Source organism: Lathyrus oleraceus, chromosome 5 (genome assembly GCF_024323335.1).
Source record: "Lathyrus oleraceus cultivar Zhongwan6 chromosome 5, CAAS_Psat_ZW6_1.0, whole genome shotgun sequence".
NCBI lineage: Eukaryota > Viridiplantae > Streptophyta > Magnoliopsida > Fabales > Fabaceae > Lathyrus > Lathyrus oleraceus.
The window spans coordinates 413,526,773-413,598,861 of record NC_066583.1 but is presented as its reverse complement, the minus strand read 5'-3'; the positions used below and the strand labels follow the sequence as shown (position 1 = coordinate 413,598,861).

Below are 72,089 nucleotides of genomic sequence, written 5' to 3'. Positions count from 1 at the left end.
CTCCATTATTTTGTGGATTGACCGAGGATTATATCGGTGGTTCAATTTCTTTGCGACACCTTTGTATCCTTCGTGATCATTCTTGAAATTCTGGTATCAGATATAAGATGTCGAGGGTAATGTCACGACACTAATATCTGTTAATAAACAATGGATAATTAAACAGAATTGTAAAACAATCAACACAAGCAATTGTTAACCCAGTTCGGTGCAACTCACCTACGTCTGGGGGCTGCCAAGCCAGGAAGGAAATTCACTATAATAGAATTAGTTCAAAGACTACCCGTACACTTCACCAAGTTACAGTCTTTCTCACCTAATCTCTACCCGTGCAATTTCTACCTAAGCACTCTTAGATATGAGAACCCACTCACTTCCCTTACAATCACACACCCGTGATTTTAAACAACAATCCCTTGTGAAAAGAAAATACTATTCAATTACAATATTCTTGATTTTACTTCACAGTTTCAATCAAGAAGACACACTCTTGATCTTGCTTCAAAGCTTTGATCAAGAAGACAAATCAGTCCAATTCAATCATCTATGGATGACTTGAATGACCTACAGACACAAACCCTAGCTCTCTCTCTAAATTTCGCTCAGTCTTGGTTGTGTGTAAAATCAGGTTTTCTAAGTCCCTTTTTATAGAAACATTGGACAACTTGAAAACCCTAAATATATTTTCCAATCAAATCTTTTCATATCAGCTGTAAAGAACTCCTTGGAAAATAAACAAATCTGGTTGATATCCCTGATAGAATGCGCCATCTAGCCATATCTTTAATCAACCAATGATTGCCACTAATTGTGCAATCACAAAACACCAAACATTCATACTGAATGTTATGTGTACAGGATGTCATGACATCGGGTCTGACATCTCGAAAAATCCTGCATAATCCAGTTTCCTTTTATAGCAGGTACAACCATATCAGTTACCATGACAATGAGTATGTCAACTGAAACAATCCTGCAGCATATGTCTTCCAATTTAGCTCCAGCAGGTACATCCAATATCAGAAGCCTTAGCATTGTAAGTGGCATTCTGAAACAATCCTGCTTGCATATGTTCTTCAACTCCAGCAGGTACATAGGATATCTCATGTTAAGACATCACACAAGACATCTTGTGAACACTCTTTGTTTTACCAAAATTGCTGCCAACACCTAGAATCAACAAACTCCCCCTTTGGCAAATTTTGGCTAAAACATATATATGTCCTTTTTGTTCACAAGGCAAACTATCAGCAGTTAAACCACATAACAGTAGTTTAATCAGCAACAGAAGTAAATATAATTACTAGTTATGGCTACTAGTAATACACACATGCACATGGGTACTTCTCCTCCCCCTTAATCTGTGCAACAATCAGAATTACTAGTTATGGATGCAACTAGTAAGACACACAAATGCACCAAGGTACTTCTTCTCCCCCTAAATCTGTGCATTCATAAAAAACAACTACTGAAAACTCCAGCACCTGTACCAGCCAGAATGTCATACTGACATCTGCTATAACATCAGCACCTATGCACCATCTGCTACAACATCAGCACCTGTGCACCACATCCAACTTCCATATCAAGTACTTCTCCCCCTTTTTAGTCAAAAATGACCAAAGGTAAATAAATCTCAACGAACCTTTATACCCATCACATCTTTTGCTACATCATACCTCACAAAATTCCGTACTCTTTTTGTGAGAACTATCCCCAGACTCCATTGATTGATATAGATTCTCATACACACAGATCCCCAATTTTCCTCTTAAACATTCAAATTGATTGGCATCCAAGGCTTTTGTGAATATGTCAGCTAATTGCCTCTCTGTAGGAACATGCTCCAGTGCTATGATCTTTTCTTCCACAAGTTCTCTGATGAGGTGATGCCTGATATCAATGTGCTTTGTCCTGCTGTACTGAATAGGATTCTTGGAAATATTTATAGCACTCAGGTTATCACAGTATAATGTCATGACTTCTTGTGTGACATTGTATTCAGACAATATTTGTTTCATCCAGACCAGTTGAGAACAGCTACTTCCCGCTGCTATGTACTCAGCTTCAGCAGTGGATAGGGATACACAGTTCTGTTTCTTGCTGAACCATGAAATCAGATTGTTCCCTAAGAAGAAACATCCTCCTGATGTGCTCTTCCTATCATCAGCACTTCCAGCCCAGTCTGCATCACAGTATCCAGTCAACATAGATCCAGATCCATGAGTATATAACATCCCATAATCACTGGTGCCATTGACATATTTTAGTATTCTCTTTACTTGGTTTATGTGACTGACTTTTGGTTCAGCTTGATATCTAGCACACACACCAACAACAAATGCAATGTCAGGTCTGCTTGCTGTGAGATATAACAGACTGCCTATCATGCTTCTGTATAGACTTTGATCTACACTGACACCATTTTCATCTTTGGAGATTTTTACATGTGTAGGAGCAAGAGTTCTTTTATGGCTTGCATTCTCCATGCCAAACTTCTTCACAATGTTCTTGGCATACATGCTTTGAGATAAAAAGATAGAGTCTTCCATCTGTTTGACTTGTAGCCCAAGAAAGTAAGTCAGTTCTCCAACAAGGCTCATCTCAAACTCAGATTGCATTTGTCTAACAAAGTGTTCAACCATCTGCTCTGACATTCCACCAAATACTATGTCATCTACATATATTTGTGCCACCATGAGCTTTCCTCCTTCATTCTTCACAAACAGAGTTTTGTCAATACCTCCTTTCCTGTATCCATTGTCAGTGAGGAACACTGTGAGCCTCTCATACCAAGCCCTGGGAGCTTGTTTTAACCCATAGAGGGCTTTCTTCAATCTATACACGTGTATTGGAAGATTTGGATCTGTGAAGCCTTTAGGTTGTTCAACATATACTTCTTCATTTAGGTAGCCATTTCGAAAAGCACTTTTTACATCCATCTGAAATAGTTTGAATTTCAGAATACATGCCACTCCAAGCAGTAATCTAATGGACTCAAGGCGAGCTACAGGAGCAAAAGTTTCATCAAAGTCAACTCCTTCAACTTGAGTATGTCCTTGAGCTACCAATCTAGCTTTGTTTTTAGTAACAACCCCTTGTTCATCAGATCTATTCTTGTATACCCACTTTGTACCTATGACATTTACTCCTTCAGGTCTAGGAACCAATTCCCATACTTCATTCCTTTTGAATTGACCTAACTCTTCTTGCATGGCATTGATCCAGAACTCATCAGTTAAGGCTTCCTTGATATTTCTAGGTTCAATCTTAGACACAAAGCAGCCATGTGAGATTACTTCTCTTGATCTAGTAGTGACTCCTTTATCTGGGTCTCCTATGATAAGGTCTTTGGGATGATCCTTCTGAATTCTGATAGAGGGTCCCTTGTTGATTTTGTCATCTTCAGGTTCAGCTTGAGGTGGTTCTTCTTCCTTATTCTTGTCTGAGGAGTCAGCTGGAGAATCATTCAGAGATGTCTCGACATCGTCTGTGACATCAGTCTGTTGATCATCAACCACTACATTGATGGATTCCATCAACACATTAGTTCTGGAATTGAAGACCCTGTAGGCTCTGCTGTTTGTTGAATAGCCCAAAAATATTCCTTCATCACTTTTGGGATCCATCTTCCTTCTTTGCTCACGATCAGCTAAGATATAACATTTGCTACCAAAAACATGGAAGTATTTTACTGTAGGTTTTCTTCCTTTCCAGACTTCATAGAGAGTTGTGGGAGTCCCTTTCTTTAATGTCACTCTGTTGTGGACATAGCAGGCTGTGTTCATGGCTTCAGCCCAAAAGTGATAGGGTAACTTCTTAGCATGAATCATAGCTCTGGCTGATTCTTGCAGAGTCCTATTTTTTCTTTCCACCACACCATTCTGCTGGGGAGTGATGGGAGATGAGAACTCATGATGAATTCCTTCTGAAGAACAGAATTCACCAAATTTGTTGTTCTCAAACTCCTTTCCATGATCACTTATAATTTTGATAACAGGACTTTCTTTTTCCCTTTGAAGTTTCAGACACAGCTGTTTAAAGACTTCAAACACATCAGATTTTTCTCTTATAAAATTGATCCAGGTGTATCTGGAGAAATCATCCACCACTACATAAGCATATTTCTTCCCACCAAGGCTTTCTACCTGCATGGGTCCCATCAAGTCCATATGAAGTAGTTCCAGGACTTTGGTAGTTGTGTCATGTCTGAGCTTCTGGTGTGACATCCTTGTTTGTTTTCCAATCTGACATTCTCCACAGATTTTTCCCTCATCAATCTTTAAGTTGGGAATCCCTCTAACTGCTTCTACTGATATGATTCTCTTCATACCTTTCAGGTGCAGATGGCCCAATCTTTAATGCCATATCTTCACTTCTTCTTCTTTGGCTAAGGTACACATTGAAGAGTATCCAGTTTCTTGAGAGCTCCACATGTAGCAGTTGTCTTTGGACCTAACTCCCTTCATGATTACTTTATTTTCTTTGTTAGTAATTAGACATTCAGTTTTTGTGAAGTTTACACTCAGACCTTTATCACATAGTTGATTGATGCTTATAAGATTAGCAGTTAATCCTTTAACAAGTAGGACATCATCAAGGTCAGGAACTCCAGGGCAATCCAATCTACCCATTCCCTTGATTTCACCTTTTGCACCGTCACCAAAGGTAACATAACTCATGGCATGAGGATGAAGTTCAGTCAGCAGGTTTTTGTTCCCGGTCATATGTCTGAAGCAGCCACTGTCAAAATACCAATCTTCCTTTGCTGAGACTCTGAGGGAAGTGTGGGCTATTAGACTAGTGACTTTTGTCTTAAGAGCCCATTGCTTTCTGCTGACAGTCTTGTGATGTTTGGACCTAGATTGGTGTTGAGACTGAACAGTACCAGGATAGCCATATAGATTATAGCAGAAGGGCTTTAGGTGGCCAAATTTTCCACAGTATTGGCATTTCCATCTTTGATGATTCCTTTTCTGCTGTTGTGACATTTGATGTGACATCTTAGGTTTGGATTTAGATTTGCAACTGTACTCAGCCTTGAATCCTATGCCCGATTTATTTCCAATTATTTGCCCAGTCTGGAGAATCTTGTCTAGGGTGGCAAATCCATCGTTAAGAATTTTTACATACTTAGTCATCTCATCTAGTTTGGAATTCAAGAAAACAACCTCAGTTTCCAATTTTGAGATGGTTTCCATATACTCTTTCTTCTCATTTTTCAGCTGAGCTATCACTTGCTTCTGTCTTTCAGCTTGTCTGCACACTCCTGCCCTTTTGTGGCACCACTCTTTGTAGGTAGTGTCCAGCTCTTCAAAGGACCTTTCATCATCAATAGACTCTTCCTCAGACCCCCATCTTCCTATCAAGGCATTCACATAATTTGTAGCTTCTTCAGTTTCACTTCCATCAGACCAAGAGGCTACAAGGCTTCTCTTTTGTTTTTTGAGGTAGGTCCCACATTCAGTTTTAATATGACCATATCCATTACACTCATAGTGTAGGAGAATAGCCATCCAAGGCGCAGCGGAATTTAAAAATTTCTCCATTTAGTGATCCTTACGAATGGGCATGATCGGTGATAGAATCGTAACCTCTTGTGGCGATTCAAACCTTTGGTGCAGATCTCTGATAATGATCAAAACCTTTGATACAGATCCACGGGGCGATCACGAACGTTGAACGATGACAACGTCTCTACTCAGTCCACACGAACAGATTCCTTCAATCGCAGTGCTAGCTGTTATGAATGAAGGCTTTGAGTGAGAGAGAGATACGAAATTCCAACTCTTCAGTTGTGTTGTATTCCCATACAAAGCTTCTGCACAAGAGCTCTATTTATAGAACCACTTGTGTGGGCTTCAAGCCAAAAAGCCCACTTAAGTGCATTTTGGCCTATATCTCATAATATGCCAAAATCACTTAAGTACTTGGTACCTTACCATATTTCGTATTCTAGTTAAGTACACCGTACCTTACGATGTTCCTTAATTATTCTATCTCTCATCAATCCGTCCTTTGTGTGTGACCCTATAGGTTTTTGCGGCGTTGGCAATTATATTAAATCACGCATTTAACATAATAAACAGTGAGCGGTATCTAGCAACACATCACTGCTACCCAAGTCACGAAAATGTCATGTGATCTGACAAAACCTCCTGTGATAATAATTATGTGTATAATTACCCCTTTGCCCTTATGTCTATATTGAACACAAGGTATAGACCGTGTCACCCTTGTCCAGTTCAATATTGGGCCCATAGACATTTATCCTGTTACGTAGGATTGGCGAATTCCATCTAGGACACTCATGTCCCTTAGCATGCTTCGTGGAGTACCCATTAACTGTCTTTATGGTTATCCAGTTACGGACAATGTTGGATCAGCAATTAAGCACTCGACTCTACATCTAGGATCCATAGTGGTTTCAGGTCGAAGAGTGGTATACACTATTATCACCATGAGAATAACTTATGAAACTTTGCATAACTTTCTATATAGTATTCTCATAGCGGGTCAATCCGGTATAAATATTACTCCTAATATTCATACCTATGTTTAAGACTTGATAACTCTTTATCCATGATCCATGAGATGTGATCATCAGTCTACAAGCATAATAGTCTTAATGCTTTAATGTTATCCCACTTCACATTAAAGCTCGACTACGGATACTTTAAGAATAGTGTCCTTATGTTTAACGTTTTCTCAGATTAAGTCACACTTAATACATTAAACGGACTATCTATTCCAGGGACTTTATTAATCAACCATAATAAAGAAAATGCCTTTAAATAATTCGATACAAGTACCAAAAGTATTGGCCTCTAGGGGGCTTACACCAACAATCTCCCACTAGCACTAGAGCCAATCAGGCATACCCCGTATGCCCATTGATCTAGTATGGCCATCATGCTTCTGCTGCGCAAGAGGCTTTGTCAGTGGGTCAGCAACATTGTCAAGTGTAGGTACTTTACATATTTTCGCACAACGCCTAAGTATGTGTTTGGATCGTTGGTGAGATCTAGGCTCCTTAGCTTGTGCGATAACACCATTGTCATCATAATAGAGACCAATGGGATCCACAATGCTATGGACTATGCCAAGTTTATTGATCCAAACAGCTTCCTTTGCTGCACTTAAGGCAACAATATACTCGGCCTCAGTTGTAGAATCAGCAACTGCATCATGCGTTGAACTTTTCAAGCTCACAGTGCCACCAATTAAGCAAAACACATAACCAGATTGGAATCATGATCTATCTCTATAGATTCTGATAGGCTGCTTCACCCAGATCCTTCATAGAAAAGCATTTCCCCAACCAAGACTTTACTTGTTGCAGGGTAGGGATATCGATTCCAATGAGTAATATGTCATCTACATATAATATCAGGAATACGATCATGCTCCCACTAACCTTCTTGTAGACACAAGTCTCATCTTCGTTCTTGATGAATCCATACAGTTTTACTGTTTCATCAAAACGAAGATTCCATGAGTAGGTCACAGGCTCATCTTGATTCATGAGTAATACATCACCTTGATCAGATATCCATATATCTCAGGTAGGTGACGTATCCTGCCTGACCTACGCTGGTCTTGTTCTATTTGAGCAGGTTGCTCTTACACAACTACTTGTGTTTCCTGCTCTAATTCCTCCATAGGTGTATCGATACTTTGTGATTCTTGAATTTCTTCAAGTTCTACTTTCCTCCCACTGATTCCTTTGGAAATAAAATCCCTTTCTAGGAAAACTCAAGTTCGAGCGACAAACACTTTGCCCTCCGAAGGATTGTAGAAGTAATATCCTCTTGTTTCTTTAGGATACCCCACAAATAAGCATTGGTCAGATTTAGGCTCAAGCTTAGTTGAAATTTGTCGTTTCACATAAACTTCGCAACCCCAAATCTTCATGTAAGACATATGTGGTCTCTTACCACTCCATATCTCATATGGTGTCTTTTCAACCTTTTGGATGGAACACGGTTAAGTGTGTAAGCTGATGTTAATGGTGTATGTCCTCAAAAGGAGTTTGGAAGATTGGTGTGACTCATCATGGATCGGACCATGTCCAACAGGGTTCGATTTCTTCTCTCAGATACACCCTTCCATTGGGATGTTCCAGGAGGAGTAAGTTGGGATAGGATCCCACACTCTTTCAGATGGTCATTAAACTCTAGGATTAAATACTCATCATTTCGATCTGATCGAAGAGTTTTAATATTCTTACCTAGTTGGTTTTAACTCGTTAGGTTTCACCCTTTTGTATTAATGTTATTAATAGGCATTTCAAGATCAAGGACATATAGTCCATTGTTCATTTGTGCAGTAGCATAGAATATATCATTCAAATAAATTGAGCAACAATTGTTCTTTATTATAAATGAAAAACCAAACTTGTCCAAACAAGCAATGGAAATAATATTCCTGCTAATTGCAGGTACATAATAACAGTTCTCTAACTGAATTATTAAACCACTAGGTAAAGTCAATACAAAAGTTCCTACGGCTAAAGCAGCAACCTTTGCTCCATAGCCAACTCGTAGGTCGACTTCACCTTTTGCCAAATCTCTACTCCTTTTTAGTTCCTGCACATTTGTACAAATGTGAGAAATGCATCCAGTATCTAATACCCATGATGCAGAAGTAGATAAATTAATAACAAAAATACCTGAAGTTGAAGTCTCTACTCCATTCTTCTTATCTTCCAGGTACTTTGGGCAGTTCCTCTTCCAGTGTCCGGTCTTACCGCAATGGAAGCAGGTGCCTTCTTTTGCTATGCCTCCACTAGGCTTCAAAGCAGCAGTGGGTCTGGGATTGGCAACTTCCTTGCCCTTCCCCTTATCACTCTGCTTAGTGGGCCTTTTGTTCTGTCTCTTTCCATTTCCGATCATCAGAATGGACTTCCCTTTTGCCTTCAGATTCTGCTCGGCAGTTCTTAACATGGCGAGCAGTTCAGGAAGAGATTTGTCCATATCCATCATATTGAAATTTAGGACAAATTGACTGAAACTATCTGGCAACGATTGCAAGATCAAATCAGTTGCAAGTTCCTTTTCGAGGGGAAAACCCAATCTCTCAAGGTTTTCCACATACCCAATCATCTTGAGTACATGGGGACCTACAGGGGCTCCCTCAGCTAACTTGCTTTGAAAAAGGGCTTTTGAAACTTCAAACCTCTCATGCCTTGCTTGCTCTTGATAGAGCAACTTTAGGTGTTCGATCATATCGAACGCTGACATGTTCTCATGTTGCTTTTGCAATTCTGAGTTCATGGTAGCCAGCATGAGACAAGCAGTTTCATTGGCATCATCGACATGCTTCTTATAAGCATCTCTTTCTGCCTTAGGTGCAGAGCTAGGAGGTTCCTCTTCAGGAACAAGTGTCTCCAAGACATACAACTTTTTATCATGTTTGAGGATAATCCTCAGGTTTCGGTGCCAATCCAGAAAATTTGTCCCAGACAATTTTTCCTTATCAAGGATTGATCGCAGGATGTTATTAGAGGTGTTTGCTGTCATGGTAATCTACATAAGGATTAATGAAAATATAAGTATCATTGACATATTTAATTAGGCCTTTAATTAAACATGCTCCCACTATTTTACTCAAAACAAATGACCCTCATCATCTGATTCAGAAAATCCCGTTGGAAGATTTTCTAGTGGGTCGAGATCCATATTTCACTTCGTTCTAAATCCGCGTAGGCGGATTACACAAAACTAGGTTATTTAGGTAGGAACTCCTTCCAATTGTATCTCATACAACTCTCGAAAATTTCAATTGGGTGAATAACTCCTTATTCCAATCCATCATATGGATTATTCCCAACTCTTGCTTCTAAACATATATATAATCTTATTATAATTTGTTTAGTTAAGTTTGACCCATTGTTTTAACAGTTGGATATTACAATTATCCCATCGCACCTTACTAATATAGAACATGCACCTCGCGTAGGCGAAACCTACATTATTCGATACTAGTCTTGATGAGTGTTAAAACTTGGAAAGCTTAAAACTTAATATTTAGTTTTGAGGGAATTGTAATTTTTCTGATCTCACCGGCTTGTTTATCATATAAACCGTCTCTCACATGCATCAACATACATTCACATGCATCAACATACATACAAACAAAATGAAACAGTTATGGCCCCTAGCGCAATTGTTCTCCCAAGCCAATGAGAGAACCTAAGCTAACCTACAACGATCTAAGCTTCTCCAAGCAAGATCTTCAAGGTTGTCCTCTTTTGGCACTGACTTCTTTGCTTTCTTCATACCATTACATTACATGAAAGAAACTCGTTTTACATACGAGGGAGTGAGATGAGAAAAGAAGTTACATTTGGGAGATTAAGAGAGAGGCACGACACGCAGGTCGTATTTTAAAAACCCAAAACAAAACAAAAGGAAAACTAAGGCCATAACCGATCACCACAAGACAATAATAAACACTTTATAATTATTATAATTAATTCCTTTAATTAATTAAAATCAAATTAAATTTCGACGACCGATCATCACATTTTAATGAACAATTCATTTAAAATCGATGTCTCTTTTCGTATCAACACTTGACACTTTTAAAGCACTGAGTTAGCCGAATGGGTGAAAATTTCCTTGCGTTAACCGGTTAACCATATGCGTTAACCGGTTAACACTGTTTTGAAATCTGAAAAATTGTTTTCTGCCTTGCGTTAACCGGTTAACCAAATGTGTTAACCGGTTAACACTGTTTGAAAATGTCTTGGAAAACTGTTTTCCGCCTTGCGTTAACCGGTTAACCATATGCGTTAACCGGTTAACACTGTTAAAAATCTCAAAAAAAATTTATTTCGCATTCCGTTAACCGGTTAACCATACGCGTTAACCGGTTAACACTGTTCCAAAAAGTGTTTAGAACGCACAACTCTTGTGCAGTCATACCCCAATCACATAACTCTCTGACAACATAACCCTTGTGCCGTCACTAACCCTGATGCATCAATTTCAGACCGTCAAACACGTCTCGATTGTTAATTCAGTATGATTGATCAACACGTCATTGCTTCACCATACTAATGTCGGATCAAGAAGCAAACGACCATTGATCGCTCAAAGGAAAACAATCATCGAGGGATTGAATGAACGAAACAAGAACACTATATCATATATAATGTATTTTGCATCAGGGTTACATATATCACATATATGTAACTTGATCGATCTCAATTTAACCTTTGATTCATTCTGTTTTAATCATATTATTACATAACAAAAACAGATATCAGATTCATGGTTTCGTAAGTGGCTCTGATACCACTGTAGGAGAATAGCCATCCAAGGAGCAGCGGAATTTAAAAATTTCTCCATTTAGTGATCCTTACGAATGGGCATGATCAGGGATAGAATCGTTACCTCTTGTGGCGATTCAAACCTTTGGTGCAGATCTCTGATAATGATCAAAACCTTTGATACAGATCCACAGGGCGATCACGAACGTTGAACGATGACAACGTCTCTACTCAGTCCATACAAACGGATTCCTTCAATCGCAGTGCTAGCTGTTATGAATGAAGGCTTTGAGTGAGAGAGAGATACGAAATTCCAACTCTTCAGTTGTGTTGTATTCCCATACAAAGCTTCTGCACAAGAGCTCTATTTATAGAACCACTTGTGTGGGCTTCAAGCCAAAAAGCCCACTTAAGTGCATTTTGGCCTATATCTCATAATATGCCAAAATCACTTAAGTACTTGGTACCTTACCATATTTCGTATTCTACTTAAGTACACCGTACCTTACGATGTTCCTTAATTATTCTATCTCTCATCAATCCGTCCTTTGTGTGTGACCCTATAGGTTTTCGCGGCGTTGGCAATTATATTAAATCACGCATTTAACATAATAAACAGTGAGCGGTATCTAGCAACACATCACTGCTACCCAAGTCACGAAAATGTCATGTGATCTGACAAAACCTCCTGTGATAATAATTATGTGTATAATTACCCCTTTGCCCTTATGTCTATATTGAACACAAGGTATAGACCGTGTCACCCTTGTCCAGTTCAATATTGGGCCCATAGACATTTATCCTGTTACGCAGGATTGGCAAATTCCATCTAGGACACTCATGTCCCTTAGCATGCTTCGTGGAGTACCCATTAACTGTCTTTATGGTTATCCAGTTACGGACAACGTTGGATCAGCAATAAAGCACTCGACTCTACATCTAGGATCCATAGTGGTTTCAGGTCGAAGAGTGGTATACACTATTATCACCATGAGAATAACTTATGAAACTTTGCATAACTTTCTATATAGTATTCTCATAGCGGGTCAATCCGGTATAAATATTACTCCTAATATTCATACCTATGTTTAAGACTTGATAACTCTTTATCCATGATCCATGAGATGTGATCATCAGTCTACAAGCATAATAGTCTTAATGCTTTAATGTTATCCCACTTCACATTAAAGCTCGACTACGGATACTTTAAGAATAGTGTCCTTATGTTTAATGTGTTCTCATGATTAAGTCACACTTAATACATTAAACAGACTATCTATTCCAGGGACTTTATTAATCAACCATAATAAAGAAAATGCCTTTAAATAATTCGATACAAGTACCAAAAGTATTGGCCTCTAGGGGGCTTACACCAACACATAGCACTGAACTTCTTTGGGCTTTTCTTCATACTTTGTGGTCTTACCTAAGTTGTTGGGTTTATTAATGTCAGGTATGATGTTTTTGAGATTGCCCTTAGCTCTGACATCTACCCTTTTCAGTAATCTGTTGAACTGTCTTCCCAGCATTGCTATCTCATTTGCCAAGTCCCCATCAATATCTTGACCACCTACCTCATCTTCCTCTTTGGTGTTAGACATAAATGCTATGCTCTTGGCCTTATTTTCAGCTCCATCACATATTCCCATCTCAAATGTTTGGAGGGACCCAATTAGCTCATCCACTCTCATATTTGAGATGTCTTGAGATTCTTCTATGGTTGTGACTTTCATAGCAAATCTCTTGGGAAGTGATCTTAATATTTTTCTTACCAGCTTTTCATCTGACATCTTCTCGCCCAAATCTCCAGAGGCATTGGCAATTTCAAGGATGCTCATGAAGAATTCATGAATATTTTCATCTTCTTTCATTCTTAAGTTTTCAAACTTGGAGGTGAGCAGCTGAAGTCTAGACATCTTTACCCTGGATGTGCCTTCATGAGTGGTCTTGAGAATGTCCCAAGCCTCTTTGGCTATTTCATAGTTATTGATCAGCCTGAAAATAATCTTGTCCACTCCATTGAAGATGGCATTCAAAGCTTTTGAATTCCCAAGGGCCAGATCATCCTCTTCCTTGGACCATTGTTCTTCAGGCTTCTTCTCTGTGGTGGCTACTCCTTCTTTAGTAATGACAGGATGCACCCAACCTGTTAGCACAGCTTTCCAAGCCTTGTTATCAAGGGATTTTGAAAAGGCTACCATTCTTGGTTTCCAATAGTCATAGTTAGAACCATCCAAAATAGGTGGCCTATGAACAGATCCTCCATCCCTCTCCATTGTGCCAGAAAGTATTCTCCCTAGATCTCACCCAGAGCCAGAGCAGGATGCCTGCTCTGATACCAATTGAAATTCTGGTATCAGATATAAGATGTCGAGGGTAATGTCACGACACTAATATCTGTTAATAAACAATGGATAATTAAACAGAATTGTAAATCAATCAACACAAGCAATTGTTAACCCAGTTCGGTGCAACTCACCTACGTTTGGGGGCTACCAAGCCAGGAAGGAAATTCACTATAATAGAATTAGTTCAAAGACTATCCGTACACTTCACCAAGTTACAGTCTTTCTCACCTAATCTCTACCCGTGCAATTTCTACCTAAGCACTCTTAGATATGAGAACCCACTCACTTCCCTTACAATCACACACCCATGATTTTAAACAACAATCCCTTGTGAAAAGAAAATACTTTTCAATTACAATATTCTTGATTTTACTTCACAGTTTCAATCAAGAAGACACACTCTTGATCTTGCTTCAAAGCTTTGATCAAGAAGACAAATCAGTCCAATTCAATCATCTATGGATGACTTGAATGACCTACAGACACAAACCCTAGCTCTCTCTCTAAATTTCGCTCAGTCTTGGTTGTGTGTAAAATCAGGTTTTCTAAGTCCCTTTTTATAGAAACATTGGACAACTTGAAAACCCTAAATATATTTTCCAATCAAATTTTTTCATATCAGCTGTAAAGATCTCCTTGGAAAATAAACAAATCTGGTTGATATCCCTGATAGAATGCGCCATCTAGCCATATCTTTAATCATTCAATGATTGCCACTAATTGTGCAATCACAAAACACCAGACATTCATACTGAATGTTATGTGTACAGGATGTCATGACATCGGGTCTGACATCTGGAAAAATCCTGCATAATCCAGTTTCCTTTTATAGCAGGTACAGCCATATCAGTTACCATGACAATGAGTATGTCAACTGAAACAGTCCTGCAGCATATGTCTTCTAATTTAGCTCCAGCAGGTACATCCAATATCAGAAGCCTTAGCATTGTAAGTGGCATTCTGAAACAATCCTGCTTGCATATGTTCGTCAACTCCAGCAGGTACATAGGATATCTCATGTTAAGATATCACACAATACATCTTGTGAACACTCTTTGTTTTACCAAAATTGCTGCCAACACCTAGAATCAACAATTTTGTCAGCATAATCACCATATATATATATATACACGCATATACGTTCATATAAATTCATGATTTGCATATCCTGCATCTTCAATTTTGATTTATTTGAGATTTTCATTCTCTCTTATGGCGGTACTTTATCCCCATACCAAATTTGGTGTTTGTCCTCTTTCAATTGTAGAGTGTCAGCCCCTAAGCAGAAAACACTTTAACCTTTCTCTATTTCCCCACTGAGTTCATTTCCTCGTGGATGATTGTTATTTCAGTTTCCTCCCCAGCAAATTTTCTAGATGGAATTACTCCCCTTGAGTTATGTCCTCACTATGTTGAGTCTTGATTGACCTTTTTCTTTCTAGGTCTTACCTAGATATATATCTTGGTCCCCTAAGAGTCTATTACCCAATAACTGGTAATATTCTTCTTAGTTTGTGGTTTGTTACTTCTTGCCCAATACGCGGCAAAAGTACCCTTTTGCTCCTCAGCAGAATCCCTAGTGGATCCATTCCTCGAGAAGTATATCCTTGATATGTTCATCCTAACCGGTGACGAATATCTTTTCTTATCCCGTGGAGTCTATCCTTGATATATTCACTTTAATCGGTGACATATTTTCTCTTCTTTGGTATTCTATCCAGTAACTGATAGATGTAATCCCTACTTTTTTTCCCATTTCAGAGTCTATCCTTGATATGTTCACTTTAACCGGTGACGGATTTTCTCTTTGATTGGTCTTCTATCTAGTAATCGATAGTTGTAAATCCTACTTTGTCCCCTCGCAGAGTTAATCCTTGATATGTTCATCTTAACCGGTGACGGATTTTTCTCTTCGACGATTTTCTATCCAGTTTTCGATAGATGTAATTCCCCTTTTTTTTCAGTTGGTATATCCTTGATATGTTTATCCTAACCGATGACGGGTATCCTCCTTGACATCCCCAGGAAAGTCTATCCTTGATATGTTCATCCTAACCGGTGACGAATTTTCTTCCCTGTTGAGTTTATCCTTGATATGTTCATCGTAACCGATGACGGATACTCTCACCCTTGGTCTTCTGCCCAGTAACTGGTAGTTGTAAATCCTACTTTTTTGCAGTTTTGCCCAGCAAGGCTATTCTTACCCAGTAACCGATAATGAATACTCCCTCCTGGATTTTCCTCAACGAGTCATCCTTGATATGTTCATCTTAACCGATGACGGATGTTCTCTCTGTCAGAATTTTATTATCTCCTTACCCAGTAACAGGTAGTAGATAATAGATTTCTGCTCCTCCTGTGTTGAATTTTTTCTCCCCAGTTGAGTTGAGTGCGCATTTCCATAGTGAAATCGTTGTTCCCCTCCACGAGTCGAGTATTTCAGTTTTATCCTGACTTGTTCGTATTCCCTGCAGGCGTTGTTTTTATTTCCCCGACTGAGTATTTCCGTTGTTATATGGAATTCCTCTAGTCCCCAGTAGTTTTCAGTCATAGTCTAGCCTACGCATAAGTCCCTCTTTCCATTGTTATATTGATCAAGTTTGCTTGAAGAGTTTGAGGGTGATTTGCCTTGGAAACCCTAGTTTGATTGGGTATCTTGAGTAACTTCTCCAACAAGCTATCTCACCAATTGATAAAATTTCTCAAGGTACACTTCAAATTCATCATCTTATGCATATATTGTCTACCATGAGCCAAGAAAGTCCAGAGAATTGGAAGTTAGCAAGTTGGTTGATGGTGGTTGGCCAGATGAATTCATCTGATCAAAACTGGGTCTTCCTAGACCCTATCTCCTACACTTTTCACCACATGAAACTGATTCCAAGAGAAAACTTACTCTAAATTACATTATAAACAACTTTCATGTTAAGACCTAGAGCTAGTTTTTCAAGGAAAATCATTTTCTATGTTGAAACATTATAGGCTATTTTGTCTAAACCCTAATTTGAAAGTCAACTTCCCAAGGCCATAACTTGCTCAATTTTTTTGAGATGAAATATTTCCAAGTTTCACAATTAAATTCAATGTGTCTAATTAAACGTTTATGTTTGGAGTGGAAGCTAACTCAACTTCTTTGAACATGTGATATGAGGCTACATTATAGGTCACTTTTGACCTATACCATTGATCAAATGATTTTTTCAAACTTCAAAAATGCATAAATCTAACATTATAAATCCAAATGACATGAAATTTGTGACCATTTTGAATGAATTTGAGAGAGCTACAACTTTGATGAAGACACGTTTCTCATTTGAAGCTCCCATAAAAAGTTAAGCAAGGTGAAATATTGAGACATATGGCTTGATACTTAGAAAATATTTGATATGTCAAATTTTTCCAAACTTCCACCTCAAATTACTACAAGTTCCAAGCTCCAAATTAAAAAGTGTTCAACATCAAACTTATTCCTCTTGATCTCACCTTTCCAAAGAGTTCAAATTCATTCATTTTGGACTTGAAATGCATAGGTTGCGCATGGCTTAAACAGGCTGATATCATTTGGCATGGATCAACTTCAAACAACAATGCACATTTGCCTTGCAATCCAATCCATCTCCAAAGCATCTAAACTTCAAATTTGGACTATCAGCTATCATTTCATGGGCCTATGCGCGCCCATGCACCATGCTATCATCATTTTACCAAAATTGGAAAGTGAAAAGAGTGTGCAAATATCACATGGATTTGGCTATATATACAACTGCATTTGCTCAGAATTAACACACATCACACCAGCTTTGAATCCCCATTGAAAACCCTTCACTCTCATAGGATAACCCTAATAAATTCATTTGAATTTGAGCTTGAATCTCCACTGTTTTGGAATTCAATTCTCCAGGAATCCATTTCTTCTAAGCCTTTCCATTCCTCTCCTACAAGCAAGTGAAGTGAAGCCAAGCATAATTCAGATCAAGATCTAGCAAGTTCAAACCTCCATTGAAGGTAATTTGCAGAAATTTTAAACTCTTCGATTCTCTCAATTTGTTGCTCAATTCCATTGATTCTTGAGTTGTCTGAAGTCCTACCAATGTAGGCAAGAAGATTGAGTTACTTTGAGGCCAAATCGAAGCAACTCAGGTCATGAACCTCATTTTTCAATTCCACATATCTCTTAATATATTTGGAATTGGATGAATTGGAGTTGATATTCGTGCTCAGTGATGTTTTTTCTTTAAGATCGTGTCCCTGTTTATTATTTTGGTGATGGTTCATCTTAACCAGACCGGTGGAGCTCATCGGGGAAGATGATCGGAGCTCTGGCTCCGACGATGAGGTGTCTCACCTCTGAACCACTTGATCCAAGTCCCACGTTATAATCTGGAGCGTTGATGTTGATTACTTCATTTGCCACGCAGTTGACTAGGACATTGGTGGAACGCGTATTTTGGATCATCAGATTTGCCACCTCAGTTAATGAGGGAGATCTGATGGTCCACGTAATTTAGCATTTCCTGAATTTTATTTTAATTGCATTTTATTCAATAATTCATATTAAATTCAATATTGATCCAAAAAATATGGGACTTTCACCAAAAAATTTCAAATATTTTTCTATTTCATATTCTGAATTAAAACTATTTTTTGGATCATTATTAGTATTTTTCATGAATTAATTGATTTTGCATTTGTTTTTAATTGTTTAAAAATATTTTTAAGTGTCCATAAATTATGAAATTTTTTCTCCAAGGTCCTTTGACCTTGTTTGACCTATGATAAATCTCATGGCCATTTATTTGGTGTTTTGATGAGATTTTAGGATTTGGACAAAACATATTTAAATTTAATGCATTATTTTACTATTTTTAATTGAATAAATGCCATTTTAATTTTGTTGACCATTTGGATTGACTTAATTGAGTTTCTTATTTGTTGTTAGGCCTTAGTCAAGGTTGATTTGACTTTGTCAAGTTAATATTATTGGATTTAGGGGATTGATGGAATATGCATTCCATCACCCAAAATGAATGAATAATATTAATTTGGTAAAAATCCTCCTTTGACCAATTTGTGATCTCATTTATCCCTTTCCCTCTTTATCTAATTCCCCTTCTTCATCCATTCATTTCCATTTGGCCAATGACATCTCAAAGTCCTAATGCTAGTTGGTTGAAAGATTAACATGAGTATGGATGAGATTAGGCCACACCTTTTGCATATTTTTTGTGTGTGGTATGTTTAATGAGCATAGTTCATAATACTATGTCTCTTACATGCATTAACACCAAAAGTCTATTACCCGACCTCAAATAGTTGTGACTTCTATATAAGTCCAATTACGATTGCTTAACATAGCGCTAAATTTGTGATATAAAAGGCATAAGCATTCTAGTTAGTTGGATTGTGAGTCTCCCCTCTTCCATGGTTTTGTATGGAAAGTTGGCCTTCTTTCCTTCCTTTGGAATATGTTTTGGTTCAAGGATCCATGCTTGTGGCAAGTGGGTTGAGTGTTCTCCAAAGAATGTCTTGAAATCAAAAAGAAAAACAAAACTAACTACTAACTTACTAACTATTAACTTTTACTTTCAAGCTTTTACTTTTAATGCAATTTACTTTTAATGCAATTTACTTTTAATGCAATTTACTTTTAGTATTCTATTATCATTTGCCATTATACATATCATTCTAATTGTTTATGTTAGTGTAATTTTCACTTTGTCCATTTGGACCATATTGTGTGATATTGTTTTGTTTGTATATACTTTGTTTGTTTGTGTGGTCTTTGACCATTAATGTACATAATAGTAACAAAAACCCTAAAAGACTTTTTTAGTGGACTGTTGGTTTGATCTTGCCCAATTGGACTTAGAACTTAGGCAACTCTCCTTTGCTAATGGACTTGGCCAATGCCAATTTGTTGAAGAACCAAGTACTTGCAATTTGAAATTCATCTGATACATCATTCAAGATCTCTCTAGTTCATCTGCAACATTAATCATTATTAAGCTGTTATGTTGAACCTGTAACTTGTGGAATCCATCTGCTACATAGGCTATTTTGAAGAAGATCATGAAGTGGATAAGCTTGGAAGAGGCCATCTTTATTTGATGCCTTTGCTCTTCAAGATTGATATAATTGTGCATTTGTGTGTTGCTTGATTCTAAAAGTCCAAGGGAATTTTGGGTTTCTATTGACATACTTGTTTATTAGATTGCTCCCATTTGGTCAAATCTTTTAAACTTTAAACTTTTAATTTTTGTGCATAGAGTAGTCTCTTCATCTTCTCCTCATTTCTTTAATTTCAAAATCTCTACCTCCATTTTCAAAACCTTCTTTGTGTGAACTACTTTTGTTCTAAACATTGACCCCTTTTGCAAAAAGATAGAAACTTTGGCCTTATGCCATTGCATTTTCAAACTTCTTTTCTTAAATCAAACTTGTAAATAGACTTAACTATACTTGACTTAAACTTTCAAAAAGCCAAAAATAACTAACTCATTCAAACCATTTTCAGGCTTGTGTGCCTTTCAAAATTAAATTTTGTTAAAACCAACATACTCATTTTGAAATTTATAGCACGAACTACGAGGTTTTGATCCCTCATTTATATGTTGGTACGTAGGCACAAGACCAAAGGTCTTGTCAAACACAAAAATATAATTAATGAATTCTTTTCTCATCCCCCCATTCTATTTGTTTGTAAACATCACTTTGTACAAAATAGATATGCACACAAAGAGGGCTCCCTAGGAGTACCTAGGACACTTTGGGTGTTAACACCTTCCCTCTGTGTAACCAACCCCCTTACCTGTGATCTCTGATTTTTATTATTTTTTATTTGAAAACTACTTACTAATTGGGTTTTGTTCGTACTTTTTCCCTTTTCCCTTGGAAAGAATAAAAGCGCGGTGGCGACTCTTTTTAATTGATCTCTAGCTTGTCAATAGCTTGATGATCATGAATTTCCCGCTACAATAGCTTAGCAAAGGTAATACGCTCAAACAAAATGATTACCAACTACCAACCAAGTGATATCTTAACAAAGGTAACCAGTCAGAGCTAAAAGGAACTATTACCTATTATTGGTTGAGTGATAGCTTAACAAAGGTAATAAGCTCAAAAAACACGATTACCAACTACCAGCCAAGTGATAGTTTAACAAAGGTAACCAATCAAAGGTAAAAGGAACTATTACCTACTATCAGTCGAATGATAACTTAACAATGGTAATAAGTTCAAACAAAATGATTACCAACTACCAGCCAAGTGAGAGCTTAACAAATGTAACCAATCAGAGGTAAAAGGAACTATTACTTACTATCAACTGAGTGATAACTTAACAAAGGTAATAAGCTCAAACAGAATGATTACCAACTACCAGCCAGGTGATAGCTTAACAAAGGTAATCAATCAGAGGTAAAAGGAACTATTACCTACTATCAGCTGAGTGATAGCTTAACAAAGGTAATAAGCTCAAACAGAATGATTACCAACTACCTGCCAAGTGATAGTTTAACAAAGGTAACCAATCAGAGGGAGGACCAAAGTTCAGACCAGGAATGAACTGGAGAGAAGCTGTCAAAGAAGACTCAATCCAATGAGGGAATGAACTCAATGAGAGATTGATCCCATCCAGATAATGACCTGAAGGGAAAAACTGAAGCAAAATGTTCAATGAGGATCAGACTCGGTGGGGAATTAGGAAGGATAAACTTTTTCTGCTTAAAGTCGACACTCTATTGGAGAGAGGACGCACACATTCTGTGGGGGGAAAAGTTCCAGAGAGTGGTAGGGACTTATTGCAAGATGCAAAATATGCAAATAAACATTATGGTATTGTACACATGCGTATGATTATGCTGACAAAACAAACACAAAGGTACAAGACTGATAACACAGTACAACCAGATACTCGGCTAATCTCAATAAGATGGAGATGTTGGCAGAGACTCGTTAGGGATCCTACCATTTTTGCAATCTGATCCTGCGGAGACTATTGTAAAAGATGATCTTACATGGGGAAGTCACGGAATTCCATTCTTCAGGATTTTACCATCCTTGGGATTCCCATTAACATTCCTCTTTTGTATTCACAAGTCGAGGAAAATACATATTTTTTTTTTGTAAATTTTTAAAAATATGATTATTTAAATGTTTTTGTTTTAAAAATTATCATAAAAGATAAATAAAATTTCATAAACTGAAACAAAATAAGAATAGCGAACAAATGAGAAAAAGGCTCACATTTTATTGATAGAATACTAGTCCGCGAATGACGTGACTCCATGGATCATTACAAAGTTATAAAAATGGTAAATACATAGAAAGGGCTATGTTGAAATACAATGACCATTATTTTCTCTAACAAATTTGAATTCCACTATGTTCTGAACTTCTGTCGAGGATGACGAAACAGGAACCTAGGAGAGGAATTGTTGCTTCAAATGATCAAGTCTGACCTGATGCAGTTACTTGCCATATTCCCTAACTTTTTCCTAGCTTTCCTTTTCAAGGTCAATCTACCGGAATGATTATTTTATGTTTATGTCTCTAACTTTTTTCTGGACCGTCCTTTCGGGTTTTCAATCCACCGAGACACTCAGTTTTGCTAAGCCGCCCTTTCGGGTTTTCAACCTAGCAAGTTATTCTTTTATTTTTCTAGGCGAAGTATTTCTTGACTACACCGGCATTCACAGGACGAGGGAGCTCCTCACCATCCATAGTTGTAATAACTAAGGCACCACCAGAGAAAGCTCTCTTAAAAACATATGGGCCTTCATAATTAGGAGTCCACTTGCCCCTAGAATCAGTGTTGAAAGACAGGATCTTCTTGAGCACATGGTCACCTTCTCTAAATACACGAGGTCGAACCTTCTTGTCAAATGCTTTCTTCATTATCTTTTGATATAACTGACCATGACACAAGGCTTTCATTCTCTCCTCTTCAATTAGATTCAATTGATGATATCTGCTCTGACACCATTTAGCCTCAGATAAACTGGCTTCCATCAGGACTTGCATTGAAGGGATCTCGACCTCTACAGGGAGAACTGCTTCCATGCCATACACAAGAGAGAAGAGGGTTGCCCATGTTGAAGTGCGGACAAATGTACGATATCCATGTTAAGAAAACGGGAGCATCTCATGCCAATCTTAATACGTCACAACCGTATTCTGGATGATCTTCTTAATGTTCTTATTCACATATTCAACAACCCCATTCATCTTAGGTATGTAAGGAGAAGAGTTATGATGCTCAATCCTGAAGTCATCACAAAGTTGTTTCATCATCTTATTATTCAAGTTTGACCCATTATCAGTAATGATCTTACTTAGAACACCGTATAGGAAAATAATATGATTCTTGATAAATTAGACAACAACCTGCTTGGTTACATTAGCATAAGATGATGCTTCAACCCACTTGGTGAAGTAATCAATAGTTACCAGGATGAAACAATGTTTGTTCAAAGCTTTGGGCTAAATCATGCCAATCATATCAATTTGTCACATAGAGAAAGGCCATGGGGATGAAATAACATTAAGACGTGTCGGCGGTACATGAATCTTATCCGCATAAATCTAACATTTATGGCACTTCTTCACATACTTACAGCAATCAGATTCCATTGTCAGCCAATAGTAACCTTCAATTAACATGGTCTTGATACAATTGTTATTTTGATCTTATATCTAATGCTTTGTGCTGAGTTAACCAAGGAGTATTTCATCTGGTACATGAGAAGACAAAAGAAGACCGCTAGCTATGGGATTTGCTTGCTTGGATGTGGCCATCTTTATTTGATGTCGTGATCTTCGTGATGCTTGATATTATTAGTTGCTTGCTGATTATTGCTTGATTCAAAGTCCAAAGGGAAAGTGGGTTTTCTTTATGACATTCTGGTCTGTTGGATTGCATCCCATTGGTCAGATCTTTTCAACTCTTAACTTTTAATTTTATGCTTAGGATTAGTCTCTTCATCTCCTCCCACTTCTTAAATTTCGAAATCTCTCCCCCTTTTCAAAAACTTTCTTTACTTGTGATTTCAAACTTAGACCTTATTTCAAATTAGAAACTTTGGCCTTATGCCATTGCATTTTTAAACTCTTTTCTTAATCAAATTTGTAAATGAACCTAACAATATTGACTTAAAATTTCAAAATACAAAAAGAACTAACACCCATTCAAACTTTTAAGCCCTTTGTGCCTGTTTTTATTAATTTAAATTTTGATTAAAAGCACTCCACTCATTTAAAATTGATACCACGAACTACGAGGTTTCGATCCCTCATTTTTATGTTGGTACTTAGGCACAAGTCCGAAGGTCTTGTCAAACATAAAAATATAATCAATGAATTATTTTCTCATCCCTGCACTCTATTTTTCTCAAACATATTTTATACTAAAAAAACACAAACACACATAAAAAAGGGCTCTCTATGAGTACCTAGGACACTTTGGATGCTAACACCTTCCCTCTATGTAACCAACCCCCTTACCTGTAATCTCTGGCATTTTATTAGTTTTGATTTGAAAACTTCTTATCTTTTGGTTTTATTGATGTTAAGTTTATCCATAGCTTGATGGTCAAGAACTTACCGCTACAGAAATTAAATGGAGACTCTGCTGGGGAGTAGTCCTCAGTGGGTTCAGCCTACTTTTTTATGTGTATATGTTTGTATATCTAATGTTTGTATACTTGTTTGTATGATATAATCTGTCTGTTATGCTTGGTGATCTCTGAGTTGTGAGATAAGTTCTAACTCGAACTTGAGTGCGATTAAGATAGGAGGACGGTATAGTCACGTTCAACTTGTGTGGAGTAGTCCTTAATAAGTTGGCTTGAGACCCATCTACTCAGTGGAGAGCCTTTTGGAGTTACTAATGCCACACAAGTCATTTATGGTTAGGCAATACATTTCTCTGATTTGGGGCCCGAGAAGCTGAGGACCGTAGAACATTTAACCCAACTTAGCCTATTTAGGACGTAGTGCGGAGACTGTTCAGGTGTAGACCTGATAATAGTTGTTACACGATACTACACTCAAACGAGTTTCTCTTGAGAATATTATGGGTTGATGAGTCAATCATCCTAACCTATAATATCCATAGATGGAATTAAGACTCTGGGAACTTTTTAGAACATGATCTACGGGTTTTTATCCTTAGTACACTCCTTTGGGATGGTTCCTAACTTGACTCCATGCTCGTGACTCACAATAAAGCCTTTGATTCTTGGTTAATTCGATCAAGTCTTGTCAATATCAATGGAACTTGGGTGTTGATAATGTGAAAACCATAATCCACCAAAATGGATGATTGATCTTGATGATGACCTGATCCATCCCTTGACCTTTGTTTGTGCTTGCCTTGAGTGTGATTCCTTATTTGTGATTGTTGCATTCATGCATCCATGCGCATATAACATTCATCACATAAATATAATTTCAAGGAACTAAGGTCTTATTTGCAAATATTTTCAGACCATGGATTATGGACGAAGGAACACTAAGAAGTACAATTTTAGATGTCCTAATTTAAAAGAGCTAAGGAAGCTATCATCTTTTGTATTAGATCCCTAAGACTTCAAGCAACGTCATGGGAAGCTTTTGTATGTATTATCTGCTGATGTGGTTGAAGGACTCTTGAGTGTTTTGGTTTCAGTTCTATGATCCTCTCTACCGTTGCTTCACTTTTCCCGATTATCAATGTATGCCTATGTTAGAGAAGTATGCCCATCTCGTGGGGATACGTATTTCTGACAAGGTGCCTTTTCGTGGATTGGAGGAGATTCCCAGATCTCATATCATAGTTGAAGCTCTTCATCTGAAGAAGTCTGAGATTGAGGCTCATTTGGTGAAGAAAGGAGGAATGTTTGGGTTGACTTCTGAGTTTCTCATTGGAAAATCTACTGTCTTTGCTCAAGCCGGTAGTGTGGATGATTTTGAAGCCATCTTCGTGTTGCTCATTTATGGTTTGGCTTTGTTCCCTAACATTGACGGTTTTGTTAATGTTAACGCCATTAGAATCTTATTGATTGGGAATCATGTACCTACTTTATTGGGTGACATGTAATTCTCTTTGCATTTGAGGAATTCTAAAGGTGGTGGGACTATTGTTTATTGTATTCCTCTTCTGTACAAGTGGTTTATTTTGCACTTGCCTCAGGCACCTGCTTTTATGGAGAACAAGCAATGTCTATGGTGGTCTCAGAGACTCATGTCTCTCACTAATGATGATATTGTTTGATATGATTATCCATTAAGTAGTGTGGATATTGTTAATAGTTGTGGTGAATTCTCTGATGTGCCTCTCTATGGCACACAAGGAGGAATCAACTACAACCTTGCTTTGGCTCGTCATCAACTTGGGTTCCCCTTGAGAGACAAACCTAATAACACTCAGTTATAAGGTCTTTTATATCAAAAGGATAAAGATCCCCAACATTTGAAGCAAAGGATGACACATGCTTGGCATAATGTGTATAGGAAAGGAAGATTCGAGCTTGGTCCGTACAACTGTGTAGCTTTGGAAGCTTACACTACTTGGGTGAAGAAGAGAGATTTGGAGTTGAAGATGTTGTATGCTTGTGAAAGACCTATGTCTATGGTTGTGGCTGAGACATCAACTCTCCTTAACCAAGATGTAGAGGAGTTGGAAGATGCACTCGCCAAGATGAAGCAAGAGAAGGACATGTGGGAAGAACGGTTCCATGATTTGAGCTGAAAGCATGAGGAGTTGCAGCTTGAGTCAAAGGACAAAGATGCGCTTATTGAACTTCTTGAAGATCGAGTAATGAAAAGACAGAGATAGACATAGGGTCTACCTTCCTCTAGTATGCCTCAACCTTCCGGTGCTTGGAAGAAGATTGTTGATCGACTCGTCCTTGAGAATGCTCAGATGAAGACATCTTTTGAGACCGAGATTTGACGCATCCGAAGGAAGTACACGCGAGCCGCTAGATCATGTGACACTATTATTAGAGGATCCTTAGGATGATTAGTTTCCTTTTACTCTTATATTTATACTTTGGTTTCTGAAGTTATACTCAGTGTATTCCTTCCAAATTTTTATGAATAAAATAGATTTTTATGGTCAATCAAATTGTTATTACTGTTATTATATACTTGCAAATAAAACAGTATGTTCCTTGAAATTAAATAAACTAAAACATTGCATTTCATGCATCACTTGCATAACAGGTTTTCTTTCGCCAGATTGTCTTATCGGTTATTCTTCTGTGCTTCAGCCAAGCTGACTCACCGATACAACACTTGCGCAAATCAACCCAAGATCATGGAACAATTGGAAGAAGAGAACAGGGAGCTGAAGGATGAGATTTCACGATTGACCGTTATGATGGAGTCTGTTCTTACCGCGCAGAATCAGTCTTCACCAACTCCCGCAACTCCTCCCTAGAGGATTGTCATTTCCAAGGTTTCTACCTCGACTGTTCCCGTTGCTGCTAGCCAATCCGGTCCATCTATGCCTACTGGATTCTCGTGGGGAATGCCACTAAACTTTATGCCTGAAGGGTTTGCGCCTACCTTTGCTTCTATGCCGACATCTAGCCCGGTCATGTTTGTACCTCCGCCAGTTGTTTATACCTTTCCTCGTGTTGAGGACACCATCTACCATTCTGAGCCATCTGAGGACCTAGATGTTTATGAGAAGATGGATGAAGTGAAAGATCAATTCCTTAATATGCGAAAGGAATTGAAAACATTGAGAGGAAAGGACCTGTTTGGTAAGAGTGTTGCTGAACTCTGTCTGGCACTAAATGTGAAGATCCCGATGAAGTTCAAAGTCCCTAACTTTGAAAAGTATAAGGGAAATACTTGTCCGTTGAGCCACCTTGTTATGTATGCTAGAAAGATGTCAAATCAAACTGATAATGATCAGTTGCTAATTCACTACTTTCAAGACAGTTTGACTGATGTTGCTCTGAGATGGTATATGGGGCTAGATAGTGCAAGTGTTAGTACTTTCAATGATTTTGGTGAAGCCTTTATCAAGAAGTATAAATATAATGTGGATATGGAGCCTGATAGAGACCAGCTGAGTTCTATGTCTCAGAAGGATAAAGAGACATTTAAGGAGTATGCTCAGAGGTGGAGGGAACTTGTTGCTCAGATTAATCCTCCATTGGAAGAGAAAGAGATGACGCAGATTTTTCTGAAGACATTGAGTTTGTTTTATTACGAACATATGATTGCCAGTGCCCCCGGTGACTTTACCAAGATGGTAAACATGGGGATGAGGTTAGAAGAGAGAGTCCGTGAAGGATGTCTATCTAAGGAAGAAGTGTCATCCAGTAAGAAGTATGGTGGTAGTTTCTCCAAGAGGAAGGAGGGGGAAACCAATTCAGTATCTGTAGGGAGACAAAGGAGGCCTCATGTCAAACGAATTTCTCAACCGCGTCAGCATCAACATCAAGTTTCTTCAGTAATTCCAGTTTTTTCCAACAATTTCAACAATTAATCAGTTTCGATTCAACAATAACAACGTCAACAACAACCGCAAAAAAGAACCAACTACAACAAGAACAATAATCAACAACAAAGCTTTGAGAGGGAGAAGGTCTCTTTTGACCCTGTTCCTATGACATATGCAGAATTATATCCATCTTTGACTCTCAAGAACCTACTCCAACCAAGAAATCCACCTCAAATTCCTGAACCACTTCCGTGGTGGTTCAAACCTAAACTCCGTTGTGTCTTTCACCAGGGAGCCCATGGCCATGACATCGATAATTGATACCCATTGAAGTACGAAGTAGAAAAGCTTGTGAAGAGTGGGATGGTGTCCTTTGAGGACCGTGCGCCTAATGTGAAAGCCAATCCATTGCTTGCTCATGGTAATGCTACTGTCAATATGGTGGATGGTTGTCCGAGAAATTTCTGAGTCTTTGATGTATGACGTATCCGTAGGTCTCTGGTGGAGATGCATAGAACATTGTATTTGATCAATGATTGTGAGCATGACCATGATGATTGTATAATCTGTAGTGTGAACCCCCGTGGGTGTATGATTGTCAAGAGGGATATCCAGAGGTTGATGGATGAAGGGCTTATCCAAATTTGTCAGTCAAGGGATATAGATGATGTTAATGTGATTGTGTCAGTGTTTAAGACCCCTGAGCGGGTAGTAATTCAGTTTGACAGTATCAGCAGCAACATCATTAATAGATCAATATCATCGTTGGTTATACGGTTAGCGGGCCTTGTCCCGTATACATCCGATAAAGCGGTGCCTTATCAGTATAATGCCATACTGGTCGAAAATGGTCAAGAGTTGCCTTTACCTGTAATGAATTTTGTGGTGAATATAGATGATATTGCAAAGGTGGCCTGTAGTGGCCGTGTCTTCGGTCTGGTCTTTCCGAAGGAGATAGAGGATGTTTTAGCCAGTAAGAAGGTGGATGTGCCCGTGGCAAATCCAATTAATGTTCCAGTGTGTCAGTCTGGTGAATCTAGAAAATTGAAGCCTAATGATGATGATGAGGTATTGTGTTTGATTAAGAGGAGTGAATTTAATGTGGTGGAGCAATTGCTCCAAACCCCGTCAAAGATTTCAGTGATGTCTCTGTTAATGAATTCTGAAGCACACAGAGAAGAATTGCATAAGGTACTAGAGCAAGCCTACTTTGAGCACGATGTTACTGTGGATCAGTTTGACCACATTGTTGCTAACATCACTTCTTGCAATAATCTGAGCTTTTGTGGTGAAGAGCTTTCTGAGGAAGGCAGAAATCACAATCTAGCACTACATATTTCGATGAACTGCAAGGAGGATGCACTGTCCAATGTGTTGGTTGATACTGGTTCTTCCTTGAATGTGCTTCCGAAATCGACTCTGTCTAGACTCTCTCATCAAGGAGCCCATATGAGATACAGTGGCGTGATCATTAAGGAGTTTGATGGTTCTTGTAAAACCGTCATTGGTGAAGTGGACCTGCAAGTTAAGATAGGTATGAATGATTTCCAAATTACTTTCCAGGTAATGGATATCTACCTGGCATATAGTTGTTTATTGGGAAGGCCATGGATCCATGAAGCTGGAGCTGTGACATCTACTCTGCACCAGAAGCTTAAATTTGTGAAGAACGACAAGCTTGTCACTGTTGGTAGAGAGAAGGCGTTATTGGTGAGTTATTTGTCATCCGTTTCTTATGTTGAAGTTGAAGAGGAGGTTGGAACTACATTCCAAGCCTTGTCTATTGCTGAAGTGAAGAAAATTGGGGCACCCATGTCTTCTTTCAAATATGCTCAGAAAGCTATTGAGACTGGAAGCATTGATCAGTGGGGTCGCATGGTAGAAATTACTGAAAACAAGAATATGGCCGGATTGGGATTTCAACTAGGGTCGTTGAACGTCAAAACTGAAGATGTGCAACCAAGTTTCCGTAGTGGAGGGTTCATTCATGGTAATGATCAACACTCAACTGTTGTGATTGAGGATGATGAAGACGAAGCTTGCGCTAACTTTGTGACACATGGCCAGACTTGCAACAATTGGGTTGCTGTTGATGTTCCTGTTGTTGTTCACCAATCTAAGTAACTTATTGTTCATTTTTTAAGAAAAAACCTTCTCATATGCCTAAGGGAGAAGTGAATATTGTTAGGCATTTCAATTATCATCAATAAAATACAATTTTATTCATCCATATCTATGATGTTCTATTTTTACTTTTTTTCTTTTCTGAAAAATGTTAATCACAAAGAACATAAAAAAAAAAATTTACCATTTGCATAATATTTGGTTACAATTCCCTTCTCTAAAATCAAAATATCAATCATTATGCAGGTTGGTTCTCAAACCCATTGAATACAATGATCCTACTCCCTCTCCAAGCTTTGATTTCCCTGTGTTTGAGACTGAGGAAGAAACTGATGATGAAGAAGTATCTGATGAATTATCTCGTTTACTTGAGCATGAGGAAAAATCCATTCAGCCATTTGAAGAGCAGATTGAATTAGTCAACTTGGGTTCCGAAGATGATGTGAAGGAAGTCAAGATTGGGTCTCAACTGTGTCCAAAAGCTAATAAGGGGTTGATTGATCTTCTACGAGAATATTCAGATATGTTTGCTTGGTCCTATCAAGACATGCTTGGGTTGGATTCTGAGATTGTAGAGCGTAGATTTATGTTGAAGCCAGAATGCCCGTCGGTCAAACATAAGTTGAGAAGAACTCATCCTGACATGGCACTTAAGATCAAAGAAGAAGTACATAAGCAGATATATGCTGGTTTTCTTGTAACCTCTGAATATCCGCAGTGGGTGGACAATATTGTACCTGTTCTGAAGAAAGATGGAAAAGTCCGCATGTGTGTTGATTATAGAGATTTGAACAAAGTTAGTCTATAAGATGATTTCCCTCTACCACACATTGATATGTTGGTAGATAATACAACTAAATTCATTTTTTTGGTTTATGGACGGATTTTCCGATTACAATCAGATCAAGATAGCACCTGAAGATATGGAGAAGACCACATTCGTTACACCTTGGGGAACATTCTGTTATAGAGTGATGCCTTTCGGTTTAAAGAATGCTGGTGCAATGTATCAGAGAGCTATGACCACTCTTTTTCATGATATGATGCATAAAGAGACTGAAGTCTATGTTGATAATATGATTTCCAAATCAAGTGACGAAGAAGGACATGTTGAGCATTTGTTGAAGTTATTCCAGCATTGGAGGAAGTACAAACTCCACTTGAATCCCAATAAATGTACTTTCGGTGTTCGTTATCGTAAGTTGTTGGGATTTATTGTCAGCGAGAAGGGTATTTAAGTTGATGCCGCCAAGGTCAAAGCAATACAAGAGATGCCTGCACCCAAATTAGAGAAGCAAGTCAGAGGTTTTCTCGGCCCCTTGAACTACATATCGAGATTCATATCGCATATGACTGCCACATGTGCGCCTATATTCAAGCTTCTTCGGAAAGATCAGTCTTGTGATTGGACCGAAGATTGACAGAAAGATTTTGACAGTATCAAAGAGTATCTGCTCGAGCCTCCTATTTTGTCTCCACTGTAAGACCCTAATTTTGACCCTAAGATCCCTCATGGCATCATGTTATTGCACAAGTGCATTGCCTCAAGGATCATAGCATGTTTGGCTCCTTAACCCTAGGGTTGAGACTTGTTTGAGTGTTTTAAGATCACCAAGCATGCTTGTATTGTATATTATTGCTTTTCTTATTTGATTACTAACCAAAAGCACAAAAATATGTCACTAACTCTTTTTGTTTTGAAGTGATCATGTGCTCCACAATGCTCCTAGGAGGTTCCTAAGCCCAATGCAATGGCTAGATGAAGAAGAGAAAAAGCATGACAATGGTCCACAAAGCTCTTAATCATCATATATGTCTCCCAAGTATCTCAATTTGTCAATTTTATCAAGATAACCCAAAGGGCTTGAGAATTGTTTCCCAAGGAAACCTTAATTTTACCATGTTTTGACTGTGCCTTGCCCATGAAGCAATCTCAACCTCTGATCAAATTTAATCAAGGGAAGTTGTTTCATTTGTCATCTTATGCATATGTGAGCCTATTTTAGAATCCTCAATCATTTATTCATCAAGATTGGAAGTTTGGCCTTGAAAAGTTGACCAGTCAAGTCATCTGACTAAGCTGAGCACCAATGAGATATAACTTTCGATGTGTTTGTCAAATTAAGATTACCCCAAGAGAAAAAATGTTATTAAGAACCATATGAACAACTTTCATGTTCATAAAAAATCCATTTGAAACATGGAAGATCATCATTCATTTCAAAACATTATAGGTCATTTTGACTGAAACCCTAATTTTGGGTCAACTTACCAAGGGCATAAATTCCTTAATTTTTATGATTTTGAGGTGAGAACAACTGAATTGGAAATCTTGTGATGTCTACTTCAAATGTTATGTTGGACAAAATTTAATAATCCTAAACTAAATACATGTGATAATGCAAAACATTATAGGTCATTTTGGACCAAATTCATTGAATTTGAAAAGGTACCCAACTTCAAATGCCCATACCTTTGTCATAGAAAATCCAAATGATGCAAACTTTGAGTCTAGATTGACCATTTTGAAAATATCTACAACTTTTATGTTGGATATGTTTTCATTTGAAGCTTGAATCATGAAGACATAGGGGTTTGATTATGCTTGCTTTTGGTGAAATTTTTCAAAGTGACTTGAATATGTTTTGTACTTGAATTTTCCAAGCCAGTTTTCATCAATTTTAAAATGCCAAATGATTTTTTTCCCAACATGACTTTTGCTCCTTATTTCAAGGGCTTTCCAACCTTTACTCACATTACTCTTTTGGATTCACCATTTGTGAGTTTCAAATTCATTTCCATTTATGTGCATTTTGGTATTTTATGATGAAACTTGAATATGCAAGCTTGTTAAGTCCAAAGTGCACGACCAATTTCTCTCCACTTGATCTCAGCAAGCTTCTGCATTCATCATTGGGCCTTCTACACGCTTGCACATGCCCATGCATCCAAATTCAAATTTTCATGCACATGAACATATTGTGATGCATAGCCACATTCAGCTATAAATAGCACCTTCATGAGATTTAATTAAAAACCTTTTGGAGATCCCAATTGCTGCAGAAGTAAAACCATAGCCATACCAAAGGAATCACTCAAAAAAATTCACACTTTCGAGCTTGAAATTCAGTATCATTAGCTGAGTTTTAAAGCCTGATTCCTTAGCCTATCACTTCCATTACACTCATAGATCAAGAAGGAGCAAGGATCTTGGATAATTCGTGGCCAGAAGTGCATCAATTCAAAGGTTTATTCTCAAACTTTTGGGATCTGAATCTATTAATTCAATGTAGTTTGCTTGTGTTTCTGTGGTTTTTTGAAGTCCTCATACTTGAGGCAAGCCATTGGTGCTTTCAATTCTTCATTTCATGAACTTTCAGTTTGAACACCATGATTTTCCCCTTCACATTTCTCTCAATATAGGAAGAGTGAGGGACATTCATTGGTACAATGATGATCTCCATCACACGAGCTTCATTTCCATGGCCTTGTTTTTAATTTTCATTAAGATTTTATTTCCTGCAACTGGTGGCCGGAATTTGTTGTCTGGCCGGAGAAGATCGTGGTTTCCACCACCACCACCACGTGTGCATGTTTGTAGCCCTTGGATCTCCATGCCACGATCTAATCTCACACGTCCATTTCAATTACTTCATTTAATGCATGTTGTTGCGCGTTTGACTCAAGCCCAGTGTGTGTCCTCAGATCTGGACCATCCATAAGCGCCACGTCAATTAATGAACTCCATCATGTGGCTGTACATTTTTCATTTATTTCATTTTATTTTTATTTTCTGTTAATTCATTGGATTTTCAAAAATTCATAAAAAATTAATTTGAAGTCATAAAAATATGAGACTAACTCCAAAAAAATTCTTGAAAATTCTAGTTTCATATTATGATTTTTAATTATTTTTGTGACTTCATTTGATATTTTTTATGAATTACTTGTTTTTTATTGGTGTTAATTCATTTTAAAATACTTTCTGACCTTTTAAAAAATACAAAAATATTTTCATAGCATCTATGGATCATGATGAGTCAATGAAAAATAGTCTCAACAATTTCTTGATTGTTTTGAGATTATTTGATATTTTAATTCATATTATGCTATTTTTTATTGTTTTTAATTGTTTTTAAATACTTTCTGATTTCAAAAATTTGTGAGAGAATTAGTCAAAGCTTGTTTGACTATGTTGAACCGATGAGAATTTAATTGGACTTTTTGAAGTTGATTTGAATTGAATTTGAGGTTCAACCTTATTTGTTTATTTTTTATTTGCATTTTATTTTAATTCAAAAAATACAAAAAAAAAATACAATTGACTCTTTGACTTGTTATCTCCATTTCTCTTCTGTTTGGTGTTGATTGAGGTTGATTTGAATCAACTTTGATCAATTGGATTTGATTGTTGTCTTCTTTTCCTCTCCCTTTCATCTTCATCCATTTCTTTCCATCAATGGCCAATGAGTTAAAGTCTTGAAGTTGGTCTTGACAAATGAGAAGTTTAACCTTCTTTGATCCAACCCAAACTCAACTTGATCCATGATCAAGTGAGTTGTTTTGTGTCCAAGATAGGTTGCTTCTTGGTCAAGCAAATAACTAAAAGTCAATACAAGGCCCTTCCCCTTTTGTTTGGCATGGCAAGTTTATGGAGCTTGGCTTACTAGTCATGATCTCTAACTTGTGTTCTTTTCCTATATTCTTATTGACCGGCCTCAGATAGGTGTGACTACTACATTAGTCCACTTACGACTGCTTAACATAACGCTACATTGTCTTATGACAAGCTAACATAACCTTACTAACCACTAACTTTAATTTGAGACTTTAATTTCTTGCCATTTACTTTTAATGTCATTTATTTCTTGCTCATTATTCATATTGATTTTCACTTTGCTCACTTGAGCATATATTTTATGTTTATGTCATTTTTCTTTTACTAATTTGAGCCCATTATTATATATAAATATATTGCTATCTTGTTTTTTGTGTGTTTGTTTTAATGTGAACCAAATGCAAAGGAGAAAGGACTTAGAATTAGGACTTACCTATGCTTAAAGGAGTTCAAGAGAAACTAGGCCTCATGCCTTTAGAATTCAAAATTTGTTGAAGAGCAACTAGGCCTCATGCCTTTAGAATGCTAAAATTCAAAGTTGATCTCAAAAGGACTTCTCCTCCAAACTTATTTCTTTGTCCATTCCCTTTATTATGTTGTGAACTTTTTGATGTTTGCTTTTATGTGATAGGGATCCCATCTTAAGATTGTGAAAAGAGGGCCATTGTCATGAGTAGCCAAGTTAAGAGCCAAGCCAAGTGGAGATCCTAGGAGCTTGAATTCAATTATTGATTGCTTGTTTGTGTGCTAAGTCCAAAGGAAAGGAGCATCTTGAGTCATCTTTATGATTTCAAGAAAAGGAACTCCAAGGGTTTTATCTTTCCCCTCTTATCTTTGTATGCTTTAGGAATAGCCCTTCTCTTCTTCTCCCCACTCTAACCAAGCCAAAAATCATTTTCAAAACTTTGACTTTGTTTCGAATTAGAAACCTAGGCCTTAAGCCTTTGAATTTTCAAAACTCTTTTCATAAATACTCATTGTGAATAAACATTAATCCAACTTTGACTTCATTTTGTAAATAGATCTAACTTGTAAATATAACTCATTTCAAGTTGTTTTGTGGTTCCAATGACCACCTTGTTAAAATCTTTTCAAAACATTAGTCATAGGTTTGAGTTATCATAGTGGTTGATGTAAATCTCACCTCATCCTTAGTGGTTGGATTGTAAGCCTTCCATGCTTATTATAGGGTTAACCCCTCACTAGTATGTCGAAGCCTTCCTCACATGGTGGATTTTTGGTTTAGGTTGATTTTTCTTCCTTTGATAACAAAAGACCTTAAGGCTCTTGATTAAAATCAATTCATCAATCTTTGAAATTTTTATCCCGAACTACGAGGTTTTGATCCTCCTTTGTGATGGTACGTAGGCAATGGGGTCATCCATTCAAACAACAAAATTTGTAAATATAATCTATTCTCTTTGCATCCCCCCAATCTTTTGTACAAATCTTTTCACAAATACCAACCTACGACACATATTTGCAAAAAGGGTTCCCTTAGAGTACTAAGGATATTTTGGGTGCGTAAAACCTTCCCATTTCATAACCAACCCCCTTACCTAGATCTCTGACATTTTTATTAGTTTTTGATTTGAAAAACAACTTACTTGGCTTTTGTTCGCTTTTTAGCCTTTCCTTTGGACAAATAAAAGTGTGGTGGCGACTCGAATTGGATGTTTACTTTTGGTTTAGTCAATAAACCTAAAGATAACGAAAACCCCGATACAGAAAAGTGGCGACTCTGCTGGGGAGGAAACTCTCTAGTGGGTTTAGCCTACTTTTTACTTGTATGTATTGTATGTTTATATTTATTTATGACATATTTTTGTGCAAATTTGGGATGAATGTATTGTTTGTAATGTATGAATTGTTTGATATATTAATTGCTTGTATGCTTGGTGGTTTCTTGTGAGATGAGTTCCATACCCGAACTCGAGTGCACTTATGATAGGAGAATGGCATAGTCTTGTTGACTTGTGTGGAGTTATTCCTTAACAAGTTAACTTGCAAGTCCATTCACTTGGTGGAGGTCTTATTGGGATCACTAATGTCACACGAGTAGTCGTGGTTAGGCATTACTCTTTCCAATAGGAACCCTAGAAGCCAGGGACCTTAGCTACCTAGCCCATCTTGGCCTATTTTAGGACGTAGTGCGAAGGTCGTTCAAGTGTAAGACTTGATGCGATCGTTACACAATACTACACTCATAAGAGTCTCTCTTGAGAATATTTTTGGAGGACGAGTAGTCGCTTTATCCGATAATATCCGAAAGATGAGATGATGACTATGTGAACCTTTTAGAACATGATTGTCAGGTTTAACCATAGTACACTCCTGTTGGGTGGTTCTTAACCGAGACTCCATGCTCGCGACTTACAACAAACCCGTGATTCACGGTCGATCCGTTCTCGTATATCCTCAATATCAATGGAACTTGGGTGTTGATAAGGTGTAAACCATAATCCACCAAAATGGATGATTGATATTGACGATGACTTGAGCCATCCCGTGACCTTTGTGTGGTGTGACTTGCTTGATTCTTGAGTGTATTTGTTGCATCCATGCATCCATGCATTCATTCGCATTCATGTCATCAACAATAAAGATTTTACAAGGAACTTAAGAGGTCTATTTGCAAATTTTCAGACATGGATAAGCAAAGAAGGAATACGAAGAAGTACAGTTTCAGACAACCCGACTTGAAAGAGTTAAGGCGTCTGACATCTTATGTATTAGAGCCCTTGGAATTCAAAGCTCGCCATGGGAAGCTTCTTTCTATCATTTCTACTAAGGTGGATGAGGGTCTGATGAGTATGTTGGTGCAGTTCTACGATCCTCTGTATTGGTGCTTCACTTTTCTGTATTTCTAGCTTTTGCCTACATTGGAGGAGTATGCTTATCGTGTGGGTATACCTATTCTTGACCGTTTGCCGTTCAGTGGTTTAGAGAAGATTCTGTCTTCTCAAGAGATTGCTGACATGCTTCACTTGGAGGTATCTGACATTGTTGCCAATATGACTACCAAAGGTGGAATTCAAGGTCTCCCGTCTGATTTTCTAATTGCCAAAGCTACCTTGTTTGGGAAGGCCATGACTAAAGAAGCTTTTGAAGTCATATTTGTACTCCTCATCTATGGGCTAGTGTTATTTCCCAACATCGACAACTTCGTGGATGTGAACGCTATTAGGATTTTCTCTTCTCTTAGTCCCGTTCCGACTCTGTTGGGTGACACTTATTTCTCTTTGCATATGAGGAATGCAAAGGATGGTGGTTCCATTGTGTGTTGTCTGCCTCTATTGTACAAGTGGTTTATTCGGCACTTGCCTCAGACGCTTGCCTTCAAGGAGAACAAGGTATGTCTACGGTGGTCCATGAAACTTATGTCTCTCACTAATGATGATATCTCTTGGTACAATCGTGTTTATGATGGTGTTCAGATTATTGATTCTTGTGGTGAGTTCTCCAATGTACCTCTTCTTGGTACATGTGGTAGAATTAACTACAATCCTACTTTGGCTCGCCGTCAGCTTGGGTTCCCCTTAAAGGATAAACCTAACAATATTTCGTTGGAAGGCTTATTCTTTCAAGAGAGTAAAGATCCCCAAAACCTGAAGGATAGGATGGTCCACGCCTGGCGCAAGGTTCATAGGAAAGGGAGGAATGAGCTTGTTCCGAAGAACTGTGTTGCTTTGGAGCCTTACACCTCTTGGGTAAGAAAGAGAGCTCTTGAGTACCACATGCCGTACGAGTATCCGAGACCTACCCCTATGATTATGGTTGGGCCTTCAACCCTCCCTAATCAAGGAGTAGAGGAGTTAAGAGACGAAGACCGTTCGCGTGCTTGGGTTCCTGAGCGTGAGGAGCTTCTTCAGCAACTCAAGGATAAGAATGCAGTGATAGAGTTTCTAGAGCATCAGGTTATTGATGAGCTCGATGATATGGTTACTTCTCTCCTTCCTCATTCGTCTAGGTTTTGGAAGAAGAGATATGATCAGCTCGCCAGGGAGAAGGCCAACATGGAAGCAACTTATGAGAGAGAGGTGAAGAGGCTTCGTGCGACGTATCTTCCGATCTTGAAGGCTTTGGACGTTTGCTTCTAGGGCTTCATAGGATGTTTATTCGCCTTTTCTCTTGTATTGTATTTGGTTACCAAGACTGTACTACTTCTTTGGTGTAAAAAGTTTCCAAATATTATATTGCTATGAGTATTCCATATATGTCTTAAAAAGTTCAATATTTTCAAAACATTTGCAAATAGATCTTTATAAAGTTCCTTCGATTAAAAATAAATCATATGCGCGAACATTGCATGCATCATATGCATAAGCAGGTTTTGGTTCCGAGCTCCTTGATACAATGGTCTAACTCTTTGCTCTTCATTTATTTTGAAGACAAGCTGACGCACCGGTACAACACCCGAGCAAATCATCAGAAGATCATGGAACACCTCGAGCGAGAGAACAGAGATCTGAAAGAGGAGATTTCTAGGCTGATTGGCATGATGGAGTCAGTTCTCGCTGCACAGAGTCAAGCTTCTCCAACTCCTGCAACTCCTCCCGCGAGGACAGTCATCTCCGAAGTGGTTACTTCAACAGTGCCTGTTGCCACCGCCCACTTCGCTCCTAGTCTGCCTGATGGATTCCCTTGGGGAATGCCATCCAAATTTGTACCAGAGGGTTTCGCTCCCACCTTTGCTTCTTTGTCGGCATCTAGCCCGGTCATGTCTGTGCCACCTCCCGTTGTACACACTTTGTCGCGTGTTGAAGACACCATCTATCATTCCGAGCCATCTGAGGGCCTGGAAGTTTATGAGAAGATGGATGAGATGAAGGATATATTCCTTGAGCTGCGCAAGGAGTTGAAAATGCTGAGAGGCAAAGATCTGTTTGGGAAGAGTGCTGCTGAACTGTGCTTAGTGCCCAACGTAAAAATCCCAGTTAAATTCAAAGTTCCTGACTTTGAGAAGTACAAGGGAAACACGTGTCCACTCAGCCATCTTGTGATGTATTCTCGCAAGATGTCAACCCAGACAGATAATGATCAACTACTGATTCACTACTTTCAGGATAGCCTGACAAGTGCTGCGCTCAGTTGGTATATGGGCTAGAGAGTGCAAGCATCCGCACTTTCAATGATTTAGGAAAGGCGTTTGTGAAACAGTATAAATACAATATGGACATGGCTCCAGACAGAGATCAGCTGAGGGCAATGCCCTAGAAGAATAAGGAGACCTTCAAGGAATACGCCCAGAGGTGGCGGGAATTGGCATCTCAGATAGTGTCACCCTTGGAGGAGAAGGAGATGACAAAGATCTTTCTGAAGACTTTGAGCTCTTTCTACTATGAGCGCATGATTGCTAGTTCTCCCTCAAACTTTTCCGAAAGGGTAAATATGGGGATGAGGCTAGAAGAGGGAGTCCGTGGAGGACGTTTGTCCCGTGACGGTAGCAATTCGACAAAGAAATATGGAGGATTTGCTAGGAAGAAAGAAGGGGAGAGTCATGTTGTTTCTTCCTATATCAAGAGAAGACCCTCTGTAAGGAGGAAGGAGGTCCAACCAACTGTTAACCAACACCAGGTGGCTCATATAGCACCTGCTTTCAGAGAAGCTCAATAACCACAACAACAACATCGTCAACAACAACAGGCTTACCAGCCTCGCAACAATAACAACACTAGCAACTATGAGAGGAAGAAGGTGACCTTTGACCCGATTCCTATGACCTATGCTGAACTTTATCCTTCCTTAATTGATAGGAAGTTGATAACTCCACGAGATCCTCCTGCTGTGCCAGCCAATCCTTAATGGTGGTACAAGCCTGAACTTCATTATGTGTATCATTCCGGTGCGCCCGGACATGACGTGGAGAATTATTTTCCTTTGAAAACCAAGGTTCAAGACCTTGTGGGGAGTGGGATACTATTCTTTGAGGATGTAGGCCCAAATGTGAAGAAGAACTTATTGCCCGAGCATGGGAAGGCAGCTGTCAATATGGTTCAGGGGCGCCCTGGCAAATACAAAGTCCTTTATGTGAGTGACATAAGGAAGTCCTTGGTAGAGATGCATAGGCTGTTGTGTGAGCACAATCATTATGAGCATGATCATGATAGGTGCCAGGTGTGCACTGTCAATGAAAGAGGATGCCGCAAAATAAGGAAGGACATCCAAGAGATGCTAGACCAAGGGATGATCGAGATACTTCATAATCGTAATGAGGATGAAGTCGATGTTATCACTCCCGTGTTCAAAATTCCCGATCCTGTTGTCATTAAGTATGATGGCAGCAAGAAGAAGAAGTGCCAGCTCTTGTGATTAAGCCAGTGGGCCCTGTCCCGTATGTATCAGATAAAGCGTTCCCATATCGTTATATTGTTGTTATGTTGGAAGATGGGAAGGAGGTGTCGTTGCCCTCAACCTCTATTGTAAACATATCCGACGTTAGTGGAGTGACCCGTAGTGGTCGTGTTTTCTCGGCTCAGCCGAAATCCCATAAAGACGTTGTGAAGAGGGATGTTGTCAATCCTGTCGATCCAGTGGGGACTTCTTCTTCAAATCAGTATGTTCTTGTTGTGAAGGATGTTGACCCTGTTGTTGTTAAAGCAGATAAAGCTCATATCCTGGTTGGCCAGTCTGGCATGTTGAAAGAGGATGGTGATGAGATGTTGAGGCTCATCAAGAGGAGTGAGTACAATGTTCTAGAGTAGTTTCTTCAAACTCCATCAAAGATATTTGTCCTATCTTTGCTGATGAGTTCAGAGCCACATCGTGAAGCGTTGCAAAGGGTGTTTGATGTGGCATACGTGGATGACGATGTCACAATTGAGCAGTTTGATAGCATTGTTGCAAATATAACTGCCTGCAACAATTTGAGCTTCTGTGATGATGATCTTCCCGAGGAGGGGAAATACCACAACTTGGCTTTACATATTTCTATCAAGGGCCTCCCATGAGGCAGAGTGGAGTGGTAGTTAAAGCTTTTGATGGATCGGGTAAAACTGTGATCGGTGAATTAGACCTCCCAATCAAAATTGGACCTAGTGATTTCCAGATCACTTTCCAGATTATGGATATACATCCATCATACAGCTGTTTGCTTGGTTGACCATGGATTCACGAGGCAGGTGTCATACCCCGACTTTGGCCCTAAAACTTGTTTCCCATCAATCGGTCATTTGCATTTCTCTTCATGACCATTTCACGTTTAAACTCTTCATTTCTTATTGAGAGATCTTTCATTCATTCATGTTTAATGATTTCTACGAAGTCATTCATTTGGAAAACAAGGAAAAGTTGAAAAAGCCAAAAGAGTATTCTCAAATGTCATCCATAAAAACCATGCCACATATAATTCCATGATAATCGTGTTTGCAAAAAAAAATGGCAGAGTTATTGAGGCACAACAATTGTTGGATGAAATGTCTCACAGAAACATTATTCCATGGAACACTGTGATTGCTGGGTATCTTCACAATAACATGGTGGAACAAGCCAATAAGTTGTTTGATATGATTCCTGGGAGGGACAATTTTTCGTGGGCTTTGATGGTTACTTGCTATACGCGTAAAGGGAAGCTTGTAAAGGATTTGGTTTCTTATAACTCTATGTTAGCTGGTTATACGCAGAATAGGAAATTGAGTTTGGCAATGCGGTTCTTTGTTTTTTCGAGAGGATGATTGAGAGGAATGTGGTCTCCTAGAATTTAATGGTGGCTGGGTTTGTTAATAGTTGTGACTTGAGTTTTGCTTGGTGGTTTTCTTTGAAAAGATTTCAGATCCTAATGCTGTTTCTTGGGTTACCATGTTATGTGGGTTTGCTAGACACGAAAAGATTTTAGAGGCTAGGAAACTCTTTGACAGAATGCCTTGTAAGAATCTGGTTTCTTGGAATGCGGTGATTGCAACCTATGTCCAAGACTTACAAATTGATGAAGCTGTTAAGCTGTTCAAAGAAATGTCGTATGAAGATTGTGTATCTTGGACTACAATAATTAATGGTTACATTCAGGTTGGCTTTATATTCTCTGCCAGGAGGGGCTTTTCCAGAAGCTAAGGACAATGATCAAGTTCTTGAAGAAAATCAACCTACAGAGACTAATGTTGGTTCAATTCGTGGCCCAACACAATTTATGTTTGAAACCGAAGTTGATCGTATCTTCTCTACGCCATTAGGTTCAACTTTGATGTTTGCTTCTCATGGGAACCAAATTGGACTAGTAAAGCTCATTCAAGGGTACAACTTATCAACTTCAACTGCCAATGGTCTTTATATATCCACCAAAAGTGATGGAACAAAGTCAATTAAGTTGAAAAAAAAAAAGAAATTGTACTTCAGGTGCACTGGCAAGAGACCCTACGGGGATACGTTGCTGGAATTTTAACAACACAGAGAGCCCTTATTGTTTCGGCGTTACTTGATTTGCTTGCAGGAACTTCTATAAAATTTGACAAGGGACTTCCTTCATTTAGATCTCTCTTGTGGGGTGGGCCTGCCCTTCTTTTCTCTGCTACTGCCATATGCAGTCTTGGTTGGGGCTTTGAATGACAGATTGTTGCTTGCTAGCCTTACAGAGATAAATCCTAGATAGAAGAAGGGGGTAGAGATCAAAAGTTGCCTTGTTGGTCTTCTTGAACCAATTCTTATTGGGGTTGCAACAATGCAGCGAAGTTTTGAGCAGAAGCTCGATCTCTCATAAATAATGTATCAAATAACGTCGAGGTTCGACAGCTTGCGCATAACACCTAGGTCTCTGGATATCCTTGCAAGAGGATCTACGGTCTGTGGAAATTTAGCTGTCTCTTTATCACAATTTGGCCCACAGTTCACCCAGGTGATGCGAGGTGTCCATGCTGTTAATGCTCCTCGTTTTTTCCACTGCTTTATATGTTTTGAAAGATGAATTTCTGTGTTCCAGAGATTATCCAAGATGTCCTCCCACATCTCATTTGTTCACCAGTTCAGGCAGTTGGCTTATGCTGTGTCGAATTCGGTTAAATCTCTAGTGCAAACACCTGAAATAGCACCAGTCCTTGCTAAAAGGTCTAGTTTTGAGCTACAGTCTCAACATGTTTCAGCCTCACTTTCTCAAAATACTATTGTGGAAAAGAATGATCAGCCACAATCAACCCCAGTAGAGTTGAATACCTCATCAAACTCTAATATTGTTGCCGAAACATAATATACAAGTTCTGATCTTGCTGCAGCAGTAACACCACAAGGTCTTGTGGCCTCTCATGATCAACCACACTCAATATCAATGGAGTTCCATGCCACTACAGGTTCTGATGTTAATACCTTGATCAAAGGTACACGTTCTGATTCTGGTGCTATCCTAATAGCACCACCACAATCTCCTATTGCTTATGAGATACCCACACCAGCAGTAGTTATACAGACCGAAATGTCAGATAGCAAAGTTCATAATGAGATTCAGAATCATATTGTTGATTCAAATAATCAACAACAATCAACCTCAATGGAGTTGCACGACATTGTCGGTTCTATGACAAACAACCAAACAGAAGTTGTGAATTCTGACTCTACAGCGATAGAAATACATACAGAACCACTTGCATCTCTACTGCCAGATGCAGGGGGGTCAAGTTTTGAGCCTGTTGAGAGCCAACATCCTGCTGAGGAATCAGATATTGAACTACTACCCGCCGTGAGAATGTTGAAGAAAAGATTGAAAGGCATGATAGAAATCAAACTGCCACCTCAAGGGAAATTGTGGTACAGTTCAATGTTGATATCGCTGGTATGGGATCCAATCTATTTGGTTTGTATGCAGAGGCATCTTGTGCAACCTTTGTTGTTGCTTCCATCTCTTCTTTTGGGATTAATCATGAGTTCACTGCCATGTTGTTCCCTCTCATCATCAGTTCTGCGGGTCTCCTTGTTTGCTTGCTGACCACCTTATTTGCGACTGACCTTTTTTTGAGATCAAACTTGTAAAGGAATTTGAGCCAGCATTGAAAAATAGAATTGTCGTTTCAATAGTACTGATGACTGGTAGAATTGCAATTGTTAATTGGTTAGCGCTCCCATCTACCTTCACCATCTTCGAGTTTGGAGAGCAGAAAGTTGTAAAGAACTAGCAGCTATCCTTGTGTGTTTCTGTTGGTCTTTGCACAGAGGCTTATCATTGGATTTGTCACTGAATACTGTACCGGCGATACATACAGCCCTGTGCAAGATGTTGCTGATTCCTGCAGGACTGGTGCTGCTACCAATGTTATCTTTGGTCTTGCCATTGGGATGCAAGTCTGTTATCATTCCTATTTTTTGCCATTTGCAATTAGTATTTTTGTAAGTTTCAGTCTTGATGCCATGTATGGTGTTGCTGTTTGCTACACTTGGAATGTTGAATACTATAGCAACCGGAGTAGCCATCGATGCATACAGTCTAATCAGTGACAATGCCGGAGTTGTTGCCGAGATGGCTGGAATGTGTCACAAAATTCGTGAGAGAACCGATGCTCTTGATGCTGCAGGAAACACAACTGCTGCCATTGGAAAGGGGTTTGCTATTGGTTATGCCGCCCTTGTGTCTTTGGCTCTTTTTGGTGCCTTTGTGAGCCATGCTGGTATTACAACAGTTGATGTCCTGACTCCCAAGGTTTTCATCGGTCTGATTGTGGGTGCCATGCTCTCTTACTGGTTTTCTGACCTGACCATGAAGAGTGTTGGAAGTGCAGCATTGAAGATGGTTGAGAAAGTTTGCAGGCAATTCAACATGATTCCCGGATTGATGGAGGGAACTGCGAAACCTGACTATGCCACATGTGCTACAATCACCACCTCAGATCCAAGTCATGGCTCTTGTCTATATCTTGGAAGTTTTGGCAACAAAAATAGCACCTTTGGCAACTTCACAGCACCATTAATGAATTCAAATTCCGATTCTTCAGCCTACAACATCCACAGCCGCAAATTGAGAATTAAAAGCCTTCTAATGGTGACAGGATTTCTAATATTGGGAGTGGTTTTGCTGTAGTTTATGAACAAATTTTAGTCATACAAATTAATTTGTGGTGGTGATAATGCTACAAATTTGTATCGGTGGTGAAGTGCAGACTGGCTCTGCTCAATCTCCAACCAGTTCGGTAGGGAATGAGTATACAACATCTGTTGGAGGAGGAGGTGTTTTTAATTCTTCTCAGAATGCTGCTGATGAGTATGACTTTGGAGACTTCGTTTTTCCTGACAGTGCTGTTTCGAGCTTTGGAAAAGCTCCGAACATTCCTGATATCGTAGAGAGTAGCCGCTACGTTGCCTCCTCACCCGCGATCGGAGTTTGTTACCGTAGCAAGTAACGCCGCAGCAGGCAGCGAGAAAACTCAGGCCAGGTTGATACAAAGCAAGGATGGTGCAACATAACTTTAAGGAAATGCACTGCAGTAAAACCACAACAACACAAATACTAAAAATCAGTTAATTCTACAACAAACTTTTCAGCTAAGTCAGTTACTGTAGTGAAAGTTTTCTTACCAATAGTGAAGTCTTGGAAATGGAGAGAATTGAGGAAGAGGGACCACAAGTGGAATAAGGACAAAACTCCCCAGACATCCTCTGTACAAAAAACCTCTCCACTGCACAGCAGACCTCCACTACTCTGAAAACGCAGCAGAGAGAAAGGATGATCGGTCATATATAATAGGTGGCCACTGTTCATGAGGAGAGCGGAAAAACCCTAGTTTTCTAGAGAAGGTGAGCGGCTACCATTCAGAAAAGGAGAAGAGAGCTAAAAAACCCTAGTTTTTGGAGAGAACGGGAGTGGCTACCATTTAAAGAGAGAACAAAGGAGAGGATAAAGACATTTTCGAAATCTCTCTCTGCAACACTGTTCATACATAAAAATAATCCTCCATACTCCACGCTTCAGCTGTAAAAACCACAAATCCCTTAAACTCTCCGCCGTCTCCCTTGTTACAACCAGAAAGGCTACAACCAGAACCGCACCGCGACTCGACATTCTTCCGGCGACAACAACAACCTTCGAGCTCAATCCATTCTTCATTTTTCTAGCATTAAACCTTGTCTATTGGGGTGAGGACATCCTCGCCTAAGTCTCCACTGTAGTCACCCAAATCCGATCTCTTTTGCATAGGTAATGGTTTGGTTACGTGTTTTTATTATTGTTTGTTTTTGAATATGCTTGATGAGTTTCTTTACACTTGATGATTGTGTCACTTCAAGATATGTTTGGATTTCCGTTTGAAAGGCTTTGTGATTTCGGTTTTGTGCCGGAGAAACATGTTTCGTGGGATTTGCCGTTGTTTTTAACATCACCATGAAGCAATGTTTCCTGCTGGATAGCCTGTTGTTCCTCTGTTTAGCCTTTTTTACACTTATGCATCTTTTTTCCCTTTTATTATTTTTCCTTGTCGTTGTCATCATCAGTGGACCAGTGGTGGAGTTGGCCAGAGTGTTGGTTTGGTAGGCCCTTAGTCCTGGGTTCAACACCCATGTGTGTTATTTTGTTTTTTCAACATTCCATTTTCTCAGTTTTGTTTTTTTTTTAATTCTCATATTTATGTTTTATTATGATTTCTCCTGCACTCATATCTTCATTATCACTTAATAACACAAATTTGGTATCCTTTAATTTCATCGTCCATTCAAAACCGTTTTAAGAATATAAATCACCGGTTTCTCGATTCAATGTCGAGCCCATTTCCATACCCTTTTAAGTCGATTGCTTTTAAGCATCGCCATCAACCTCACATGGCTTACTCTTGGGCCTTCTTACAATGAGCTCTTAAGCAACATCAACTTAACTTTAAATAATTTCAAACCTCGGTACTTTAATTGTTTTAATTTAATATTCAAATCATTTTCTAAATAAAACGTGAAGAAAAAGATTACCTGGATGGAATGTCCAGTCGTAATCCCGAATATTAGGCTCAAGCTGTAAGAGCTTGTAAGCCATAAATATTCGTCTTCTCTCCAAAATAGTTATGAATATCTAAACCATTTTCTTAATAAAGTTGGAAGAAAAAGATTACCTGGATGGAATGTCCAGTCGTAATCCCGAATATTAGGCTCAAGCTGTAAGAGTTTGCAAGCCATAAATATTCGTCTTCCCTCCAAAACATTCATAAATATTCGAATCATTTTCTTAGAAATATTGGAAAGAAACAGACTGCCTGGGTGGAATGTCCAGACGTAGTCTCGAGTACTAGACCCAAGCTGTAAGAGCTTGCAAGTCATAAGTGCTCGTCTTTCAAACTCCAAAACACCTAATCTTTATTAAACACTTTTTCAAATAAGATGGAAATGGAACATGGTGTATACCGTGCACTCCTGAGGCTAGGATTCGAGATGTATATCTCGCTCATCCAAGTTCTCGCCATCACTCAAAATACATCCAACCAATCAAACTCTTTTTTTGCCGTCGTGCGATTGATCTCTTAAACCTTTTCACAAACGAAAGGTACTTTGTGTCAAAACAATGTAAGGCAATGTTTCTCCACCTGTTTTGGGTAGTCCAACAATGTTTTCGTCGATTTGACACAAAGTAGCTTTCGCTAAAAATCGACCAACAAACAAACATTTTTCTACCCAGAACTACGTAAGCCTTGATTTCTCTTTTGAGATACGTAGGAGCAGGATTTTTAAATCTTGTCAGGCCCACTAATAAAAAACTTAGGTTTAGTCCTTCGTCAAAAATCCAAAAACATTCTCTTCTCATCCTTGCCTAACATTTCAAACTAACACTAACGCACACAACTGACCTAATGGTTCCCGTTGAGTACAACGGACGTGAGGGGTGCTAATACCTTCCCCTTGCGTAATCGACTCCCGAACCCTGATTTGGTTGTGACGACCGTAATCATTGTCGTTTTGTTTCTTGGGTTTTATCGATATTTCCCCTTTCCTTTTTAGGAATAAATAAAGTTCGGTGGCGACTCTGTTCAGTCCATCATTGCGAGCGTGCGATCACGCTTCGCTTTAAAGTCGTATCCCCATTTTTCGAGGTGCGACAGATGGCGACTCTGCTGGGGACTACTCAAATCCCTAAGTGAGTCAAACCTAGTTAGGTCGTTTGTGTGCCTTTATTTGTTTACTTATGTGGCTTTTCTTTATTGTTTTTACTATCTCTATTGTCATATTGATATGAATCTGTTGTATTGGTTCGGTTATGGTGTGGTACTTGGATACTCTGATTGCAAACCTTGTGGGAAAGACTTTTTACCCGAGTCTCGAGTAAAAACATAAGATAGGACGAGGTTGAGTAGTGCGGGTCCGCGAGATGTATTTCTCGTTGGGTCGGTACGATAACCTTACTTAGAGTATATTCTTGAGAGGATGTTGTCGCTCGGCAAGTAAGTTGCCGTAAGCTTCGATATTTTCTTTAGGATCCATGACTCTGAGAACCATTTGTAGAACCTTAGTTCTTTGCCCAACTAGGAAAGATGGTTGCGTAGTGTGGGTCTGCGAGATGTATTTCTCGTTGGATCGATGCGAGAACCTCACTTAGAGTAGATTCTTTAGATGGAGTTGATGCCCGGCAAGTAAGTTGCCGCAGGTAGCAAACAGTCTAATGGATCCATGACTCTAGGAACCTTGAAAAGAAAAAACCTTAAATCATACCTGGTGAGAACCTTGTTCTATATAAAGCAATCAAATTTATCCATACCTCGGACCTTTGAACCTATCCAAAAAAAAAACATTGCATCCATCCATTCATTGCATATGCATAAAAAGCAAAACTCTTGGTTTTTATCAAACAAAATGCATCCATACATGCATTCATACATTTTCAATAAAAAGAGTCTCACTCCGCCCTTTCTTCCTCTAGTTTCACGCTGAATTTTCAACACCGGTACAATACTCGCGCCAGAGCAAGACAGAGAATGGCTGAACAAGAACAAGAGAGCGCCCGAGTTAGAGCCGAGTTGGATGAAATCAAGGGAGGCATGTCCCAGATGCGAGAGATGATGCAAGCTTTAACCTTCAGGTTTGAGGTTCCACAAGCGACTGTGATTTCAGAGACCACGGGCCCAGCAGTGGAAGTCCCACCTCAGAGGACGTTACCCTTAACCCTTCCTCCATATGGGTTACCCTATGATTTCGTCCCCCGAGCGGAGGTGGTGCACGAAATGGGGCAATCTGTCCAACAAGCTGTGCCATTACCAGTTTACACCAACGCACGTCCAGTCATCCATACTGTGGTTCCACCAGCCGCCTATGTTAGGCATGTTCCTCATTATGAAGATCAAAACCACATGTATCAGACTGTCGACTCAACTGTTGCTGGTGACGAAGTAAGGTTTGAGGACTTCAGGGAGGTAAAGGAGAACATGCAGCTCCTTGAGAAGAAGTTCCGAGATCTAGAAGGAGACCAAGTCTTTGGATCTGCTGCCAAAGAAATGTGCCTGGTGTCCAGGTTGGTGATTCCAGCCAAATTCAAAACTCCAGACTTCGACAAATACAAGGGGCATACTTGTCCAAAAATCCATCTCATCATGTATTATCGAAAAATGGATGCACACGTGGAGGACGACAAGTTGATGATCCACTACTTTCAAGACAGCTTGAGTGGAGCTCCTTCCAAATGGTATCTAAGTCTGGATCAGAATAGGATCAGGTGTTTCCAGGACCTGTCAGACACGTTCATAAAACATTACAAATATAATATGGATATGGCGCCTGACAGAAGACAGCTGCAGAGCATGTTCCAACATGACAAGGAGTCCTTCAAAGAGTACGCTCAGAGATGGAGGGAGCTGGCTTCTCAAGTCGAACCACCTCTTGCTGAGAAGGAATTGGCTGAACTGTTCATCGACACTGTCCAACCCCAATTCTACGAGAAGATGGTTGGAAGTGCTTCCCTGGGATTCTCGGAGCTTGTGGCTATAGGAGCTCGCGTTGAATATGGTGTAAGGAATGGCAAACTGGCGGTTGTAGCTGGAACTTCAAGTGCTAATCCAAAGAAGTTCTCTGGAGGGTTTCCTAGAAAGAAGGAAGGGGAAACAAATGATGTGATTGCTGGTTAAGGAAGAGTTCCTCCAAGAAGGAGACCACAATAATATCCACCTCAGCAATATGTTCAACAACCAATTCCCTATCAACAACCCATGTATCCCGTCCAGTATGCTCCGCAACCATACGTAGCTGCCGTGACGCCTGCATTCAATCAACAGCCTGCTCAGGCTTATCAAGCGCCTCCAGCTTATCGACCAGCTCCAGTTCAATAACGTGTTGCGGCTCCGCCAGCTTATCAACAAGCACCAGTAGCTCCTGTTTATCAACAACCGAGAGCTCAAGCGCCGAGGCAGAATGCTCAAAACCAAAATAGGAGACAAGGGGAAAGGGCGACCTTTAATCCAATCCCAATGTCCTACACTGAGCTTTATCCCTCCTTGTTGAAAAAGGGGTTGGTAGTTCCCAGACCTATGGGACCTCCACCTGATCGTCTTCCTCCATGGTACAACCCTAATGCACATTGTCCTTTTCATGAAGGTGCCCCCGGGCATGACCTAGAGGGTTGTTACGCTCTAAAGCATAGGGTTCGGGAATTGATTGAGAGCAAGATCTTGTCTTTTAAGGACATGGGGCCGAATGTGAAGAACAATCCTCTTCCTCCCCATGGAGATCCCGCGGTAAATGCCATTGAAGATGCCTCTGCTGGTGTTACGGTTGATAAGGTGGATGATGTGAAGACTCCTTTGGTGGCATTCCATGCCCGATTGGTGGAAGCTGGCCTGATTAATGTAAATCATGAAAATTGTGAAGAGTGTGTCACACATCCAAAAGGGTGTCAGATGGTGCGAGACAATATTCAAAGCTTGATGGATGAAGGAATGCTTCAAATATCCAGTGTTGTGAAGAACGAAGATGTGTTGGTGATTGAACCTTGTTTCAATTTACCTGAACCAGTCGAAATCCCATATTATAGTGGAGGAATGGTCCCGGTGAACAGTAAGCCATCGCCTGTCGAGATATGTATGCCCACGCCTTTTCCCTAAGAGAGCACCAAGGCTGTGCCTTGGAAATATGAGATTACTGTTGTGGATAAGGTTGTTGAAGGAAGTTCAGACGCTGAGGTGACAGAAGCTGTAAGTGAAGACGTCACAAATATTGCAGGAATGAGCAGAATGACCCGTAGTGGTCGAATTTATACGCCTGAATTCAATGTGACTCCTCAAGGGCCAAATAAGGAATCAGCGGTTGCAGCTCCCACTAAAGAACCCGAAGTGGTCCAATCCGAAGATGCTGTTGAATTCTTGAAGTTGATCAAGAAAAGTGACTACAAGGTTGTGGACCAGTTGCATCAAACACCATCTAAGATCTCTATTATGTCTCTTCTATTGAACTCCCAAGCCCATAGGGAAGCTTTGTTGAAGGTGCTTGCTCAAGCTCATGTAACACAAAGCATAACAGTAGACCAATTTGATGGAGTAGTTGCAAATATCACAGCCTGCAATACTTTGAGCTTCAGTGGAGAAGAATTACCTGAGGATGGACAAAATCACAACCGTGCTCTCCATATCTCGGTGAAATGCAAAGATGATGCTTTGGCGAAAGTGTTGGTTGATATTGGATCTTCGCTGAATGTTATGCCAAAGAGAACACTCGCCAAATTATCTTATCAAGGACCAGCTATGAAGCCTAGTGCCTTGGTAGTGAAAGCTTTTGATGGTTCCAGGAGAACAGTGATTGGAGAGGTTGAATTGCCCATATTGATTGGCCCTCATGTATTCCCGATTAATTTCCAAGTCATGGATATTAATCCAGCATATAGCTGCTTATTGGGGCGTCCTTGGATTCATGCTGCAGGGGCAGTTACCTCCATCTTACACCAAAAGATGAAGTTTGTGGTGGACAATCAACTAATCATCATTTCTGGAGAAGAAGACTTTGTGGTCAGTCACCTTTCATCCTTCAGATATATCGAGGCTGATGAGGACGCTTTGGAAACTTCTTTCCAAGCTCTTGAAATAGCCAATGCCACTTTTGTGGAAATGAAGGGCCCTGTTGGGAAAGCTTGTTCATCTTTCGCTTCTCTAAAAAGCGCAAAGTCTAGTATTGAAGGAGGAAACCCTGAAGGTTGGGGTCAACTTATTGATATGCGTGAGAAGCATGATCGCTTTGGTCTGGGATATGTGCCTTCCGCTGCGAAAGGAGCCCGAGCCCCTACAAAGGACAACACTCGAAGCATCCAGGAAGTATTCCTCAGCATAGGATTCATCCATGGAGATCAAGTCAATGCAATTGAAGATAGCACCGCAGATGAAGATGAGCCATGTTTGGTTTACCGGTGTGAGACAGCTTTGAACAACTGGAAGGCAGTTGAGATCCCCGAAATTTTTCCTTTGTCAAAGTAATAATTGTTGTTTTTTTTTCCTCTCAAATCCTTAGCTCTGCCCAAGGCTAATGGATCATGTTTTAGTGCCCCTTTTTCATTTTCAAATAATCATTATCAATGAATGAAAGGCATTTTGTTAAATTCTTATTATTCATTTACTTGGCTTTCTCTTAAGAAAATGGCAATCTTTTCAAAAACAAAAAAAAAATCATTTATGCATTTTCTATTTTTACTTTTCTAAAAGAAATCAATCATTCAAACATGCAGAAAAAACGATAACCCCGTTGAATCCAATGACTTTACTACCTCTCATAACTTTGACTCCCCTATCTACCAAGCGGGAGAGGAGGGTGAAGAAGATTGTTACATCCCCGACAAACTGGCAAGGCTGCTCGAGCACGAGTCCAAAGCCCTTCAGCCACATGAAGAACCGGTGGAAACGATCAACCTTGGCACAGAAGAAGAGAAGAAAGAAGTCAAAATCGGCACCACGCTTGAAGCAAGCATCAAAGAGAGATTGGTCAAGCTGCTACAAGAATATGTGGATGTATTTGCATGGTCATACCAGGATATGCCAGGTCTAGACACCGACATCGTTGAGCACAAGCTCCCGCTTCAGCCAGAATGCCCGCCAGTAAAACAAAAACTCCGAAGAACAAGACCGGATATGGCTCTGAAGATTCGTGAAGAAGTCAAACGACAATTTGACGCTGGTTTTCTCGCAGTGGCGAAGTACCCACAATGGGTAGCTAACATTGTACTTGTGCCCAAAAAGGATGGAAAGGTGAGGATGTGTGTTGACTATAGAGATCTGAACAAAGCTAGTCCAAAGGACGATTTCCCTCTACCACACATTGATACTCTAGTAGACAACACTGCAAGATTTGTTGTCTTCTCCTTTATGGACGGTTTTTCGGGATACAACCAAATCAAGATGGCTCCAGACGACATGGAGAAGACCATTTTTATTACCCCTTGGGGAACTTTTTGCTATAAGGTAATGCCTTTCGGCCTTAAAAATGCTGGGGCAACTTACCAAAGAGCTATGGTTACTCTCTTCCATGATATGATGCACAAGGAGATAGAGGTCTATGTTGACGACATGATCGCTAAATCTCAGAATGAAGAAGATCATATGAGCCATCTGAAGAAGCTATTTGAATGCCTCAGAAAGTTTAGATTACGATTAAACCCTGCAAAATGCACATTCGGTGTCCGTTCAAGGAAGTTGCTTGGTTTCATCGTTAGTCAACGAGGAATTGAGGTGGACCCTGACAAGGTCCGAGCTATACAAGAAATGCCTGCTCCACGCACCGAGCGAAAGGTTAGAGGTTTCCTTGGATGTTTGAATTACATCTCAAGGTTTATCTCACATATGACGGCCACGTGTGAGCCTATCTTCAAATTGCTTCGAAAAGATCAAGTTGTTGAATGGAATTCTGATTGTCAAAATGCTTTTGAGAATATCCGTCAATACTTGCAAGAGCCTCCTATTTTGATTCCACCTGTCCCAAGAAAGCCATTAATCATGTATATGACTGTGCTTGAAGGATCAATGGGATGCGTGCTGGGGCAGCATGACGAAACTGGTCGGAAAGAACATGCTATTTACTATCTGAGTAAAAAGTTTACCGATTGTGAAAGTCGATATTCACTTTTGGAGAAAACTTGTTGTGCGCTAGCATGGGCCGCTCATCGTTTGAGGCAGTACATGATTTGCCATACTACTTTGTTGATCTCGAAGATGGATCCAATAAAGTATATCTTTGAGAAACCTGCCTTAACGGGAAGACTTGCCCGTTGGCAGATGCTTTTGTCAAAGTATGACATCCAGTACGTAACCCAGAAGGCAATTAAGGGAAGTGTGTTAGCAGAGTATCTTGCTCACCAACCAGTTGAAGACTATCATCCATTGAAGTTTGATTTCCCCGATGAGGATATAATGGTGGTAAAGGATTATGAGATCCCAAGCCCAGATGAAGGACCAGAACCAGGGTCTCGATGGAAGCTCGCGTTCGATGGTTCTTCCAATTACAATGGTCATGGTGTGGGAGTTGTTTTGATGAATCCAAATGGTGGTTTTACCCCTTTCACAGCAAGGTTGTGTTTTGATTGTACGAATAATGTCGCTGAATATGAAGCTTGTATCCTTGGTCTTGAAGCCGTAATTGATCTCCGAATCAAGATCCTTGAGGTGTATGGAGATTCAGCCTTAGTGATCTATCAGGTCAAAGGTGAATGGGAGACCCGTGATGCGAAGCTGATCCCGTATCGCGCTCATGTTGTGAAGATGATAGAATACTTCGACGATATCACTTTCCATCACATCCCAAGAGTAGAAAATTAAGTGGCTGACGCTTTGGCAACATTAGCGTCAATGTACCAAGTCAGATTCCATAATGAAGCTCCACTTATTCGAATCGAGCGAAGAGACGAGCATGCCTACTGTCAGCTGATTGAAGAAGAAACTGATGGTAAACCATGGTTTCATGACATCAAGCGATATCTTCTAAGTCAAGAGTATCCAGAAGATGCTACGTTGTTGGATAAGAAAACTCTGAGGAGGTTATCATCCAAATTCTTTTTGAGCAATGATGTGCTTTACAAGAGAAACCATGACATGGTTCTGCTCAGATGCGTGGATAGACACGAAGCAGACATGTTAATCAAGGAGATTCATGAAGGATCCTTTGGGACCCATTCCAATGGACATGCCATGGCCAAAAAGATTTTGAGAGCTGGCTATTACTGGTTAACCATGGAGTCTGATTGTTTCAGCTATGCAAGAAAATGTCATAAATGCCAAATTTATGCTGATAAGGTGCATGTGCCGCCAACACTGTTGAATGTTTTGACATCACCTTGGCCTTTCTCAATGTGGGGCATCGACATGATTGGTGCTATAGAACCTAAGGCTTCCAATGGTCACCGCTTCATCCTGGTTGCCATCGATTACTTTACTAAATGGGTAGAGGCTGCTTCCTACACCAATGTGACGAGACATGTGGTTGCTCGCTTTATCAAGAAGGAGATTATCTGCCGCTATGGAATCCCAAGCAAGATCATCACCGACAACGGTTCAAACTTGAACAATAAGACAATGACAAAGTTATGTGAGAGTTTCAAGATTGACCACCATAATTCTTCTCCATACCGTCCAAAGATGAACGGTGCTGTTGAAGCTGCCAATAAAAATATCAAGAAGATCCTGCAAAAGATGGTGAAAACTTATAAGGATTGGCACGAGATGCTACCCTTTGCTTTGCATGGATACCGGACTTCAGTCCGCACTTCAACAGGGGCAACCCCATTCTCCTTAGTATATGGGATGGACGCAGTCCTCCCAATCGAAGTAGAGATACCTTCCACGAGAATATTGATGGAAGCCAAGCTGGATGAAGCTGAATGGATCCAGAATAACTATGATCAACTTAATCTCATTGATGAGAAGCGGATGACCGCTCTGTGCCATGGACAATTGTACCAGCAACGAATCAAGAAGGCATTTGACAAGAAGGTCCGTCCTCGAGAGTTCAAGGAAGGAGATCTCGTGCTCAAGAAGATCTTGCCAGTACACAAAGATTCATGTGGAAAGTGGACTCCCAACTATGAAGGCTCATACGTTGTAAAGAGAGCATACTCTGGAGGTGCTCTAGTTCTCACAACTATGGATGGTGAAGAGCTCATTCACCCTGTGAACTCTGATGCAGTCAAAAAATACTATGCCTAACAAATCCCGGTGGACTGAAAACCCGAAAGGGCGGTCCAGGCAAAAGTTAGGGATAAAAAAAATGGTAGCTCGCTAAGTTGAAAACCTGAAAGGGCGACTTAGGCAAAAAGGAGCGTCCCGGTGGATTGAAAACCCAAAAGGGCGATCCAGGCAAAAATTAGGGACAAAAGGCATAGACTGCATCGGTTCGTCACTAATCAACACAGAAGGGTTGAAAGTGGAAGAGCAACTTGACTGCTCCCTTCAGAAGCGAAGTTTTGTGGAGTCATTGTTATTAGGGATAGTAGTAGTCATTGCGATTCAATGTAAACCTTTCCCTATTGCCATTTTCAAATTTGTAAAATTCCATGGAGCTACACCATTTGTGTGCTACCATTCTTGAATAAATACAAGTTTGCCTATCAAATTATATCATTTGCTATTTTTCTCTGATTTTCTTTGTTATGCAAAGTGTCATTTATTGGTTAATAATGAATTTTGAACTCAAAAAGAAATTTTCAACATATTGAGAAACACAATTTTGCTTTGACATGTGGAAATATTAAAAGGAAATCTTTCGTCTTTCCCCGCAAGTCTCAAGTTGCAAGACTCCCCTTGGATGATCAACATCTATCTCCAGAGAGCACAAATTTATCATTCTCTGGAAGGATTATTGGGTCAGTTGTAACTGTTCAGCTTGATAGATCCTCCTTTATTGAATTTACTCACTCCTTTGGTTGAGTTATTGGTGTTGAGGATTCAGTACCTCCCTAAAGCTTTCCTTAATTATCAGTCTGTATATTGTCAGCATTTGCATTTCATGATCATTCATACATCATGCATATAAGCAAAATCCAAACCATGCATAGCCGAAATGTACTTTGTGCTCATTTTGCATTGACCCAGGTCACGTTGGTGATTGTTATCCCTTGACCCAAAGACCAGTTGTCGCTAGTATCGTCGTTGGCATCACTACCAGTCTGTTTGTAAGTACATTTGTAATTGATATCTGAAGTTTGGTTGTAATCCATTGCTTCTGGTCAAAGTCCAGTTGTTGCTGGCAAGCTGGTTGTAATCCATTGCTTTTGGTCAAAGTCCAGTTGTTGCTGGCAAGCTGGTTGTAATCCATCGCTTTTGGTCAAAGTCCAGTTGTTGCTGGCAAAGTTGGTTGTAGTCTATTACTTACGGTCAAAAGTCCAATTGTTGTTGGCACGTACAGAGAGTTTAACTACCTTGTCTTTCCTGATGGTTCCGTGAAAGTCATGTATGACTTATCATCTTGAGGAATTTCCAGAAGCTTGGAGGTTCTTCGTGTTAGAAAGCTCCAATGATGTTCCTTTGTATGTTTTCCAATATTCTCAGGTCATGTATGAACCTATTGGTAAAACTCCCTTTGATTTTTCCCAAGTGATGTCAGGTCATGTATGAACCTGTTAATTGAGCACTCTTTGAATAGACAAGTGTTGTCAGGTCATGTATGAACCTGTTGTTGAAAATTCTTTGAATGTCTCTGTTTTGTCAGGTCATGTATGAACCTGTTGTTGAAAATTCCCTGAATGTTCCTGTTTTGTCAGGTCATGTATGAACCTGTTGCTGAACATTTTGTTCCAATATTGTCAAGTCATGTATGAACTTGTTGTGGAAATTTTCCCAAAATGTTCAAGTTTATCATCAGGTCATGTATGAACCTGTTGATATACTCTTTTTGAATGTTTCCGAGTTTGTTAGGTCATGTCTGAACCTGCTGTCAGAACTTCTTGGTATCCCCCAGCATTGTCAGGTCATGTATGAACCCGTTGCTGTTGATCTTTTATTCCAATATTTCTAGGTCATGTCTGAACCTATTTTGGAGAATCTTTCTCTATGATTATTTCAGTGTTCTCAGGTCATGTATGAACTTGTTGATACACTCTTTTTGATTTTTCTATTTGTTGTCAAGTCATGTTTGAACTGGTTGTCAGAACCGTTCTTGGTATCCCCCAGCATTGTCAGGTCATGTATGAACCTGCTGTTGAGCTTTTATTCCAGTATTACCAGGTCATGTATGAACCTGTTTTAAAGAATCTTTCTATATGATTGTTTCAGTGTTACCAGGTCATGTATGAACCTGTTTCAAAGAATCTTTCTCTATGATTGTTTCAGTGTTACCAGGTCATGTATGAACCTATTTTAAAGAATCTTTCTCTATGATTGTTTCAGTGTTATCAGGTCATGTATAAACCTGTTGTCGAAATTTTTCTTATTCGGGTTTAGTAAGTCATGTGTGAACTTACTGCCGAAATCTCTTGTATTCTAAGTGTCGTTCATCGAATTTCACTTTAAGTACTCTCTAGTGTGTGTCTGATTCTCTAGCAGGATTGTTTTCCCTAGTGAGTTGGTTTTTTACCATTTGTCTGTCTCCCTATGGACCATCACATTCCCCACAGATCGGTCTGTCCAGTAACATCTCCTGTTAAGGATTCACTGCATCCCTAATAGATAAATTCAAAAAAAATAAAGAGTCCTGCATCCATGCATATCATATCATAGCATTTTCATCTTCAGGTCCAAAATCTGGGTCTCCATGGTATTTAACCATCCCCCACTGCGATCCGATGAAAAGTGTCGTTTCATTTTCCTCTGGTGGAGGATGTTTAAATAGGGGCAACTGTCATACCCCGATTTTGGCCCTAAAACTTGTTTCCCATCAATCGGTCATTTGCATTTCTCTTCATGACCATTTGACGTTTAAACTCTTCATTTCTTATTGAGAGATCTTTCATTCATTCATGTTTAATGATTTCTACGAAGTCATTCATCTGGAAAACAAGGAAAAGTTGAAAAAGCCAGAAGAGTATTCTCAAATGTCACCCACAAAAACCATGCCACATATAATTCCATGATAATCGTGTTTGCAAAAAAAAATGGCAGAGTTATTGAGGCACAACAATTGTTGGATGAAATGTCTCACAGAAACATTATTCCATGGAACACTGTGATTGTTGGGTATCTTCACAATAACATGGTGGAACAAGCCAATAAGTTGTTTGATATGATTCCTGGGAGGGACAATTTTCCGTGGGCTTTGATGGTTACTTGCTATACGCGTAAAGGGAAGCTTGTAAAGGATTTGGTTTCTTATAACTCTATGTTAGCTGGTTATACGCAGAATAGGAAATTGAGTTTGGCAATGCGGTTCTTTGTTTTTTCGAGAGGATGATTGAGAGGAATGTGGTCTCGTAGAATTTAATGGTGGCTGGGTTTGTTAATAGTTGTGACTTGAGTTTTGCTTGGCGGTTTTCTTTGAAAAGATTTCAGATCCTAATGTTGTTTCTTGGGTTACCATGTTATATGGGTTTGCTAGACACGAAAAGATTTTATAGGCTAGGAAACTCTTTGACAGAATGCCTTGTAAGAATGTGGTTTCTTGGAATGCGGTGATTGCAACCTATGTCCAAGACTTACAAATTGATGAAGCTGTTAAGCTGTTCAAAGAAATGCTGTATGAAGATTGTGTATCTTGGACTACAATAATTAATGGTTACATTCAGGTTGGCTTTATATTCTCTGCCAGGAGGGGCCTCTCAAGAAGCTAAGGACAATGATCAAGTTCTTGAAGAAAATCAACCTACAGAGACTAATGTTGGTTCAATTCGTGGCCCAACACAATTTATGTTTGAAACCGAAGTTGATCGTATCTTCTCTACGCCATTAGGTTCAACTTTGATGTTTGCTTCTCATGGGAACCAAATTGGACTAGTAAAGCTCATTCAAGGGTACAACTTATCAACTTCAACTGCCAATGGTCTTTATATATCCACCAAAAGTGATGGAACAAAGTCAATTAAGTTGAAAAAAAAATTGTACTTCAGGTGCACTGGCAAGAGACCCTACGGGGATACGTTGCTGGAATTTTAACAACACAGAGAGCCCTTATTGTTTCGGCGGCACTTGATTTGCTTGCAGGAACTTCTACAAATTTTGACAAGGGACTTCCTTCATTTAGATCTCTCTTGTGGGGTGGGCCTGCCCTTATTTTCTCCGCTACTGCCATATGCAGTCTTGGTTGGGGCTTTGAATGACAAATTGTTGCTTGCTAGCCTTACAGAGATAAATCCTAGACAGAAGAAGGGGGTAGAGATCAAAAGTTTCCTTGTTGGTCTTCTTGAACCAATTCTTATTGGAGTTGCAACAATGCAGCGAAGTTTTGAGCAGAAGCTCGATCTGTCATAAATAATGTATCAAATAACGTCGAGGTTCGACAGCTTGCGCATAACACCTAGGTCTCTGGATATCCTTGCAAGAGGATCTACGGTCTGTGGAAATTTAGCTGTCTCTTTATCATAATTTGGCCCATAGTTCACCCAGGTGATGCGAGGTGTCCATGCTGTTAATGCTCCTCGTTTTTTCCACTGCATTATATGTTTTGAAAGATGAATTTCTGCGTTCCAAATATTATCCAAGATGTCCTCCCACATCTCATTTGTTCACCAGTTCAGGCAGTTGGCTTATGATGTGTCGAATTCGGTCAAATCTCTAGTGCAAACACCTGAAATAGCACCAGTCGTTGCTAAAAGGTCTAGTTTTGAGCTACAGTCTCAACATGTTTCAGCCTCACTTTCTCAAAATACTACTGTGGAAAAGAATGATCAGCCACAATCAACCCTAGTAGAGTTGAATACCTCATCAAACTGTAATATTGTTGTCGAAACATAATATACAAGTTCTGATCTTGCTGCAGCAGTAACACCACAAGGTCTTGTGGCTTCTCATGATCAACCACACTCAATATCAATGGAGTTCCATGCCACTACAGGTTCTGATGTTAATACCTTGATCAAAGGTACACGTTCTGATTCTGGTGCTATCCTAATAGCACCACCACAATCTCCTATTGCTTATGAGATACCCACACCAGCAGTAGTTATACAGACCGAAATGTTAGATAGCAAAGTTCATAATGAGATTCAGAATCATATTGTTGATTCAAATAATCAGCAACAATCAACCTCAATGGAGTTGCACGACATTGTCGGTTCTATGACAAACAACCAAACAGAAGTTGTGAATTCTGACTCTACAGCGATAGAAATACATACAAAACCATTTGCATCTCTACTGCCAGATGCAGGGGGGTCAAGTTTTGAGCCTGTTGAGAGCCAACATCCTGCTGAGGAATCAGATATTGAACTACTACCCGCCGTGAGAATGTTGAAGAAAAGATTGAAAGGCATGATAGAAATCAAACTGCCACCTCAAGGGAAATTATGGTACAATTCAATGTTGATATCGCTGGTATGGGATCCAATCTATTTGGTTCGTATGCAGAGGCATCATGTGAAACCTTTGTTGTTGCTTCCATCTCTTCTTTTGGGATTAATCATGAGTTCACTGGCATGCTGTTCCCTCTCATCATCAGTTCTGTGGGTCTCCTTGTTTGCTTGCTGACCACCTTATTTGCGACTGACCTTTTTTTGAGATCAAACTTGTAAAGGAATTTGAGCCAGCATTGAAAAATAGCATTGTCTTTTCAACAGTACTGATGACTGGTAGAATTGCAATTGTTAATTGGTTAGCGCTCCCATCTACCTTCACCATCTTCGAGTTTGGAGAGCAGAATGTTGTAAAGAAATAGCAGCTATCCTTGTGTGTTTCTGTTGGTCTTTGCACAGAGGCTTATTGTAACACCCCGATAATAATATGATCATTATTTAAATTAAGTTAATAATAGATTTATTAATTTAATTAGATAATTGGATTATTATTATTATTATTATTTTGGAATTATTGAATTATTATTATTATTGGGATAATAATTATTGGAAAATATATATAAGTTGGAATTTAGAAAATCCCATTTTTGGTAAAAAGGTTATTTTCACGTGAAAAGGGAAAAGAGGCAGAAAAGGGAAAAGGGCAAAAAGCCAGAGAACGAAGGTTGAAGGAAGGGAAAGCTTGGAGCTCAGAGACTGCCGGATTTACTCAGGTAAGGGGGGTTTATCATCGATTAATGGGTATTATGGGATAATATGTAATGGGTAGTGATAAACCATGGATTTTGACTCTGATTTGAATGATGCATGCTGAAATTGTGAAATATTTGATGAACGAATTTGGATGATAATTGACGAAAATTCGTAGGAATTAGAGGTAGTAAGGTTAGCGATTAGGAAGCCGAATGTGTGTGATCTGTAATTGATAAAACGAACGAACATGTATGAAAATTGGACTGTAGAAGGTTGGAATTGGATAGATCTCGTAGCAGAGAAAGCCATAGCAGATCTGGGAATTCTGGGTTCTGGTCATACGCGTATGGCACTAGGCAATACGCGTATGAGATGGCTGGTACGCGTATGGATGAGGCCTTACGCGTATGAGTGAAAAAGATGATATTTTGAACGTAGATTTGTCTCTGTTGGTACGCGTATGGGAGAGTGGTACGCGTAGCATACGCGTATGAGGCAGATGATACGCGTATGGGTTGGGCGAGGAAACGCGCCATACGCGTATGGGCATAGGCAGTACGCGTATGGATTTGGTCAGGAATGGGCAATACGCGTATGGGCATAGGCAATACGCGTATGGGTAGACTTGTGGTTTCTCTGAACTGTTGTGGTGCAGTTTTTGGTTGTTTAGGCTGAGTGCTGTAACTTAGCTGATGTATGACGTAGTGGGGATTATTTCCCGTTGTTTTGAGTAGTATAGGTATTAGTAGAGTGTGCTAATACTGTGTTTGATTATGCGGCATGATATGATATGCTTTTGTGATAAAATGTGTTGATGATGTGTGATGGTATGCATGATGCTGTGAATGTATCAGTTATGTATGCATTGTGAATAGACTGTTTTATGGCTTAGAGTGTGAGCATATGTCTATTCTTGAGTTGTTGTTGTTGTTGCATTGCTAGGTGATTAGCATGCATATTGTGGCCCATTTGGGGTGGTAGCTAATTCCCATGGTGAGGAATTAGTGAGTAAATCATTTTGATTGTTGTTGATGTTTGCATGCTAGGTGATTAGCGTGCATAGCATGGCCCATTTGGGGTGGTAGCTAATTCCCATGGTGAGGAATTAGTGAGTGAGTCACTATGTCTCAAATGAGTGGGACTAGTGAGCTTGGTAGCCGTGCCTGGATTTGGACGGTGAGGTTGAACTATATGTTCACAAATAGTCGGTACCGCATGCATGGAGTCTCATTGCATAATATATGTATGGCGTATAATATGAATGGATGTATTCCAATATTATACGTGTGTTTGTGTTGGTGTTGATTATTATGTTGAGTTGATGTGCTGTTACTGAATATATGTTTGGATTAGGGTGATGAAGTGTGTTAGATTACTTAACATGACATGATATTTTATAATACTTATTATATTGATTGAGGAACTCACCCTTACAACTATTTTTCAGGTAACGAGCAATGAGTTGAGTAGAAGTTAATGCTTGGAGTCTAGTGTAGTCTCCTTAGTGGGTCGTGCTCTGATAGATGTAACATCGGGATGGGTTGTCTTAACTTGTTTTAAATGTTTTATTGTTGGTTGAGAACCATTTTACATGTAATGTTTTACATGATTGATGAAATTTATATCCGCTGTGTTTTATGCAAATGTCTATGTTTTGAATTAATAAAAGAGCATGACCGTTATATTGTTGAATGGTGTGGAATATTGTGTGACACCCTTAAATGGCATAATTACTCTGATGTTGTATTTTGATATTTAATTAAATATTTGGGGTATTTTAGAAGGGTGTTACACTTATCATTGGTTATGCCGCCCTTGTGTCTTTGGCTCTTTTTGGTGCCTTTATGAGCCATGCTGGTATTACAACAGTTGATGTCCTGACTCCCAAGGTTTTCATCGGTCTGATTGTGGGTGCCATGCTCTCTTACTGGTTTTCTGACCTGACCATGAAGAGTGTTGGAAGCACAACATTGAAGATGGTTGAGAAAGTTTGCAGGCAATTCAACACGATTCCCAGATTGATTGAGGGAATTGCGAAACCTGACTATGCCACATGTGCTACAATCACCACCTCAGATCCAAGTCATGGCTCTTGTCTATATCTTGGAAGTTTTGGCAACAAAAATAGCACCTTTGGCAACTTCACAGCACCATTAATGAATTCAAATTCCGATTCTTCAGCCTACAACATCCACAGCCGCAAATTGAGAATTAAAAGCCTTCTAATGGTGACAGGATTTCTAATACTGGGAGTGGTTTTGCTGTAGTTTATGAACAAATTTTAGTCATTAAATTTTTTTTGTGGTGGTGATAATGCTACAAATTTGTATCGGTGGTGAAGTGCAGACTGGCTCTGCTCAATCTCCAACTAGTTCGGTAGAGAATGAGTATACAACATCTGTTGGAGGAGGAGGTGTCTTTAATTCTTCTCAGAATGCTGTTGATGAGTATGACTTTGGAGACTTCGTTTTTCCTGACAGTGCTATTTCGAGCTTTGGAAAAGCTCCGAACATTCCTGATATCGTAGAGAGTAGCCGCTATGTTGCCTCCTCACCCGCGATCAGAGTTTGTTACCGTAGCAAGTAACGCCGCAGCAGGCAGCGAGAAAACTCAGGCCAGGTTGATACAAAGCAAGGATGGTGCAACATAACTTTAAGGAAATGCACTGCAGTAAAACCACAACAACACAAATACTAAAAATCAGTTAATTCTACAACAAACTTTTCAGCTAAGTCAGTTACTGTAGTGAAAGTTTTCTTACCAATAGTGAAGTCTTGGAAATGGAGAGAATTGAGGAAGAGGGACCACAAGTGGAATAAGGACAAAACTCCCCAGACATCATCTGTACAAAAAACCTCTCCAATGCACAGCAGACTTCCACTACTCTGAAAACGCAGCAGAGAGAAAGGATGATCGGTCATATATAATAGGTGGCCACTATTCATGAGGGGAGCGGAAAAACCCTAGTTTTCTAGAGAAGGTGAGCGGCTACCATTCATAAAAGGAGAAGAGAGCTAAAAAACCCTAGTTTTTGGAGAGAACGGGAGCGGCTACCATTTAAAGAGAGAACAAAGGAGAGGATAAAGACATTTTCGAAGTCTCTTTCGGCAACACTGTTCACACAGAAAAATAACCCTCCATACTCCACGCTTCAGCTGTAAAAACCACAAATCCCTTAAACTCTCCGCCGTCTCCCTTGTTACAACCAGAAAGGCTACAACCAGAACCGCACCGCGACTCGACATTCTTCCGACGCAACAACAACCTTCGAGCTCAATCCATTCTTCATTTTTCTAGCATCAAACCTTGTCTATTGGGGCGAGGACATCCTCGCCTAAGTCTCCACTGTAGTCACCCAAATCCGATCTCTTTTGCATAGGTAATGGTTTGGTTACGTGTTTTTATTATTGTTTGTTTTTGAATATGCTTGATGAGTTTCTTTACACTTGATGATTGTGTCACTTCAAGATATGTTTGGATTTCCGTTTGAAAGGCTTTGTGATTTCGGTTTTGTGCCGGAGAAACATGTTTCGTGGGATTTGCCGTTGTTTTTAACATCACCATGAAGCAATGTTTCCTGCTGGATAGCCTGTTGTTCCTCTGTTTAGTCTTTTTTACACTTATGCATCTTTTTTCCCTTTTATTATTTTTCCTTGCCGTTGTCATCATCAGTGGACCAATGGTGGAGTTGGCCAGAGTGTTGGTTTGGTAGGCCCTTAGTCCTTGGTTCAACACCCATGTGTGTTATTTTGTTTTTTCAACATTCCATTTTCTCAGTTTTTTTTTTTTTTAATTCTCATGTTTATGTTTTATTATGATTTCTCCTGCACTCATATTTTCATTATCACTTAATAACACAAATTTGGTATCCTTTAATTTCATCATCCATTCAAAACCGTTTTAAGAATATAAATCACCGGTTTCTCGATTCAATGTCGAGCCCATTTCCATACCCTTGTAAGTCGATTGCTTTTAAGCATCGCCATCAACCTCACATGGCTTACTCTTGGGCCTTCTTACAATGAGCTCTTAAGCAACATCAACTTAACTTTCAATAATTTCAAACATCGGTACTTTAATTGTTTTAATTTAATATTCAAATCATTTTCTAAATAAAAAGTGAAGAAAAAGATTACCTGGATGGAATGTCCAGTCGTAATCCCGAATATTAGGCTCAAGCTGTAAGAGCTTGTAAGCCATAAATATTCGTCTTCTCTCCAAAATAGTTATGAATATCTAAACCATTTTCTTAATAAAGTTGGAAGAAAAAGATTACCTGGATGGAATGTCCAGTCGTAATCCTAAATATTAGGCTCAAGCTGTAAGAGCTTGCAAGCCGTTAATATCCGTCTTCTCTTTAACATTCAAATATTCAAAACCTCTTCTTAATAAAGTTGGAAGAAAAAGATTACCTGGAGGGAATATCCAGTCGCAATCCCGAATATTAGGCTCAAGCTGTAAGAGTTTGCAAGCCATAAATATTCGTCTTCCCTCCAAAACATTCATAAATATTCGAATCATTTTCTTAGAAATATTGGAAAGAAACAGACTGCCTGGGTGGAATGTCCAGACGTAGTCTCGAGTACTAGACCCAAGCTGTAAGAGCTTGCAAGTCATAAGTGCTCGTCTTTCAAACTCCAAAACACCTAATCTTTATTAAACACTTTTTCAAATAAGATGGAAATGGAACATGGTGTATACCGTGCACTCCTAAGGCTAGGATTCGAGATGTATATCTCGCTCATCCAAGTTCTCGCCATCACTCAAAATATATCCAACCAATCAAACTCTTTTTACGCCGTCGTGCAATTGATCTCTTAAACCTTTTCACAAACGAAAGGTACTTTGTGTCAAAACAATGCAAGGCAATATTTCTCCACCTGTTTTGGGTAGTCCAACAATGTTTTCGTCGATTTGACACAAAGTAGCTTTCGCTAAAAATCGACCAACAAACAAACATTTTTCTACCCAGAACTACGTAAGCCTTGATTTCTCTTTTGAGATACGTAGGAGCAGGATTTTTAAATCTTGTCAGGCCCACTAATAAAAAACTTAGGTTTAGTCCTTCGTCAAAAATCCAAAAACATTCTCTTATCATCCTTTCTTCCTTTCCCACCTAATAACTTGAAAAGCCTAACATTTCAAACTAACACTAACGCACACAACTAACCTAATGGTTCCCGTTGAGTACAACGGACGTGAGGGGTGCTAATACCTTCCCCTTGCGTAATCGACTCCCGAACCCTGATTTGGTTGCGACGACCATAATCATTGTCGTTTTGTTTCTTGGGTTTTATCGATATTTCCCCTTTCCTTTTTAGGAATAAATAAAGTTCGGTGGCGACTCTGTTCAGTCCATCATTGCGAGCGTGCAATCGCGCTTCGCTTTAAAGTCGTATCCCCATTTTTCGAGGTGCGACAGCAGGCCCCGTGACATCCACCCTACACCAAAAGTTGAAGTTCGTTAACAACAAGAAGTTTGTGGTGATAGGGGGAGAGAAGGCTCTCTCGGTCAGCCATTTATCTTCCTTTTCCTACATTGATGTTGAGGATGAGATTGGAACTCCATTCCAAGCTTTGTCTATTGCTGAGCCTTCTAGGAAAGGACTTTCTTCATTTGTCTCCTATAATGACGCGAAGTTGGCCATCGAGCATGGTGCAACTAATGGTTTGGGGAAAATGATAGAGATGGAAGATAATAAGTCCCGAGCTGGTATAGGATATTATTTTGGGGTTTCCAATGATCTAGGGTTGTTTCAGAGTGGAGGTTTCATCCACACCGTAGAAGATCAGGAAGCTGCTGCCATCATTGAAGAAGATGAAGAGGAAGACCTTGGCAACTTTGTCATCCTAGCGGAATCTGCAATAATTGGGTCGTTGTTGATGTTCCAACAGTTATCCATAAGTCAACGTAATGTGTTCATTTTGTTTAAAAACCCTTCTCCCACGCCAAAAGGAGAAGTGAAGACATTGTTGGCATAATTTGATTAATACAATGACATTCATTCAATAATCGCATGTTAAGTGTTTGTTTTTCAAATTATTTTTCATTTTTTCTTTTTCGCATGAAATTGGTGATCACCATAAAACCCTAAAAAGAGAATAAAATCAACCTTTTCATTTGCATAATGATTTGCCTTGTTTGAATTATGAAATCTCTTTTATACTCAAAATCATTATGTAGGTTAATCAAACCCATTGAACATAATGATCCAACACCATCTCCCAACTTTGAGTTCCCTGTATTTGAGGCAGAAGAAGATGATGATGAAGAGATTCCTGATGAGATTACCCGTCTACTTGAGCATGAGGAGAAGATCATTCAGCCGCATCTTGAGAATCTGGAAACAGTCAACTTGGGGTCTGAAGACTGTATTCGTGAAGTGAAGATTGGGGCACTCCTTGAAGAGTATGTTAAGAAGGGATTGATTGAGTTGCTACGAGAATATGTCGATGTCTTTGCCTGGTCGTATGAAGACAGGCCTGGTCTAGTTACTGATATCGTGCAGCATTTCTTGCCGTTGAAGCCTGAGTGTGTGCCTATGAAGCAGAAGCTCAGAAGAACTCATCCCGATATGGCAATAAAGATTAAGGAAGAAGTTCAGAAGCAAAATGATGCGGGGTTTCTGGTGACTTCTACATATCCTCAATGGGTGTCCAATATTGTGTCTGTACCTAAGAAAGATGGAAAAGTCTGAATGTGTGTGGATTATCGTGACTTGAATAAAGCTAGTCCGAAAGATGATTTTCCTCTACCACACATTGATATGTTGGTAGACAATACGGCTAAATTCAATGTCTTTTCATTTATGGACGGATTTTCCGGTTATAATCAGATTAAAATAGCACTCGAGGATATGGAGAAGACAACATTCATCACACCTTGGGGAATATTTTGTTATCGAGTGATGCCCTTCGGTTTGAAGAACGCCGGAGCCACGTATCAACGTGCTATGACTACCTTGTTTCATGACATGATGCACCAGGAGATCGAGGTGTATGTCGATGATATGATTGCAAAGTCGAAAATGGAAGTTGAACATGTAGAGCACTTGTTGAAGCTTTTTCAGCGTTTGAGGAAGTATAAACTCCGCTTGAATCCTAACAAGTGTACATTTCCATCATGTGGCTGTGCATTTTTCATTTATTTAATTTAATTTTTATTTTCTGTTAATTCATTGGATTTTCAAAAATTCATAAAAAATTTATTTGAAGTCATAAAAATATGAGACCAACTCCAAAAAAATTCTTGAAAAATCTAGTTTCATATTATGATTTTTAATTATTCTTGTGACTTCATTTGATATTTTTTATGAATTACTTGTTTTTTATTGGTGTTAATTCATTTTAAAATACTTTCTGACCTTTTAAAAAATCCAAAAATATTTTCGTAGCATCTATGGATCATGATAAGTCAATGAAAAATAGTCTCAACAATTTCTTGATTGTTTTGAGATTATTTGAGATTTTAATTCATATTATGCTATTTTTTATTGTTTTTAATTGTTTTTAAATACTTTCTGATTTCAAAAACTTGTGAGAAAATTAGTCAAAGCTTGTTTGACTATGTTGAACGTATGAGAATTTATTTGGACTTTTTGAAGTTGATTTGAATTTAATTTGAGGTTCAACCTTATTTGTTTATTTTTTATTTGCATTTTATTTTAATTCAAAAAATACAAAAAAAATACCATTGGCTCTTTGACTTGTTATCTCCATTTCTATTCTGTTTGGTGTTGATTGAGGTTGATTTGAATCAACTTTGATCAATTGGATTTAATTGTTGTCTTCTTTTCCTCTCCCTTTCATCTTCATCCATTTCTTTCCATCAATGACCAATGAGTTAAATTTTTGAAGTTGGTCTTGACAAATGAGAAGTTTAACCTTCTTTGATCCAAACCAAACTCAACTTGATCCATGATCAAGTGAGTTGTTTTGTGTCCAAGATAGGTTGCTTCTTGGTCAAGCAAATAACTAAAAGTCAATACAAGGCCCTTCCCCTTTTGTTTGGCATGGCAAGTTTATGGAGCTTGGCTTACTAGTCATGATCTCTAACTTGTGTTCTTTGCCTATATTCTTATTGAACGGCCTCAGATAGGTGTGACTACTACATTAGTCCACTTACGATTGCTTAACATAGCGCAACATTGTCTTATGACAAGCCAACATAACCTTACTAACCACTAACTTTAATTTGAGCCTTTAATTTCTTGCCATTTACTTTTAATGTCATTTATTTCTTGCTCATTATTCATATTTATTTTCACTTTGCTCACTTGAGCACATATTTTATGTTAATGTCATTTTTCTTTTATTCATTTGAGCCCATTATTGTATATAAATATATTGCTATCTTGTTTTGTTTGTGTTTGTTTTGATGTGAACCAAATGCAAAGGAGAAAGGACTTAGAATTAGGACTTACCTATGCTTAAAGGAGTTCAAGAGCAACTAGGCCTCATGCCTTTAGAATGCAAAATTTGTTGAAGAGAAACTAGGTCTCATGCCTTTAGAATGCTAAAATTCAAAGTTGATCTCAAAAGGACTTCTCCTCCAAACTTATTTCTTTGTCCATTCCTTTTATTGTGTTATGAACTTTTTGATGTTTGCTTTTGTGTGATAGGGATCCCATCTTAAGATTATGAAAAGAGGGCCATTGTCATGAGTAGCCAAGTTAAGAGTCAAGCCAAGTGGAGATCCTAAGAGCTTGAATTCAATTATTGATTGCTTGTTTGTGTGCTAAGTCCAAGGAAATGAGCATCTTAAGTCATCTCTATGACTTCAAGAAAAGGAACTCCAAGGGTTTTATCTTTCCCCTCTTATCTTTGTATGCTTTAGGAATAGCCCTTCTCTTCTTCTCCCCACTCTAACCAAGCCAAAAATCATTTTCAAGACTTTGACTTTGTTTGGAATTAGAAACCTAGGCCTTAAGCCTTTGACTTTTCAAAACTCTTTTCATAAATACTCATTGTGAATAAACATTAATCCAACTTTGACTTCATTTTGTAAATAGATCTAACTTGTAAATATAACTTATTTCAAGTTTTTTTGTGGTTCCAATGGCCACCTTGTTAAAATCTTTTCAAAACATTAGTTATAGGTTTGAGTTATCATAGTGGTTGATGTAAATCTCACCTCATCCTTAGTGGTTGGATTGTAAGCCTTCCATGCTTATTATAGGGTTAACCCCTCACTAGTATGTTGAAGCCTTCCTCACATGGTGGATTGTTGGTTTAGGTTGAGTTTTCTCCCTTTGATAACAAAAGACCTTAAGGCTCTTGATTAAAATCAATTCACCAATATTTGAAATTTTTACCCCGAACTA

General features: G+C 39.1%; 3 protein-coding genes and 1 pseudogene across 3 annotated transcripts; all 4 read left to right on the top strand.

Moving 5' to 3' along the window:
• Nucleotides 1-42,154: 42,154 nt before the first annotated feature.
• LOC127081093 (pentatricopeptide repeat-containing protein At4g02750) lies at nt 42,155-43,343 on the top strand. Its single transcript, XM_051021379.1, has 4 exons — nt 42,155-42,457; nt 42,567-42,757; nt 42,807-43,014; nt 43,134-43,343. Exons 1-4 carry the CDS (start codon nt 42,155-42,157, stop codon nt 43,341-43,343), a joined length of 912 nt encoding a protein of 303 aa, XP_050877336.1.
• A 1,182-nt stretch (nt 43,344-44,525) lies between these two features.
• LOC127085160 (pyrophosphate-energized vacuolar membrane proton pump 1-like) lies at nt 44,526-46,274 on the top strand (annotated as a pseudogene).
• Nucleotides 46,275-49,657: 3,383 nt separating this feature from the next.
• Nucleotides 49,658-50,800, top strand: LOC127081092 (uncharacterized). The gene has a single exon (XM_051021377.1). The coding sequence runs from the start codon at nt 49,658-49,660 to the stop codon at nt 50,798-50,800; it is 1,143 nt and encodes a 380-aa protein (XP_050877334.1).
• A 399-nt stretch (nt 50,801-51,199) lies between these two features.
• Nucleotides 51,200-60,020, top strand: LOC127081091 (uncharacterized). The gene is made up of 4 exons (XM_051021376.1): nt 51,200-51,725; nt 51,834-52,445; nt 52,584-53,064; nt 59,732-60,020. Exons 1-4 carry the CDS (start codon nt 51,200-51,202, stop codon nt 60,018-60,020), a joined length of 1,908 nt encoding a protein of 635 aa, XP_050877333.1.
• Nucleotides 60,021-72,089: the final 12,069 nt, after the last annotated feature.

Bases quoted from the DNA above. Each gene is read 5' to 3' on its own strand.
- LOC127081093 (XM_051021379.1), top strand. From the start codon at position 42,155: ATGATAATCGTGTTTGCAAAAAAAAATGGCAGAGTTATTGAGGCACAA. The intron at 42,458-42,566 runs GTTTTTTCGAGA...TTCTTTGAAAAG, and splicing joins GTTTGGCAATGCGGTTCTTT to ATTTCAGATCCTAATGCTGT. The intron at 43,015-43,133 runs GTAAAGCTCATT...ATTGTACTTCAG, and splicing joins ATGGGAACCAAATTGGACTA to GTGCACTGGCAAGAGACCCT.
- LOC127081092 (XM_051021377.1), top strand. From the start codon at position 49,658: ATGGCTGAACAAGAACAAGAGAGCGCCCGAGTTAGAGCCGAGTTGGAT.
- LOC127081091 (XM_051021376.1), top strand. From the start codon at position 51,200: ATGGGACCTCCACCTGATCGTCTTCCTCCATGGTACAACCCTAATGCA. The intron at 51,726-51,833 runs GTAAGCCATCGC...AGGTTGTTGAAG, and splicing joins AGGAATGGTCCCGGTGAACA to GAAGTTCAGACGCTGAGGTG. The intron at 53,065-59,731 runs GTGTGAGACAGC...AAAAAATGGCAG, and splicing joins GAGCCATGTTTGGTTTACCG to AGTTATTGAGGCACAACAAT.